The 72,089-nt window shown below is 39.6% G+C and overlaps 2 protein-coding genes across 3 annotated transcripts; one reads left to right on the top strand and one right to left on the bottom strand.

The window, feature by feature from the left end:
- Positions 1–6,823: 6,823 nt before the first annotated feature.
- Positions 6,824–9,210, bottom strand: LOC105033514 (aspartyl protease family protein At5g10770). Its single transcript, XM_010908368.4, has 2 exons — positions 8,917–9,210; positions 6,824–8,308 (listed from the first exon to the last, which is right to left on the bottom strand). Exons 1-2 carry the CDS (start codon positions 9,113–9,115, stop codon positions 7,038–7,040), a joined length of 1,470 nt encoding a protein of 489 aa, XP_010906670.1. The 5' UTR covers positions 9,116–9,210; the 3' UTR covers positions 6,824–7,037.
- A 44,824-nt stretch (positions 9,211–54,034) lies between these two features.
- Positions 54,035–62,967, top strand: LOC105033515 (uncharacterized). Of its 2 annotated transcripts, none has more exons than XM_010908369.4 (6): positions 54,035–54,480; positions 56,556–56,822; positions 59,318–59,491; positions 59,635–59,741; positions 60,613–60,947; positions 62,017–62,967. In XM_010908369.4, the coding sequence occupies exons 1-6, from the start codon at positions 54,307–54,309 to the stop codon at positions 62,616–62,618; spliced, it is 1,659 nt and encodes a 552-aa protein (XP_010906671.1). In that variant the 5' UTR covers positions 54,035–54,306; the 3' UTR covers positions 62,619–62,967. The 2 variants fall into 2 exon arrangements, with proteins under 2 accessions (XP_010906671.1, XP_010906672.1); XM_010908370.4 differs by having other exon boundaries at positions 54,059–54,480; positions 56,559–56,822.
- Positions 62,968–72,089: the final 9,122 nt, after the last annotated feature.

Raw genomic sequence — 72,089 nt, 5'->3', positions numbered from 1 at the left:
TATTATGCAACCATCTTTATAATTTTTTTAATCCATATTAAGTTATCAATGTTCATATTTAAATTTCTTTATCTTCTAATTATTAAGTTTATTCTAAATGTAGGTTTTCACGATAATGGATGAATCAAGATGGAAGAAAAATAATTTGCTGGAATTAGAAAATATTTCATTTAGCTATTCAATCATACTTTATTTTTATTTACTTTTGGATGGATTCATTGGATAATTTTGGAATTTTTTCTTTATATTTTAACAATATGCTTATCTGTTAATAGCTTCATGAACTTCAATGATACTTTTATTGAGTTATATGTTGTAATAGTTTTGCAAGTGATTTATCAATTTTGCAAGAGTTTTGCCATCATATCTTCCCGTTGTCATTAATGGTTCCACCACCGCCCACGTAAAAATTTTGGATGCCACTAAATAGGATCCAGTATCTGCCATTGTTTCCATTCCAATCTGATCGGTCTGAAGGTGAGCCTTCTACCCCTTCAGCTATAGAAGCAGTGAAGCACTACCATCAATAGCACGAGGACAGAATCACATCTGAAAATGTAGCATAGAACTCTCAAGGACACAGAGTTTATCGAGCGGGACTATGATTAATGCACACAGCATCTCAGAATGATATCGCCTTTTCAGAGCAAAAACTGTTGTTTTCCAAAACATTGATTGAAAGCTTAATATTCCACACTGATGATAATAATATATCCTTCCAGGATTCAGCGAGAAGTATGCTGAATTAGGCACCGCTAACTCTTATAAATGGAACCCTGTTGAATTAATCTGGAGCTAAATACTGGAGCATGAATGATATTCTAACTGCATAAATCGTTCTTGCACATCAAAAGTTTCGTACGTTCGTATTATAGCCGTTTGACATGGCTGAAGAATAATTACATATCGACATCGCCACAGGCAGAAGCTAATAGTTGCAACATTACACAGCTCAAGATCTTATAAATGTCGCAATGTCAAAAGCAATTTAACTTATCATTGTATACATACATACTCATTGTTTGCTTACAATAATTACTGTCAATCAGTAAATTACCTTCGTACTGGAATTCTTTCAAATCATTTCTCCAGGACTGAAAGCTAAGAACGCCCCATCCGCTTCACACCATTTGCCTCTTGCAAACACAATGTGAAGATCAAAAGAAACAGCACTAAAATTATAACTAATATATCCATAAATTTTTGTTATCTAAATCCAGCATTTCGAGCATTGTCTACAATTGTGCCAATGAGAAATATGTTACATGCACAAGTTTCAAATGAAACTGATCCTAGCAAATAAAAGCCATGCATAAAATGACGTACTTTTTATGATCATTGATGCCAAGGAACAAAATAATGCTGCAACAGAATTTGTTTGATGGAGGAAAAGAAGAAAGTGAAATACAGAAACACCGACAAATACTCAAAGAAGCTCAATCACAGCGATAGCGATCACAGAAATACCAGAATTGGAGGGAAATGCACCAGAATTTTAAAGTGAAATCTTCTTCCATGGCCAATAAATGGATCCCAAAGCAAATTCCAAGGAGAATTACCAACTCCCTACCACGGAGTGTGAACTCCAATGGAGTCCGAGATATCTGTGTGCGGTTTTGCACTTAAAAAATTCAGTACTCGGCTTTCGCCACCCAAAACACCAACAAATGCTCAAAGAAGCTCAGTTGCGATGATAGCGATAGCGGAAATACCAGAATTAGCGGAAAACACACCAGAGTTTTAAAGTGGCAGACGATATCTTAATAGGGAAGAAAAAGAAGAGCAAACTATGCACCAACTGCCCAGCCACCAGAAAAATCTACACCGAGATGGCTCTTGATCCAAACTGCAAGCCTCATCAATCAATCCACGCATTTACATTAATTGATAGTATATTTATATCCTTTTAACTTTTACACTTAACTACAACACAAAGCCCTCTATATTTCATTATACGGTTGCTCCAAGCCTCCCATCGTCCCATCCGATTGAGACTCCTTAGAATGGAAAAATTAGAGGGTTTTTGGTTTCATTGACCATTCCTTTCATATATACGACAAATCATGTCAGGTCATAAATGGAAAGATTTTTGTGATATAAAAAATTCTATTACTCATGTTTTAAGGAACTATACAATAGATCAGAGTCATCAGACAGGGCAAATTACTAAGAGAATCTCCAAAGGATATCACATGGAATTAGGGATGGCAGTAGATAGGATTTGAGTTGGATATTATACTATCCATTTCTAAATCCGAATTTAATATCTTATATTCAAATCTTATCCGATATCCGATCGGATAAGAAAAGAGATACCCATTTCCATATCCAATGGGTTCGGAGATACCCATGGGTAATCTATGTCCCCATACCCACCCCATACCTATCCCCGCCCTATATCTATCCCATACCCAAAAAAATAAGCAATCAAAATAATTTTATGCATATTATCAATCAAAATAAAATTATCAATTCAACATAAAACATAATTTATAAGTCCAGATTTATAGAAATCAAATATAGAAATAAAATTATAATTCAATATAGAATATATAAATAATCAAAATAATTTTATGCATATTATCAATCAAAACAGAATTATCAAAATAGAATTATAAACATATATATTCGAGTATAGATTCGGATATTACCCATATCCATAAGCTCGAGTCGGGTTCGGATTCGGATTTGGATAGAAAACAGTACTACCCATACCCGTGCTACAGTTTTTGGGTTTTATCCAAACCCGGTCAAATCTTATTTTTCGGATTTGACCGGGTTTGGATAGAGTGCATATCCATCAGATCGGATCGATTTTATCATCCCTACATAGAATCAAATAATTAAAAAATAAAAATAGATGGAAAAATATAGAACTTAAGATGCCCATAGCATCTAAATAACCAACTCGCTTACCTCAAAGACATATCATCGGACAGTGGCTCTTCCAATGCATTATTTTCAGATCTAACCAGGGTGTCCCTCACAACAATCTTCAAAAGAGTATGTAGTCCTCTCTCAACAGAAGATACACATGAAATCAAAGCTTGCCTCTTTAAGAGTTCTTGGATGAGAAAGTATGAATGATCGGTAAAATTGCATTCCTCTGATCCAATGTAGGACTTTCTAGGAGATCCAGCATTGCAAACACTATCAGAAATCTTCAAATCTGTTGTTGCTGATGAAGCTAAAGATTTTTTGAACATGTCCCTTGGTACAGAAATCAAATTATGTGATTCCAAATGCAACATCAGCCTATCCATATACATAATTGGCCCATCATTATCCATGTCGGTAAGGTCGTCGATATCCAGCTTAACAGTTGCCGTCAAAAGAGAAGTAATATGTATGCAACAAAAAAACAGAGAAGTAATATGTGCAGCTTCTATAATTGGTGAGTTTAAAGTAAATGTTCTAAAATCAAGTCTCTTGCCTTTGAAAGAGTTACAGAAGAAATATGTGCAAGGCCCTGCATTTTAAAATCCAAAAAAATGGACTGGTTTTATATTTTCCCTAACCATTCCAGCAACCAATAGACAGTAATTAATAATAAACAACCAAGATCATACTTTAAATTCTTAGTTTTATATCATCGACCGCCACCTATCCCCCCAATCGGAACCTAAGAAAGCCCTCGATCCAATCTCCCTCAAGTACTCTCCTTCCCCATGGATCTCCCATCCAACCGAGACTCCTAAAAATGGACAAAAGAAAGGAAATACCCAACACAAAACCCAAGCCACCTAAGCTTCCTTTAGGGCCGCTCCAAGCCTCCCACCCGATTGAGACTCCTCATGCACCTCACCATGTGGCGCACAAAAAAATACTCTAAAACCTAACGTGTCAACATGCAATATTATCTTTAATATCTATGTATCACTTTACTACTATTATATAGATATTTATTTATCATTATATAGTTTTGGCTTCTCGTGATCGATTTTGATAGATATGTGATTATCGATATAACTACTTTTATTTTCTATATTACATATTTTTATTTTGATACTGCTTATTAGAAAAATTTTGAAAGAATATAATATTTACAGTATTTTTTTGATATAATTGAGATTTAATAAATTGATGATCAAAAAAAGAATGTTTGGACTAGCCATGTTAAATTGTGAATAGTCTCATCATGGAAAAGAATATGACACTAAGAATAGCCTACTATGAATAAAAATATAATACTAAGAATAGTCCGTCATGGGCAGGAACATGGCACTGATAATAACCTCACCACGGGCAAAAATGTAGTACTGAGGATAGTCTGTCATGAGCAAAAATATAGTACTGAGAATAGCCCCACCATAGATAGAAATGTAATATTGAGAATAGCCCCATCACGGACAGAAACATGATACTTGAGTTTGCCAATCACTGGAGTGTAACCATGCTTAGTCTAAAACCTTAAAGATAACTTCTGATTGATAAGAATCAATTAATGAAATATCGATGATACGACATGAAACCATAATTAAGTAAAAAGGAGTTTTACTTAATTACATATGTGTGATATATCATTTTGAAGAAAGATAGATATTTGATGGTATATAATACATATTTTTGTATATATTGGCATTGAATTATACTAGATACTCGACATGAGATTTTGTGGCTCATATTTTCTTTTGATACTATTTATTCATTATTTTTAAATTGTTATTATATTAGTGAGTGTGTGGGGATTCTTATTGGGCGGTAAAGCTCACAACCCTCCTCTTTTTTTTTTCAAAGTTATAAGATGCTTATACTTGGCTAAGATTAGGATCTCGATTTGAAGATATTGATTAAATAAAACATAATCAATAATAATTGGATGATCGAGTTCTATAAATTATGCGAGGTTTGATATTTGTTGATATGAAATATTTGTTATGAAGTAAGATTAATAATATTCATGAGATCTTAAGGTTATAATGAATTTTAAAACTTTATATATTCTTTATAGCCTTGTCCTAGAAATTGTGTGGCCATCACATGCTGAACTGGATGTTGAGTTTGAGGCGGTGATTTTTTAGAAAATTTGTTAGTGAAAATTCAAGGAAGATGAGATCATTACTTATAGATGATTCGTAGGGCTTTTCCTAATCCAAATCTGGTGGCACAATACCTCTCTTTGATGGATTTGGGAGAGAAGAAGACTCTCAACAGGAGTCCTCTTCCTCCCCTCCTCCTATGTATTTCTTTTTTTTTTTTTTTAACATCAAGATTTTGTGAAGTAAGCACTTTAAGAGGGGGATTATCTAGTAGTTTGAGAGTGACACGAGGGATTAAGTATACATTCAAAGTTTGAGCCCCAAGTAAGTTAATTTCGAGGACGAAATTATTTTAAGGAGAGAGAATGTAAGGATTCAGATTTTGTTTAACCCTCCAACATGAATCTTAAAGCAAGGGTGGAAAAGTTAAAAAATCAATTGTACTACCATGTCAGTTTTGATGGTTTAAAACCTCTCGATAAGAACAACAGAATAAGCAATTGCTTGATTTTTAATATAACAAGTTGTGTCATTAGAAAGGCAACATTTTTGGCTAGGATTTCTCGTCCAAAAGAAGCTTGAATACCAAATGATTATGTTTGGTGTGGTAGATTTCTAATGCCTAGATTTCTGCTGCCGAGTAGGCATTAGAAACTGTTTTCTTTCTAGCTTCGGGAGGCTTTACGCTGAAGGTATCTTCTTAATATTCAGACATCCTTTTTCTACTAAATGATATAGCTCCAATTGGTTTTGCAGAGGGAGGTCAGGTTAAATATATCAAAGCTAAGCAAACCAATGGATCCGCTCCCTTATATACAACATATTCTTCTTGCCAGTTTTGCTTAACGAGGTAGAGTCATCCTCTTCATGTGGAAAGCAACTGACTTGTTGCCCACTTTTACTCTTTCTAGTCTACTAGCCATCCAATGGTTCAACCTTATATTAATAGGATGGGTGAACTGATTCTAGGTGGGGTGCAGATCCTCTGTGGTACTCAAAAAGTACTATAGGATGGTATGCATGATTGGATCATTCCTCTTAAGATGGACGGCCATGCACGCTCATGCACGCACGTTAAAAAAATAAGAAAAGAAGGAATGGATAAAACCCCCAGATATTTGAACAATTTGGATGACTGTCCATTTTATGATGGACGGCATCTAATCATGCACAGCACTCTACGGTACTTTTTGAGTACAGCAGAGAATCCCATTGCTTCTAGGTGAGCTATACCCAAATCTCTTAAACGACGTGGATGTAAGATTTAGGGATTGCAAATGACATGCAGTGATGGCAAACACAGCATTTAGTAGTAGAACTTAGAAAAAACATGTCTTTTAAAGACATCCCTGGATATTTGGGATAGGCCTGTTAAGCTAAATACATTTGAAGCACAAGAAAGTTTTATCTCCATCCAAAAGTTGCTTGTTTTTTATCATGTTTAGTGTTGTAGCATGTGATTAATTTTTTTGGCCACTAAAATTTTAACCAAGATAATATTGGTACCAAACTCCATATTGATACCATATTGGTACAATGTCAATATGCTTGATACGAGATCGACTTAGCATACTAATACTCTATATATACCCCATACCGACCATCAGTTCAATGCCAGTGCGATACAGTACATTCGGTATGAGGCAAGATGCATTGGTACCTCCAACATGTCTTTCTATGCTTATTCAATTAGTTTCAAAACTTTACTTTGTACCATAGTAGTTATTGATTTATCTATAACTCTTTGACATAGGGAACTATATTATTATTGCAAAGCAACTCTAACTCATGCAATCAGTGGCAAATAAATTTCAGGTCTTTAAATATGACATCTCACAATGAACTAGTTTAACAATTTTTTTGAATATATAAACCATGATACATAATTTTAGAAATCACTAACAATACATCCAATTACTCTGCAGTTCTTCCTTATCTAAAATGCTTGTAACTAAAAAGGATCAAGCTTAAGAAAGAGATTGACAGTAACCCAGCCACAATCAGAATACCATGTAGTTGTTTTTTAGATATTCAACACATAATTCTCTCTGTAATTTTTCAACTATAACTACAAATCTCCTCTCCAAATCCCAGTTCAGAACCCACAGTATCATAGACAACCCTGTGATTCTTCTGCTGATAGTTTCCAATGATTCCAACTTGATCTTCATACGTAAGGCTCGCAATTGCCAGGCACACCTGAGAAGCATCTTTCTTAACAAAGTAAAAGATCCCACTGACATCCACATTCAACTCCACACCACCCTCAAATTCCAATCTCAATGTTGGTACCCTCACCTCCTCATAGCTAGACAAATTGAAGCAGGTGTCCAGTATCGAAAAGCCTGGTGCCGAAGGGTAGCCTGAGAACTGTCTCACAAATTCACTCTTTAAAGCATTGTACACTGAAGGCACGAGCCGTGTGATCACCGTTCCTGAATCTATAAGAATTTTGCCATTAGAAAACCCAGAAGCCTGAAGAGCCACCCCTCCAACTTGCACTCCAGTGAGATTGAGGAAATAAAATGGTGCCTGCTGAGGATCTAAGATCATTCTAGTGTATGAAATTGGAGTGGAATTCCTATAAACCGAAGGATCGCCACCAAGTACTAGGGAACCTGATGAATTGTATAACCTTGTAGGCAAGCAATATGAGAAGATTCCTCCAAATTGATCATGAGTTTGAGATATCAAAGAAAGTTGAGTCCTTCCCAGCCCCATTAGGCCTGAAGTTCCACCGAAGAGCCCCCGGTTGCTTTGGCCACAGCCAAATATAAAGCTGTCCATGGTAGTGCCACCGAGATCGATCCTTTCCCGGCTTAGAACACCACGAGTGTAGGAACCATCTCCATAACTAAGTGCATAGTTGCAGCCTGACCGATTGGAACCACAAACGCCTGTGCTACCAGTGGCTGCTCGCAAGGAGTCACAGGTTGTTGACTTGCAGGGGATAGCTTGGTAGGAAGAGGAAGTCGAAGGGTCGAAGAGAGGGTCTTCTTGATTGTAGCAGTCGAAGCAAGGCTTGCATTGGACCCAGGTGAGATCGCTACCGGTATCGACGATCACTGTCATGTTCTTGCTCCCCAGCCCAATGGTCACAATGTAGTTTAAAGTCTGGAGCTTGGCTCCAGAGGTCAAAGGGATTTGGGCTTGCAGTGAGTCTTTGTAAACATTGCTGGGGACGGCATTACTGATTTGTGACTGCAGAGATGAGACCCGAGCTTCATCTGAAACTAGGAGCTTCTTGAGGTAATCATTGTAGTTCTTGATAGGCCCCGAGTAGTGAGAATGGTGCCTTATTTCTAGCACTATTGCACCCTTCTCTTTTCCTTTAGGTAATGCATTCCAACAAACAGAAGAGAATTAAGAACTTCACAAGAATTAATTAAGTTGAATATGAGAAGCAAAATTTACAGTCTCACAGAGCAATAACATCCTCCAAAGAAGCCCATTTTACAAGTGCAAGCAAAGAGAAAAAGATACAAGTTGTGTTTGTAATTGAAGGAATAGGAAGGGCCTAAATTAGATGAGAACGTCTGAAAGCATGTACTTAATCTATGAAAACCTTAAGGCAGGTTTTATTTCCAAATATAACATTCTCCATGTTAGTAGAAGTAGAGAGAAGAATAGACTGTTTATATTTGGATAGCCCATTAAAGCATCTTAATTAGAATTTATGAACAGCTGAAGCAGAGGGGCTTTTCTTTTGTTCTCTTTCACACAGATGCCAATATTGCTAGTACAAGCAGAGAGAAGAATCTACCAACTATACCTGATAACATAGTAAGAGAGACTCAAAATAGAGGACTCGTTAAATAAATCTTTAGTACAAAACATTACTAGTGGGACAATTGAATAAAGTTCTTTTTTTTTTTTTGTTAAGACAACTAAGTATAGTTTCAAAATATTTAAACTGCTGGTTTGATTTGAAGATTACTTGATCTCTGTGGGGAACTAATTCGAGAAGAGCTCTTGTCTCCCCATTGCAGCTGATGCAGAGTTACTATCTTCTCCTCAAGGCCATGAACGCTACCAACAGAAGCGGCGATGAGAAGAAGGGAAAGAAGAAGCAGAAGACGATGATGATGCATGAGAGAGAACATGGAAGAAGGAAGATTTGGGACTGCACTCGCCATTGTAGAGCTTTAGAGGAAGGAGAGCAGAGAGTGTCAGCTGGATACAAGAGGAGAAGGAGAAGGGGGAGGGGTGGTGGGGTTCGGTGAATGGAGAGATTCTCGGGTGTGGTGTAGTTTGGCATGAAAACAAAGCAGGGGGGGCTGGCGCTTTGGAGGCATTTGAGAGCAGGGAATTATTGGAGGACTCACGGGCATGCCCCTCGAACCAGAGTCAGCTAAGCCTCAGCTTCTTTTGGCTTTCCGCTTGTTTGGTTCCTGCATGGGTTACAGCACAGGACAATTGCTCCCGTGAGGATGCGTGGACACACACACACACACAGAGAGGCGGGGAGAGGGAAGGGTGGCAGATTGGTATTTTGGTATTTTGGATGCCCATGTATTTTGGTATTTCCCATATCTTAATACATGATCCGTAACTAGAAGGCAATAAAATGACAGATTGGTTAGTAAGGATTCCCAATGACTAAAATCAATTTCTCAACACTGGTGCATATGATGTGGGCAATTTGAGAATGTCTTAGTTTGGCTTTCCAAGTTTTTTGAATTTTGTTGTGTATTATACCTTAGCTGATATTTCGTTCACTAGAATCCTGTAATGTACAAAAAGAATACATGATACATGACTATTATAATATTGTGACTTAAATGTATAGAAAATTTAGGTTATGATGAAGTATTCTAGCTCTTTAGAGAAGGAACTGTTTGAAGAAAGACTAGATTAGGTTAAAAATTGTTATTAACATATGACATCCATTCACTTGAACTAATGATCTTCAGGGTTGACGCATTGATCAATAGATCTTGGCTGGATGCAAACGTGTAGACTCCATACCTGGGGCATTAGTTCAAAGATAAATCCATAGAGAATTGTGGTTTTGGATCCATATCTAAAAAAACATGCTTTATCCCACCAATTTAGCCGGTTTATATACTATATATAATAGAGAGAATAAATTTAATGATTCTACTCTTATATCTTTGTTCTTTTTCTATGAATTATATTGAAAAGTCTGTAAGTTCATCCTGCACAATCATCTGTATGCCTCTCATGTTGCCTTTCACTTAAACTTTCCGTTGTAGCCTTTCCATATTTGGTCCATCATTGTTAGTACGGTCATCTTATTCTTCTCCTCATTCTCTAATGTTTTTCTATGTGAATCCGTTCCATGAGCCAACCTAGAGATCCTATACATGGACGATAGACATGAATACTTTTACTCTGGACCTGACATAGCTGATTGATGTTTGAGACCTGGGTTAAAAATATCGACTTGAATGCAAATCAGAGGTTTTAGTCTGCACGTGATGGCAGCTGGGCCAAAAGTAACCCAATTACGGCCTTACTATCAATTATAGTGATGGGAACCGATCGAATATAGATCTGATGTACTTCCATATCCATCCCATACTTATCTTGAAACATAATAGAAAGGGTAAACTCTCGATGTGGAATAAGTTGGATAGAATTAGATGGGCAGTTTGGATAGATCGGATTGGATAAAAATATAAAAAATATTTTTTTACATGCCTTTGTTTTGATTTGCGGAGTGTAATGTATATTCGTGTCGGATTTTAAATATGTTTATCATTATTTATGGTCATTCACGATTGCTGCAGGTCAAATGGAACCCACTCCAATAAGATTGGATCCGAATGAATATCTGATAGAATAGAGTAAATTGCTATCTCTAATCAAGTCATGATAGATAATATAGCTAGGATATGTGGTAAGAATACAGTTCAAGTTTTTTGTTTTGGGTCAAAGCTATTCGCAATTGTTCATCGGTTGAATGGTTCTTAAAATCAAAATAAAAATAGTCATGTACTTTGATTGACTCACAGTTCCATATTTAGTTGTTTGTGAGTTTTGCAACCAGTTCAAGCAATCTATAGTGCGGCCAGCTGTTGCTAGCTGTCATGATGCTGCCAATATTATTAATTCTGTTTCCTCTAACATACTTTTGCTTACGTTAAGAATCTTCAAATTATACAAAAGATGATTTCTACTGCTTTTTAAGATTCTACAAGATTTTATCCTTTTAGGATTTTCGACATGTTTAGAGGCAATGATTAACGAGTCATCCACCGGTGGATATTTTCCCCAACCTCCAGTTTGAGTCCGTTTCAGAGAAATTATTCCCTAGAAACCCACTCTACCACCTTAGCGATAGACCTACCATATAAAAGCCTACTAAATAAAAAATTAAAAAAAAATTTAAGCACATCTTAACTAAGAGTGTAATCGAATCAAATCGAATCAACTCAATTCAAAATATTCGGATTCAAAATTTACCATCAATCAAGCCTTAATATCCCAAGTTCGAGCTCGACTTGATGAATTTAGACAAAACTGGAGATCAATTCAATCCAACTCTAATATCAATCGAGCCACATTCGAGTTCGAGCTTTAGTCTACTAATTATATATATATAATTAATATTATTAAAAATATAAATAAATTTGAGTAGATTTGTAAATTTTCAAATCGAATATCTTGCTATTCAAATTGAGTCGAGTTCGAACAACTCGTGAATAGTTTGACTCATTTGTATCCCTAATCTTAATCTAACAAGTACCACTCCACCCACTCGAAACCTATTTAAACGTTGCTTTGTCCACTTGAGACCTTTTTGTGCACCACTTCGCCCGCTCAGTATGCCTTCAAGCATCATAATCCTTTGAGATTGAGGCCCTAGGGTATTAGTCCTTGCCCTGATAAATCTTATGTATATTACCATCGAATTATAATTGTTAAACAGTAGATTGTAAAGGATCATATTGCAGGCCTAAATATCAATTTTGACACCGTCGTAATGTTTTTTTGTTGAGAATCTAAACAATGCTTGAGATTGGATGGAGCAATACTACGGATTAGGGATCACAATTTTAGCCGATCCATCAGATATTTGATCCGATCCAAATAGAGCAGATTTTATCCGATCTGATTGAAATCTAAAACAGATATATGTTCTAAAAAAAAAAATCTGAAGTAAGTTCAAATCAGATACAGATGATGATATGTCCCGATCTAAATTCAATACGATATAATCTTAATATACGTTTTCCTTTTAAAATTATAATAATTTTATATTATTTATATATATCCAATCCAATCCAACCTGATCAATCTCTTTTATATATTCAATTCAATCTGATCTGCATGTTTACTTGATCTGATCCAATCAGACTCGAGATGAATACGACGTGGATATGGAGATGAAATTTTTAGTTGCGAAATGGATATAGATATGGGTATGAAATTTTTTTATTGTGGGATATAGATATAGATATGGACCGGTTCAATTCATACCTGATTCATTGCCATTCTTGTTGCGGATGATTTTTTTATTTTTTTATTTAATAAGTCATAGTATTATGTGGCCGGTTGTTACAGGCCCACTCTCCAGCTGAGTGGTAGACCGGGGAACGATTTCGCGTTTCGTTCACTGCTTTGCCCGTCATCCTCCGGCAATTCTACATCCTCCGTCAATTCTGACTGCATGGTTTTGTCCTTATTCTTTTAGAGTTGCGACTTGTCAAGTTGGACCGAGCTAAAAGCCAACATACACCGTCTCAATCAATTAAATACCCACTGTAACTCCACCTCGCCTGAAATGAATTTTACCCAACCCCAGATTTTACAATGCAATGCACAGTTTGGTTAAGCTGAGTTAGGTCAGATTAAACCAAGTTGTTTAGCAAGTTAAGATTGTTTTTTAATCCAATTTTGATCATAACCCTTGGTTTTAGCTCTCATAATGAAAACCAAAAATCTACGCTTGCCATTTTGTGGCCACATGTCATTGTTAATGTCCGGTGCTGAATTACATGCGTTTGACATGTGCCAAAAATCATATTTTTTTGGTTAAGAAATTTTATTTAAATACAAGTCATGCTTCAGGTTTGATTCATCATCTTCTTATAAAATTTTGGCCGGGCATAAGTGCATAACCTGGATTAGGTTGCTAAAGCTTCCAAGTTGAACATAACCCAATGTTTATTTGCTCAACATTTTCCAACCCAAACTTGCTCAAGCTAGTTAGATGATGCATGTCATTACCAAATTTGATTGGGTAGTTAACCCATTACAAAAAGCTTCCATCTTGAGAATTCCTCAGCATTGAGGTATTAAAAGTAGTTTGATGAATCCTCTCTTCTCTAAGAACTAAAGAATATTGCCCTTAGCAATCTTATGCCCTGTGAGAGGTGGGCCATTAGTGGATTTTCTGTTCACTAGTTATCCAATTGTGCCTCATTGTGTGTGTGTGAGAGAGAGAGGGCAAATTATGCCCTACACTACATGCACCAATAGGTGCACCATCAATCAGCTTGTTTTCTTTCTGTGGATCAATCATTGAGATGGGCACATGATAAATAGAACTTGCGGGAATGAGACAAGATGAATAAAGTGGTACCCGACCACATGTTGCACAGATGTAGGGTATAATTTCTCAAGAGGCTGCTACAAAGCAATTTGATAAGTGCCAAGCCTCTTCTAATTCATGGTCGGGCCGGAGAGATCAATTCACTCACTAATGCATCATCCAACTCTATCATTTGCTAATGCATTGAAATGGAGTAGTCCACCTCTATATTTCACTAATACATTGCATGACAATGGATGAATGGTAGATTGTGTAATATTGGGATATATATATATGTCTCATCATACCTGCTCGCTTCCATTGCATGCATAGTGGATGGTCGTACTTCTGCTGGATTCAAACTCAGCTGGAAAGTGATGCTTTTGGGTGATTTGTGCCTTTCACTCAGGCCCTCTCTCCCTGGCAGCTGTGGTCCAAACCTTCCTCCAAAGCGGTGGGATCACAAAGTTTCTAACCCAAACCCACTTGTCAATGACTTCGGGCTTTGAGCCACTGACGCTAGCAATTTCACTTGCCCAAGCGGGCCACACATGTCAGCTAGCGTCGACTCCTATTGGGCCATTGTTTGGTGACAACTGAGGGATTGTGTGATGGGTTGAGGACCACCGCTAACCACCACCAATAAAACTATTAAGAAAAGCAAACAAGAAAAATGAGAATAGTTCATTGCAATCAATGATCCTATTATGGTCCCAATAGAGAAGGTCGGGAGGAAGATAAGGTTTATAATTATTCTGTATGGTGGAGTTGTAGGTCAATGTATTAAACACTTGAAGGGCAAGCCAGCTATTTTGTTGGCTAAGTTATAAAATCTTTGATTAGTAGGTCTTGCACATATAAATGACTAATGCCGATTAGGGATGAAAGTGCACAAGATGATATCCATTTGGATCTCTTTTTTTGTATTCAATTTTTTTCAGAAATTGATAGAATTTTGTGCATTCGACTAATATCTATATTCATATTCATAATCGTTAATATATATATATATATATATATATATATATATATATATATATATATATATATATATATATATATATATATATGTATGTATGTATGTATGTGTGTGTGTGTGAATAAACAACTATCTGATCCGTATATGAATATCCAATTTTATTTATAATCCTATTTAATTTTATATAGCACTCATAAAATTTTAATAGAAATATATGGCCATCTTAACATGCTACTAACTTGATTTACCATCTACTTAATAAAATATTTGATTCTATGGTCATAAAGTTTAATCATTCAAGTTACATCTTGTATTTATATCCATATTTTCGGTATCAGATTTATGTCCATATGTATTTTAAATAAATATAGATATGAATTTTTGAATCCAAATAAAATTTGTATTTGTATATGTATTCTTCAAACAAAACAAATATAGTTATGGATATATTAGTATTTGATCCATATATGATCCATTTTCAGTCCTAATATTGGTGATTCTATCTAGAGAAGCATTTGCATATAGATATTTACGGCCAGGCCTATTGACCGGCCCATAAGCCAACATATATTGTAAAGTGAGACCAAAAAATTATCTCATGCAACTCGCACATGAGATGGAAGAAGTACTCTTGGAAGATGACCTTCTTCCTCAAGCCTGTCAGAGAGAGGACTCATCACCGCCAGAGTTCCTTTATTAAGTCCCTGATCTTGGCTATAAAAATGACCTCCCACTTCCTCTGTAGCATCGGCCTTTGAAGCCCTCGATTGAGTTGGGATTTCGACCTTTTCGTGGAGGATCTTATCGGTCGTTTGACCGTGAGATCTCTCCAGTAGCAAGGTAAGATTGCCAAACCTTCTTTTCTTCCCTTCTTCCGGTTCTTGGGCCATCATTTTCCTTTGATTGGAACCGGTGAGTTGCTAGAATCTCAATGGTTAGGGATCCACTTGTTTGGCTTGAGTCCCATTTTTTGTCCCTTGTTCTTCCATCATCAGTGATTGCCATAAATTGCTGAAGCCACCACCGCTCTCTTTGAGTACTATGAGCCTCATAATTAGGACTGATAAAATTTGACTTGATCCGTCAATTCGATCCATGTTTGATCCATCATAAATAGATTTGAATTTAGGCTAAACCAGTTTGGATCATAAACGAGTCGATCCATTTAATCCATTTAATAATTGGATCAGATTTGGATTTTAGATATCTGATCTGTTTAATCCATTTAATATTCAGGTCGGATTGAGTCAGATAATCTATTTAACCTGTTTAACCTATTTTTGATCCATTTAACCCGACATGTTTAACCCATTTAAGATCCGTTTAACCTATTTAACCTATTTCTGACCCATTTAACCCGATCTGTTTAATCTGGTTAACCCATTTAACATGTTTAATCCGTTTAACTTAATTTGATCTATTTAATAAACAGGTTAAATGGGTCGGATCGGGTTACCTATTTAATAAACAGATCAGATTCAAGTTTGAATTTTTGATCTGTTTAATAAATAGGTTGGATTTGAGTTGACGATTTTCTGATCCGATCCGTTTATAATCCGACCCGACCCGATTGCCACCTCTACTCATGATAAGGCAATGGTTGCCAACCAATGAACTAATTATGCTTTAGAAAAAGGGAAAAAAAAAGTGGGGGACGGGGGGTTGCAGGGGGTGTGGGTGGGGTTGGGTGGTGGCTGAACCCTTGATCTTCTATTTTTTCTTGTTCTTCCTTTCATTTTCTCTTCATTGGGCAAGCATTATTGTCCATGTTGGGGTAGATCCTCATCGCTTAACCGATCTCATCAAAAGACCGAAGTCATCAGGAGGCCAACCTCATCAAATGACGGATCTCATCAGAAGATCGAGATCATCAAAAGATTGATCTCATCAAGAGGTCGAGATTATTGGGAAGTCGACTTCATCAGAAGGCCAACTTCATCGGGTGGCTGATCTCATCAAAAGATCGAGGTCATCAGAAGGCTGACCTCATCAGAAGACCGACCTTATCAGAAGGCTCTCGTGGCCTAGTCATATCATCCTTGAGAAGCTCACGTCGCTGTCTAACAGGCTGAGCCATGAAAGTCATGATGATCCTAAGAGGCCCCCTTGTGGCCCAATCACATCATCCCTGAGAAGCCCATGCTGCTTTCAGGGCCCTATCGATGGCTCTTGCCTCTAGCTACAGTGGCCCCCTACATGCTATGAAGTGACAATACTCAAGAAAAAAATCAAAAGGTCAGGTACAAGACCATGCATAGACATAATTCAGGATAAAAAGATCTTTTATGGCCTTTCCTCTTTCCCAAAGGCTCCAATCTCATCTATAAAAAGATAATCCGAGAGCCCTCTAGGTACATCTCCTCTTTCTTTCATAAATGCTCGCTCTTTTCCACCTACTGCGAAAAATCTGACTTGAGTGTCGGAGGTGGCTCCAATGGGGGCTTTTCTGACAAATTCGGTCACTGCCGATGCCTCAGACATCACCTCGCCCTAGCACCTCCAACCCGAGAAGGATTCAATCCACAACAGAATGGCGCGCCAGGAAGGAGAGGCACCGCTTGCCTATTTTTAAGAAAAAGCAAGCAACCCATTGTCATGCTACCGCAAAGAGCGTCCTTGAGGTATTTTAACCCAAAGAATGCTCACCGATAGTAGCTCTACTCGGAGATTATATTCCATGTTAGCTACCGAAGGCATTCCCACAGTCCCACCCCCGACGGTCCAATGCGCTACTGACTCCAGTCACCCCGGCATCGGACAGAAACCCACACCAACGAGGAGCATGTAATCTTGGTCGGAAGAGGAAACAGGCTTCAAAGGATCCGCATAAAACTTTCGAGGTAAGAGGCTCTCGAGCTCCATTCGCTATCTTTTTTTCTTCTTGAGCAACAGGTCCTTAAGCACCTAAGCAACAGCAAAAAGCCTCAATGAGATCCAAGGTCACCTCGACAAGATCTGAGGTGCGGCACTGACAAAGCCAAGGATAAAATCTGAGGAAGAAATCCTATAAGGCTACAAAGTCGAGGATAAAATCCAAGAAAGAAATCCGATAAGACTGATAAAGCTGAGGATAAAATTCGAAGAAATCCTACAAGGCTGACAAAATTAAGGAGAAAATTTAAGGAGGAAATCTAGAAAAATCCACCTCATCAGAAAGCTCCTCCAGATGATAAATTGATCATGATCTATGATTTGAAAAGTTTCTCTAAACGATGAATCGACCATGATTTATGATTTGAAAAGTTTCTCCAAACGATGAATCGACCATGATCTATGATTTAGAAAGCTCCTCCAAACGATGAGTTGACCATGATCTATGATTCTGAAAGTTTCTCTAATCGATAAATCAATAGTGATCTATGATTCAAAAAGTTCTTCCAAATGATGAATTGATCATGATCTACGATTCGAAAAGCTCCTCCAAACAATGAATCAACCATGATCTACAATTTGAAAAGTACTTCCAAATGAGAAATCGATCATGATCTATGATTCAGAAAGCTCATCCAAACAATAAATAGATCATGATCTATGATTCAAAAAGCTCCTCCAAATGATGAATCGATCATGATCTACAATTCAAAAAGCTCCTTCAAATGATGAATCAACCATGATCTATGATTCAAAAAGTTTCTCTAAACGATGAATCGACCATGATCTATGATTCAAAAAGCTCCTCCAAATAATAACTTCATTCTCTCAGAGAAAAAACTCCGACCAGGCTGACAAAGCCAAGGAGAAAATTCAAAGAAGACCACCTCATCAGAAAGCTCCTCCAAATGATGAATCGACTATAATCTCGATAGGATCGAGACTACTCTAAAGGACAGATGACTCAAAAAACTCGATCGACTCGATAATTTATCGAGCAAATCGATCACTTAACAACCGACCAAACTATAGCCTAATCAGCTAGTACTCGATGAAATATTATTCGACTGACACCCGATTAATGGAGCCAAAAAGATCTGACAACCGCAAGATACTAGCTACGGCACAAGGATTGCAAGTATATAAGCTATGATTCGCACATTGACCCAGACAAAATAATTATGGTTAGCTGGCTTGCTCCCGATTGACCAAGGATTAATTGATCTGGAATAAAATAAAGATATTTTCTCTAATCGACTAAGTTCTGATTCGACGGGATGATCTACGATAGGATGATCTATGACTATACTTCAAATTTGACGTGATGTTCTATAAAATGATGACTTGTTCTACGAAACAATAAAGTGGCTGATCATCGAAGAAGCGGCTCGGCTCCACATGGTGACTAACTTCTTTCGCTCGATTAAAGCTACATAATTAGACTCAGGAGTTGGGAGGTAAGTGTTGCAGTAGATCCTCGTCGCTTAACCGATCTCATCAGAAGGTTGATCTCATCAGAAGACTAAGGTCATCAGGAGAACGACCTCATCAGAAGGCCGACCTCATCAGAAGATCGATCTCAGTAGAAGATCGAGTCATTAGGAGACCGACTTCATCAGAAGACCGATCTCATCAGAAGACTGACCTCATCGGGAGGCCGATCTTATCAAAAAGCCATGACCTCATTAGAAGATCGAGGTCATTGAGAGGCCAACCTCATCAGAAGATCGAGATCATCAGAAGGCCGACTTCATCAGGAGGCTAACCTCATCAGAAAGCTGATCTTATTAGAAAGCCGAGATCATCAGAAGATCAATCTCATTAGAAGATCTCCTTGTGGTCTAGTCACATCATCCTTGAGAAGCTCACGTCGCTCTCTGACAGGCTGAGCCATGAAAGTCATGATGACCCTGAGAGGCCTCCCATGGCCCAGTCACATCATTCCTGAGAAGCCCATGCCGCTTTCAAGGTCCTATTAGATAACTCTTGTCTCTAGCTACGGCGGCCCTCTACGTGCTATAAAGTGACAATACTTAAAAAAAAAACAAAAGGCTAGGCATGATGCCGTGTAGAGACACAATTCTGGGCAAAAAGGTCTTTTATGGCCTTTCCTCTTTCTCAAAGGCTCCAATATCACCTATAAAAAGGTAATCCAAGGATCCTCCAAGTACACCTGCTTTTTCTCTCATAAATGCTCACTCTTTCCCACCTGCTGTGAAAAATCTAATTTGAACATCGGTTCCTACCGGAGCCACCTCCGATGGAAACTTTTTCTATAGGTCCAACCGTGGGCTCCAATGGAGATTTTTTTCCTACAAGTTTGGCCATCGCCGACACCCCAAACGTCGCCCCACCCTAGCACCTTCAGCCCGGGAAGGATTCAATCCGCAACAGCCCGTGATGCTATGGCTAAAAGCTGCACTTGATCACCACCACCTGGAGTGGTTGGCTATTGCCACCTAAACAGGTTTCAGCTACGTTCTTCTATTTTAAGAGAGAGAGAAAGAGCATTCAAACTCTCTTGTTTTCTTTCTCTCTTCCTTCTTTCTATCACCTCTTTTTTCCTCTCTCTAGTTGATTGGAGGGTTTGAGTGATAGGATTCAGGATTTACCAATGGACCTCTAGTGACCTAATAGAGGATACTAGGCTATCGACTATTTCTCATATAATCTTGATAATTTAATTCTATAGGGAAGAAACCATCTTTTATCAAAAAAAAAAAAAAAGAAAGAAACCATCTAGGCAAGAAAGCATTAATTAGGGTACTGCACACCCTAGTTCTTAAATCAGAGCATAGAATGACTTGAGTTGGTCATTTGTAAAGATAAGAATCACCAAATAGTGATTTTGCTTTGTGTGGCATATAATAAGCTGTTTTTGTGCATTATTGATTTTACATGGTACATGATAATTGCTCATTATATACTAATCTATTAAGTATATATGGTTCTTTATGAATGTAAATATCATATATTACTAATTTTGGTAGGTATGGAATTTAGTACTTGCCTGCATCAAATTTTGTAAAAGAGTATAATCTTAAATTATGTTTACCAAACAAGCATGTAATTGAGTTTTATATCTCCATGATTGATAGTGGTGCTTTGGATTAGCAATATTATTGATAAGCCATCACGGTCCAAACATGTGGTACTTGTTTATGCTCCACCACAAGATGAAAATATAGTGTCCTATCACGGACCGGATATAAAAAGATATTTTTTTGTCATAGAATTTATATAAATAATAGTTATTTGATAACTTTTTATTTATTATTATTTATATTGGTGCAAGTTTGTAGAAATTCATACTAAGCTGTGAAACTTATATTATTTTTTTTTCTTTTCAAAGTTGCAGAATGCTTAGTATTTGACTATCTTCACTGTACTGGTAGGATGATTAAATTTTATAATTATACAATTTTATTATTTTTCATGAATTGAGAGTATTCATTAATATTGAGATTGTAATAAATTTTTAGATCTCACATATTCTTTTGGGCCTTACCTTAATGAGCATATGCTTGTGTCACGTGATCGACTTGGATATTAGGTTCAAGGTGTGATAAGATATCTATAAAACTTCTTTTATTTAACAAGTTATCAATTATTTTCATTATTATTGATTTTCCATTGACTATCTCCATGTAACAATATCATAGGGACTGCTAGAATTTATAGCATAAGTGAATGGTTTGTTATTAAAATAAAATGGGGATGATGTTTTTCATATGGCAAAGTACTGTTGGTGGTAGCATCACTTTTCTTCAAAGTTAGGTATATGATAATGCAGCAATACTATAGTACCACAAATCAAGATAATTATAGTATTATATGGTCTAAAATTATTAGTAGATGATTTTCTAATTGCTATCTTATTGTGTTCATACTAATTTTATTATAAATAATTAGAAAAGAAATTTAATAGCACTCCCTTACATGCTCTCTTTATATATGCACATACATAATTGTCCATTTTAGAAAAAAAAAAAGATGGACAAGTTATAGAAAAAATTATTAAAAGATGGACAAGTTATAGAAAAAATTATTTTTAACATTATATATATATATATATATATTTAAATATTATTTTTTAAAAATTTATTTTCAAATGTACCCTTCATCCCAATTTATTTTTCAAACTATAGCAGTTGGACTGACTCGACTGCAACATGGAGAAATGGCATGTTCAACATGCGATTTCAAGATGACATGGCTGCCTATCCAATTTTGAAGGGGAGGACATGGCAAACTGAAATCGCATGTTGAACATATGATTTCAAGCACGAAATCACATGTTCAACATACGATTTCAGTCCTCGATTCCCCCACCATTCTCCCTTGGTCCCTCATGATCGGCCTCGCCCCATCCGACAGCCTGAAGCCTTCCATGATCCCCCATCCAACTCCCCCAGTGATCGGCCTCCTTCCCACCTGACATCCTTTGGTCCCACCTTCTCAGGATCGACCTTCGCCCCCTCGATTGGGCTCCTCCCCTTTTTGCAACCAGCCTCCGCCCCCTTGATCGGCCTGTTCGTTGTCCCGTGACCAACCTCTGCCCCATCGATCGGCCTCCACCCTGCGCCGCCCAGCTCCGACTGGTTTGCTCACCCTCCCGTGACAAACCCCATTCTTCTCCCTCTTGCCCTGCCCCCCCTCCCCCTTGGACCAACCTGTTGCCATGGCCCCCTCTCCCCTCCACCCTCAGAGCGACCCTTGTTCCCCTCCCCTTGCAGCGACCCTTGTTCCCTTCGAGTAGTGGTCCCCCACCTTCGATCGACCCTCCTCCTCATCCGATGCTCTCCCCAATCTCAGTCAGGCCTATTTCCTCTCTCTAATAATTTAATTAAATTATATTTATGCTTTAATGCTTAATATATTAAAATAATTTTTTAAAATTACATGTTAGTTATTCTTTGGTGTTATGTTAATTTAGAAGTATGCTTAATGTACTTTTTTTAATTTTTTGCATGAATCAATACAATGCTCATAATCAAAATATATTAGTAAGTTATTTAAATTATCATCGAATATAGCACATTTCATTAAAAGATAGGTTTTTATTTTAGTATATTCAAATAAGTAATTTTTTTAGTTTTAGCATATTAAGAAGAATATACATATGCATGTATGCCTATATGTATGTTTGCATATATGTATGCTGAGATTTATTGGACTCAATTCCAAGTGGATATCGAGAATAGCTTAACATTATCAGCACTAGCTCTAAGAATTTATTGTATGAGCTATTATGATCAAAATAATTGGCCTATCCATATACCAAGTAGGAACGAAGATACACCTCATCAAAGTATGAAAGCTGGAATTGTGCCTAGCGTATCCTAGACTCCTCCAGCTTTTGGACATTCTACGTCATCCAAACCACCTCCTCTAGCCTGGCACAGATGAGGTAGTCGATGACATACTATCTCTCCATTTCGATGGCAAAGTTCCCTTCATACCATCCATACATGTCATCGACTGCACATACGCATGATGTTATGAGCTAGTTCGCCACTCTTTTGGAGGTAGATGTATGTTTTGAGTATGTGGTGGATGATATAATTGATGAGAGACCTTCATATTATGTTGACTATATAGGTGAGGGAGTTGCATACGAGCCTCCGACCCATAGTTACCATTATATTGAGGAGGATGTGGGACCAAGTGAACTAGAGCCAACACGTCGTTGGAAGCCACCTGTACAGATGAGGAGACGGCCACCATGTGGGACATGACTCATGTATTAGATGAATCAGTCATATTTTTTTTAAAATTCTTTTATGTCACTATCACATTCAAAATTGTACCGAACTTAGATGTATTGATCCAATTTATAAAATTTTTAGCATTTTTCAATGAGCACTGGATCACAAGAATTTGTGTGTATATATATGCAAACATTGTATCCTAATTCCAAAACCAAATTAATTTATAAAATTTAATTAAATTTTATTATTAAAAAAAATTTAATAACTAATTATTAATTTGATAATATAAATTTTAAAACTGTTGGGTGTAAAACCTCCCCCAGCCGAAGTTTGTGTTCGGAGTGACCCCTCGGGGATGCTACAGGCAAACTTTGTCCAGACTCCCACGGGAGCCGGACTCCGTCTTCTACTTCGACTGCAGACAAACTTCGTCCGGACTCCTACGGGAGCCGGACTTCGTCCCCAACCTCAACTGCTCGAAGGCTTCGCCCGGACTCCCATAGGAGCCGGGCTCCGTCCTCGACCTCGACTGCGGGAAGGCTTCGCCCGAACTCCTACGGGAGCCGGGCTCCACCCACGACTTCGCTTACAAGTAAACTTCGTCCGGACTCTTAAGGGAGCCGAACTTCGTCCCTGACTTTAATTGCAGGTAGACTTCGACCGGACTCCTACGGGAGCCAGATCTCATCTCCGACTCCAGCTACAGGCAGACTTCGTCCGGACTCCTATGGGAGCCGGACTTCGTTCCCAACCTCAACTGCTCGAAGGCTTCGTCCAGACTCCCATGGGAGCCGGGCTCCGTCCTCGACCTCGACTGTGGGAAGGCTTCGTCCGGACTCCTACGGGAGCCGGGCTCCGCCCACGACTTCGCTTACAGGTAAACTTCGTCCGGACTCTTAAAAGAGCCGAACTTCATCCTTGACTTTAATTGCAGGTAGACTTCGATCGAACTCCTACGGGAGCCAGATCTCCTCTCCGACTCCAGCTACAGGCAGACTTCGTCCGGACTCCTACGGGAGCCGGACTTCATCCCCAACCTCAACTGCTGGAAGGCTTCGCCCAGACTTCCATGGGAGCCGGGCTCCGTCCTCGACCTCGACTGCGGGAAGGCTTCGCCCGGACTCCTACGGGAGCTGGGCTCCGCCCACGACTTCGCTTACAGGTAAACTTCATCCGGACTCTTAAGGGAGCCGAACTTCATCCCTGACTTTAATTGCAGGTAGACTTCTACCAGACTCCTACGGGAGCCAGATCTCGTCTCCGACTCCAGCTATAGGCAGACTTCGTCCGGACTCCTACGGGAGCCAGACTTTGTCCCCAACCTCAGTTGCTCGAAGGCTTCGCCCGGACTCCCATGGGAGCCGGGCTCCGTCCTCGACCTCGACTGCGGGAAGGCTTAGCCCGGACTCCTACGGGAGCCGGGCTCTGCCCACGACTTCGCTTTCAGGTAAACTTCGTCCGGACTCTTAAGGGAGCCGAACTTCATCCCTGACTTTAATTGCAGGTAGACTTCGACCGGACTCCTACGGGAGCCAGATCTCGTCTCCGACTCCAGCTACAGGCAGACTTCGTCCGGACTCCTACGGGAGCCGGACTTCGTCCCCAACCTCAACTGCTCGAAGGCTTCGTCCGGACTCCCATGGGAGCCGGGCTCCATCCTCAACCTCGACTGCGGGAAGGCTTCGCCCGGACTCCTAAAGGAGCCGGGCTCCGCCCACGACTTTGCTTACAGGTAAACTTCGTCCGGACTCTTAAGGGAGCCAAACTTCATCCCTGACTTTAATTGCAGGTAGACTTCGATCGGACTCCTACGGGAGCCAGATCTCGTCTCCGACTCCAGCTACAGGCAGACTTCGTCCGGACTCCTACGGGAGCCGAACTTCGTCCCCAACCTCAACTACAGGCAGACTTCATCCGGACTCCTACGGGAGTCGGACTTCATCCCCAACCTCAACTGCTGGAAGGCTTCACCCGGACTCCCATGGGAGCTGGGCTCCGTCCTCGACCTCGACTGCAGGAAGGCTTCGCCCGGACTCCTACGGGAGCCGGGCTCCGCCCACGACTTCGCTTACAGGTAAACTTCGTCCAGACTCTTAAGGGAGCCGAACTTCATCCCTGACTTTAATTGCAGGTAGATTTCGATCGGACTCCTACGGGAGCCAGATCTCGTCTCCGACTCCAGCTACAGGCAGACTTCGTCCGGACTCCTACGGGAGCTGGACTTCGTCTCCAACCTCAACTGCTGGAAGGCTTCGCTCGGACTCCCATGGGAGCCGGGCTCCGTCCTTGACCTCGACTGCGGGAAGGCTTCATCCGGACTCCTACGGGAGCCGGGCTCCGCCCACGACTTCGCTTACAGGTAAACTTCGTTCGGACTCTTAAGGGAGCCGAACTTTGTCCCTGATTTTAATTGTAGGTAGACTTCGACCAGACTCCTACGGGAGCCAGATCTCGTCTCTGACTCCAGCTACAGGCAGACTTCGTCCGGACTCCTACGGGAGCCGGACTTCGTCCCCAACCCCAACTGCTGGAAGGCTTCGCCCGGACTTCCATTGGAGCCGGGCTCCGTCCTCGACCTTGACTGCGGGAAGGCTTCGCCTGGACTCCTACGGGAGCCAGGCTTCGCCCACGACCCCGGCTACGGACAAACTTCGTCCGGACTCCTACGGGAGCCGGATTTCGTCCCCAACTTCGACTGCAGGAAGACCTCATCCGAGGAAGGGGTGTGTCTTCGCAGTACCCTTATTTTTAAAGGAGCGCTCAACAGGACCGCCTCTGGTCATCTTCTCCGACATCCGCTCCTCCTTCCCCCCGCTGGATCCTCGCCCAATGCCTTCTCGTGAAGCATCCACACGGCGACCCACGGCCTCCGCGGCCAGATCTCAGGCTCTGGCCTCACCTCTGGTTTTCCAGGCCCCACATCCTCCAGCAATGGTCGCCGGCATGGAGCGGTCGGACAATCGGCCTCCGACGGATTTCGCCAACACCATCTCGGGAGGATCCCGACAGGAAGCAACCAACGTACTGGCCATCCCCCCCAAGCGACAAAAGATTGAGGAGCCCATAACTTTTACTGAAGAAGATGCTCAGGGAGTCCAATTCCCTCATAACGACGTGGTTGTGGTTTTCTTGAATATAGCAAACTACGACGTCCACCGCATTCTTGTCGATAATGGAAGTTCGACCGACATTTTATTCTACGATGCCTTTTCGAGAATGTCCATCCTTGACGGTCATTTGAGGCCGATTACCTCCCCTCTAGTAGGGTTTACCGATGACGCTGTCCCGGTGGAGGGAATGATGACTTTGACTGTAGCTGCGGGTCAATATCCAAGACAATCCAGGGCTCTGGTGAATTTTCTGGTGGTGAAGGCACCGTCAGCCTACAACGCAATCCTCGGCCAACTTGATCTCAATGCTCTCCGAGCCGTCGTGTCAACCTACCATTTGAAGTTGAAATTTCCCACCAATCAGGGGATCGGAGAGGTCCGAGGAGACCAAGCCCTGGCCAGACACTGCTACAACATAGCCTTGCAAAGAAGCGACCAATCCGACCCCTGTCCAGTTGATGGGCTGGATGCTCGCGATGACCTCACTGAAGAGAGAGACGGTCCAATTGAAGATCTGGTACCGATCCCTTTGAACGATGGGAATGCGGAGCATGTGGCGATGATCGGCTCCAACCTGGGGGAAGAGGTGCGGATGCGTCTCATCGATTTTCTACGAAAGAATGCGGACGTCTTTGCTTGGGTCCCGGGGGACATGCCAGAGATCGACACGGAAGTCATGGAGCACCGCTTGGCCATTGATCCCAAGCATCGACCGACGAAAGAAAAAATCCAAGGTCATGCACCAGAGAGGCAGAAGGCGATAGTCGAGGAAGTGGACAAACTCCTTAAGGCCAGATTCATTAGAGAAGTCAATTATCCTGATTGGATTTCCAACGTTGTCCTAGTCAAAAAAGCAAACGGCAAGTGGAGGATGTGCATAGACTTCAAAAAGCTGAATAAGGCCTGCCCCAAGGACAGCTACCCCCTGCCCAGAATTGATCAACTGGTAGACGCGACCTCGGGCCATGAGCTCCTCACCTTCATGGATGCATTCTCCGGCTATAATCAAATCAGGATGGCACCGGAAGATGAAGAAAAGACTGCTTTCATTACTAACCGTGGCCTTTACTGTTACAGGGTCATGTCTTTCGGCCTCAAAAATGTAGGCGCAACCTACCAGCGGTTGGTGAACAAAATCTTCAAGGAGTAGATCGGCCACAACATGGAGGTCTACGTGGACGACATGCTCGTAAAAAGCAAATCTTCCATGAACCACATCGCCGACCTCGATGAGACCTTCAGTGCCCTCTGAAAATATAAAATGAAGCTGAACCCGACTAAATATACTTTCGGAGTGACCTCAAAAAAGTTCCTGGGCTTCATGGTATCGGGGCGCGGAATTGAGGCCAATCCGGAGAAGATTCACGCCATCCAGGAGATGACCGCTCCAAGGTCGATAAAAGAGGTTCAGCGCCTTACAGGGATGATAGCTGCCCTGAATTGCTTTGTCACAAGGTCGGCCGAACGGTGCTTACCCTTTTTCCAAACTCTCAAACAGCCGAAGAACTTCTGTTGGACCCCTGAGTGTCAACAGGCATTCGAAGAACTAAGGAGCTACCTCGGCTCACCCCCGCTGTTGGCAAAGCCAGAGCCTGGAGAGAAACTATTTTTGTACCTGGCGGTCTTTCCCATGGCCCTTGCGGCAGTCCTTGTCAAAGAAGAAACAAAAGTCCAACGGCCGATCTACTACGTCAGTCGTGCATTGAGAGACGCCGAGACCAGGTATACCAAATTAGAAAAACTGACTTACGCCTTGTTGATTGCAGCCCGGAGGCTCCGACCCTACTTTCAAGGGCACACCGTAATGCTGCTCGCCGACCAACCGATCAAGGCGATTCTGCATCGGACGGATGCCTCCGGGAGGATGGCAAAATGGACGATCGAGCTCATAGAATTCGACATCAATTATCGACCAGGCCAGCAGTGAAGGCCCAGATATTGGCAGATTTCATAGTGGAGTGTACTATCCCAGAGGAGGCCGAACCTGAACAATGCGAAATTGACGGCCCGAAATCCTGACCGAACTCCCCCAAAAAAGAGGTAGATCCCTATGGTTGCTTCTGGGCCCTCTACATGGACGGGTCTTCCAATATGTCAATCATATGCAGGTTCGGTCTGCCCAGGACCCTAATCACTGATAATGGGCGGCAATTCGCGGGAGCAAGATTCGCCGAATTCTGTGAAGATCTAAATATCTCCCACAACTTCACATCAGTAGCCCATCTTCAGGCGAACGGAGAAGCTGAGGTGACTAACAGAATCCTTCTGCAGGGGATCAAGACAAGGCTTGAAAAGGCGAAGGAAACTTGGGCGGACGAACTTTATCATGTGTTGTGGGCGTATCGAACTACCCAAAGACTGCCCACAGAGGAGACCCCCTTTGCTTTAGCCTTCGGAACGGAGGCCGTCATCCCAATTGAGCTTAAACTCACGTCGGCATGAGTCGTGGCATTCGACGAACATCAAAATTCGTAAGGTCTTAAAGCCAACCTCGACTTGCTGGAAGAAAGGCGGGAGGTAGCTCAAGTTTGAATGGCAGCCTACAGACAGAAAGTCGCTCGCTATTACAACTCCCGGGTCAAGAACAAAGTCTTTAGAGCAGGAGATCTAGTGCTTCGACGAGCCGCTGTCTCGCAACCTCAGGATCGAGGGAAGCTCGCCCCAAACTGGGAAGGCCCGTATGAGGTCAAAGAAGTAGTCCGGCCCGGAACTTATTATCTCAAGGAGCTCGGAGGAGCAGACCTCCCGCGACCATGGAGCTCGAAAAACTTACGGATGTATTACCAATAACTTTATTTTAAATAAAAGTTGCATATCTACATGTCTCCCCTCTTGGCACTATCTTATATCGACAGGGCAGTCCAAACAAACTGTATCGGAAGCAGGAGGGGAACTTCGTCTTGACAAAGTCGAAGGCCCGGTTCTCTTTAGACCGGATGGGGAGAGAGGCCCTGCAATGCCCGTATGCGCCCCCACAGCCCTGTTAGGGACAGGAGGAGAACCTCGCCCTAACTTGAGCAAAGTCGAAGGCCCGGTTCTCTTTAGACCGGATGGGGGAGAGGCCCTGCAACGCCCGTATGCGCCCCCACAGCCCTGTTAGGGACAGGAGGAGAACCTCGCCCTAACTTGAGCAAAGTCGAAGGTCCGGTTCTCTTTAGACCGGATGGGGGGAGAGGCCCTGCAACGCCCATATGCGCCCCCACAGCCCTGTTAGGGACAGGAGGAGAATCTCGCCCTAACTTGAGCAAAGTCGAAGGCCCGATTCTCTTTAGATCGGATGGGGGGAGAGGTCCTGCAACGCCCATATGCGCCCCCACAGCCCTGTTAGGGACAGGAGGAGAACCTCGCCCTAACTTGAGCAAAGTCAGAGGCCCGATTCTCTTTAGACCGGATCGGGGGAGAGGCTCTGCAATGCCCATATGCGCCCTCACAGCCCTGTTAGGGACAGGAGGAGAACCTCGCCCTAACTCGAGCAAAGTCGAAGTCCCGGTTCTCTTTAGACTGGAAGGGGGGAAGGGCCCAGCAACGCCCATATGTGCCCCTACAGCCGCGTTAGAGACAAGAGGAGGACCTCATCCTAACCAGAGCTGAAATCTGTTATGACAGAAATAGGGAAAGAACCTCGCCCCGACATCAATTAAAGTCTGGTCATTCAAGACCAAAAGAGAAAAAGGGGGATCTTCCCCAGCGGCCCCTTCGCAATAAGACTTCGTCCGGATTCCTACGAGAGCCGGACTTCATCTCCGACTTCGACCGTCGGTAAGCTCCGTCCGAACTCCCACGGGAGCTGGACTCTATCTCCGACTTCAATTGCAGACAAACTTCGTCCGGACTCCTACGGGAGCCAGACTCCATCTCCAACTTCGGCTGCAGGCAAATCCCATCCGGACTCCTACGGGAGCCGGACTTCACCCTCGACTTTGATCAAAAGAAAACTCCGTCCGGACTCTTACGGGAGCCAGAACCTCGTCTCTGACTTCGACCGCTGGTAAGCTCCGTCCGGAAGCCAGATTTCGCCTCTGACTTCAATTGCAGGTAAACTTCGTCCGGACTCCCATGGGAGTCAGACTTCACCCCGACTTTGCTTACGGGAGCCGGACTTCCGTAGCCCCACCAAGAGCGGAGGAAAAATTCCACTCGAAAAAGAAAAAGGAAGGAGGGGCTAAAAAGGAAGACGATGGACTACGTCAGTGATGAATGGAAAACAAACAGCGTCAAAGACGCAGAGAACCCCATCTCAGCAAGGATTGAGGTTCTTATCAAGGACCCCAGCTCTCGAGGAAGCTCTCAACACAAGCCTGAGATGAGACTTCCTCAGGGTGACGAAAGATCAGACCTCCGAGCCCGAGCCCTGGTGGGGGGCACCAAACCCGAGCGGCTCCAGACAAATCTGCAGCCACGGATGAAAAGGATGGGTCGATACGATGGCAATCGGGTACCTCCGAACGATGCGAAGGCCGAAAAGAAGCTCGGCAAGCGACAATTCAACACGTGAGTATAAGAGGTAGCAGAAATTTCTCTTCTCATATTATTCATCCAATATATATTATAGAGCCATTAAGGTTGAAGGAGAAGGATAACTGAAAGGCGAGCCGACATGACAACTATCGGTAACCTACGGACGACGTCAAAAAAGAAGAAGAAGAAGAAGAAGAGAGAAAAGGGGAAAAAGAAGAGAAATAGAGAGAAGAGAATACAACAATAACAATGATAAAGGAAAGAAATTAGGCAGACAACAGTTCGACGCAAAGTGCGGATGAAGTAACAAAATCTCCTTCTCATTCTTTGATTAACAAGATGTACGTTACAAGACCCGGAGGGCCAGAAAAAGAAAACATTATTACAAAACTCGAAAAGGATACACCGGAGGCCACTCCAAGCTGTAGACTTCTCTTCTCAGTTCTGTCCTTCCCAGCAGCATTTTCCAGTACGTGTGATAAGCCTCTCGGCTCTCGCCCCCTGCCTCATTCCGCTCCATCTCTAAAATCCCAACTCTAGGGGGAAAAGGATGGGATAGAATTCAGGGAGCAGCAAAGGCAACGGCAGCGGCGACGACGACCTATTTCAAGAAGAATCAGGGTTACCCCGGAGGTAGCAATGGCGCCGGAGATATGCGCCACCACCATGTGCTCCACGACAACCACCGTCCTAGGTGTTCCGGCAAGGTCGGCATGCGCTACTTCCACCATCCCCGCAACAAGTTCTACTGCCCCACCGACGGCGCCGACCACTTCTGGTCCCTCGACCCCGACGACATCAAGGATTCCGCAACGATTTGTGACGACAGCTCTGCCCCCTTTACCGGTGTCGCCCCGTTCAGCTACTCTGAAGTTCTCAGACAGAACGCCTTCATCGATTGTCCCCGTTATTAAACCCCTGTTGTTGAAGGAATTCTCCCTCGAGCCCCCTTTAAGGTGACGGAAACCCTCAGCGGCAGTTTGACAACTGGAGAACTCGTAGACCACTGTTCTCCTCCTCGCACTCTTCCTAGTCTGTGGCATCCTCTTGAGGTTGGTCTCTAGGGTGGAGGCCCCGACGGGAGAACCCCTCGGAGAGACTCAGGGGACCGAAGATGATGGAGAGCTGGTGGAGATGGCAAGGACCGGTGCAAAGGACGCTCGGAGTCGGAAGGGGCACCGATGGAGTGGCTAAGTGGCTAGGCTCTCAGGCGAAAGAAAGGCATCGACCCACAGGCAAAGTGAAGCCCCCAGAGGAAAGGTGGGGGCTTAAACAGGCAACGAAGCCTGGCGCAGTTATGGTGGCAGATGTCCCTAGGCCAACCAGTACCCGCTACGTGTCCCACTCACCGCGGTATAGGGTTGACCATTCGCAGATTTTTATGGCGTGACGCTTAGGATCGCGTCCTGGTGGGAATTTCGAAAAGACTTTTTGGGTCGCCCTAATAATAAAAAGTCTCCGGCATGCGCGCATTAAATGCCAAGATTTTCGAGGGTGGTCGTGGGCAGAATTCAAAGAAACGACTTCGACTGTGAAAATTTTCTGTACTTCCTCCGCTCAAAACTCGAACTCGAAAGTAGGGGGACTGGTGTTGGGTGTAAAACCTCCCCCAGTCAAAGTTCGTGTTCGGAGTGACCCCTCGGGGATGCTACAGGCAAACTTTGTCCAGACTCCCACGGGAGCCGGACTCCGTCTTCTACTTCGACTGCAGACAAACTTCGTCCGGACTCCTACGGGAGCCGAACTTCGTCCCCAACCTCAACTGCTCGAAGGCTTCGCCCGGACTCCCATGGGAGCCGGGCTCCATCCTCGACCTCGACTGCGGGAAGGCTTCGCCCGGACTCCTACGGGAGCCGGGCTCCACCCACGACTTCGCTTACAGGTAAACTTCGTCCGGACTCTTGAGGGAGCCGAACTTCGTCCCTGACTTTAATTGCAGGTAGACTTCGACCGGACTCCTACGGGAGCCAGATCTCGTCTCTGACTCCAGCTACAAGCAGACTTCGTCCGGACTCCTATGGGAGCCGAACTTCGTCCCCAACCTCAACTGCTTGAAGGCTTCGCTCGGACTCCCATGGGAGCCGGGCTCCATCCTCGACCTCGACTGCAGGAAGGCTTCGCCCAGACTCCTACAGGAGCCGGGCTCTGCCCACGACTTCGCTTACAGGTAAACTTTGTCCAGACTCTTAAGGGAGCCGAACTTCGTCCCTGACTTTAATTGCAGGTAGACTTCGATCGGACTCCTACGGGAGCCAGATCTTGTCTCCGACTCCAGCTACAGGCAGACTTCGTCCGGACTCCTACGGGAGCCGGACTTCATCCCCAACTTCAACTGCTGGAAGGCTTCGCCCAAACTCCCATGGGAGCCGGGCTCCATCCTCGACCTCGACTGTGGGAAGGCTTCACCCGGACTCCTACAAGAGCCGGGCTTCGCCCACGACTTCGCTTACAGGTAAACTTCGTCCGGACTCTTAAAGGAGCCGAACTTCGTCCCTGACTTTAATTGCAGGTAGACTTCGACCGGACTCCTATGGGAACCAGATCTCGTCTCCGACTCCAGCTACAGGCAGACTTCGTCCGGACTCCTACGGGAGCCGGACTTCATCCCCAACCTCAGCTGCTCGAAGGCTTCGCCCGGACTCCCATGGGAGCCGGGCTCCGTCCTCGACCTCGACTGCGGGAAGGCTTCGCCCGGACTCCTACGGGAGCTGAGCTCCGCCCACGACTTTGCTTACAGGTAAACTTCATCCGGACTCTTAAGGGAGCCGAACTTCATCCCTGACTTTAATTGCAGGTAGACTTCGACCAGACTCCTACGGGAGCCAGATCTCGTCTCCGACTCCAGCTGCAGGTAGACTTCGTCCGGACTCCTACGGGAGCCAGACTTCGTCCCCAACCTCAGCTGCTCGAAGGCTTCGCCTGGACTCCCTTGGGAGCCGGGCTCCGTCCTCGACCTCGACTGCGGGAAGGCTTCACCCGAACTCCTACGGGAGCCGGGCTCCGCCCACGACTTCGCTTACAGGTAAACTTCGTCCGGACTCTTAAGGGAGCCGAACTTCGTCCCTGACTTTAATTGCAGGTAGACTTCGATCGGACTCCTACGGGAGCCAGATCTCATCTCCGACTCCAGCTACAGACAGACTTCGTCCGGACTCCTACGGGAGCCGGACTTCATCCCCAACCTCAACTGCAGGCAGACTTCGTCCGGACTCCTACGGGAGCCGGACTTCGTCCCCAACCTCAACTGCTGGAAGGCTTCGCCCGGACTCCCATGGGAGCCGGGCTCCATCCTCGACCTCGACTGCGGGAAGGCTTCGCCCGGACTCCTACGGGAGCCGGGCTCCATGTTGCTCCTAGATTGATTTTGATGATTACAAAGCAGATTGAAGGGATACAAATGATTTTAAAATGAAAAAGTCCTTATGCTCTTCAAGGGTAAAATTATAATTTCACTAAAATCCTAATTTGATAGTACCATTTGGTAGAACAAATGATTTGAAATCTATTGGTGAAAATTTCATTGTGTTTGGACTTATATTTTTGAAGTTATGAAGGTTTGAAGTGCATGAGTCGACTCATGAGTCAACTCATGGCACTATGAGCTGAATGGCACGCAAAAAATTCCCATGGCACACTGGATTTTTGACTTGGCACGACCTGTGAGTCGACTCATGAGTCGACCCACAAGGCATGAGTCGACTCATGAGTCGACCTCTGCTGATTTGAGCCTAAAAATCCAGAAATCAGACCTTCTGGTCTGTGCAACAGAAGTCGACTCCTGATGCATGAGTCGACTCATGAGTCGACCCCTGCGACGGAAAATGTCAGCAATGGCTATTTTTTTGCCCGTTTTAATTGCCTTTTATGCTTCCTAAAAATCCTCTAACGGCTCTTTATCTGCCTAAATTATTTTCTCTTGCTACTAATGCCATAAAATGCTTAAAATGGTGAAAGGAAATTGCAGATTAAATAGCAGATCAAATTGCAAAGAAAAAGTGTGGAAATCGGGAGATCAAACGTGAGATCAAAAGAGAAGAGAGGATCCTAAATCTGAGATCAACGAAATATTCAAGAAGAAGAGAGAGGATCCACAATATTCAAGAGAGTTTGTGAAAAAGAAAAGCAAGAGCATTCAAAGAGAGAATCTTTCAAGTCGATTGTTTTCAATCTTGATCTAGAAGATTGTTCAAAGCTTTCAAGAGATCTTCAATCAACAATCAACCTCTTCTCAAGCGTTCAACCGTTCATTCATCTTGAGAAAATCTGAAAAAAAGGGGTTCTTCATTTGAGTAAAGCTTTTATTGTTATATTTGCTCATTTAAGGAGCTGTTATTGTATTCATCTGTGCTCTAAATTTTCTAACTCTTTGTGAAGTTTTTGTTCTTGTTTTTGGAGGATTTCCAAAACAAGAAAAGGTTGATCCGAACCTGAAATCGGAGTGTTTTGGGTTTGCTTGTACCCGGAAAACAAGTGTTCTAGCTTGGGATAGCTAGGGTCGGAGTTTCCGACGTCTTGTATTCTAGCTTGGGATAGCTAGTGTCGGAGTTTCCGACGTTTTGTATTCGGGTTGAATACAAAGGATAGTGGATTGAAATTCCCAAGTGGGATCTTGGGGAGTGGACGTAGGTGCAAGGTTAGCACCGAACCACTATAAATCCTTGTGTTTGTGGTGTGCTTTATCGCTTTATCTTATTTCTTTATTATATCCTTGCAATACTACTTTAGGTGCTTAATATTGATTTAAAGCCATTGTTTTGTTCTTCATAAGTTATTTGTTGGGCTTAAAATTTTTAGAAACCCAATTCACCCCCCCTCTTGGGTTGCATAGCTGGGCAACAAGTGGTTTCAGAGCTGGTGCTCTAGCCCTTCTTTGATCTAACAATCAAAGAGCCAAAGATCTATGGCAACCCATGTTGGAACTTCTCTAGCTGAGGGGCAATCAACAAACCGACCTTCACTTTTCAATGGGTCTAATTACACCTATTGGAAAGATCGGATAAAGATTTTCATACAAGCACTCGACTATGATATGTGGAGTATCATAGTGAATGGTCCTCACACACCCACCAAGATTATAGATGGTGAGGAGTCAACCAAACCCGAGAAAGAATGGGATGAGGTTGACAAGAAATTGGCACAATTAAATGCCAAAGCTATGAATGTTCTTTATTGTGCACTAGATGCTAGTGAATTTAATCGTATTTCTACTTGTGCATCTGCTAAAGAAATATGGAATAGGTTAGAAGTCACCCATGAGGGAACAAATCAAGTAAAAGAGTCTAACATAAACATGCTTGTACATAAATATGAATTGTTCAAAATAGAGCATGATGAGTCCATAACTGCTATGTTTACTCGTTTTACTGATATAATCAATGGTTTAAAGAGTCTTGGCAAATCTTATACTAACAGTGAACTTGTAAGGAAGATTTTCAGGTCACTGCCAAGAACTTGGGAAGCCAAGGTGACTGCCATCCAAGAAGCAAAGGACTTGAACACTCTACCTCTAGAAGAGCTTCTTGGATCCTTGATGACTCATGAACTTAGCATGATGCAACATCAAGAGGATGAAATCAAAAAGAAAAGAACCATTGCCCTCAAATCCACAACTTCACCTGATTATGAAACAGATGACTCTGAAGATGAAGATCAGGATGAGGAGATGGCTCTCATCACCCGGAAATTTAAGAAGTTTCTAAGAAAAAGGAAACAGGGGATGAGAAAGAAATTCACAAAAGGGGATCAAAGCATAGAAAAGGAGAAAGATCAAACCCCTATATGCTACGAGTGCAAGAAGCCAGGACATTTCAGATCCGAATGTCCTCAATTGAAGAAAGGTCCAAAGAAATTCAAAAAGAAGGCAATGATGGCGACCTGGAGTGCGAGTGATGACTCAAGCTCCGACGAGGAAACCTCAACCGAACAAGCCAATCCGTGCCTGATGGCACATGAAAATGAGGTAACTTCTGAATCCACTAGTGAATTTACTTTTGAAGAATTGCATGAAGCATTCTATGATTCAATTGATGAATTAAAGAAACTAGGGAAGAAAAACAAAGAGCTGAAATTGGAAAATCAGTCCTTAGTGAAACAAGCTGAAATTCTTTCAATTGAAAAATTCACATTGATTCAAGAAAATCAAAACTTTAAGGATGAAATTAACAGGCTGAAATCTATAGTAGATAAGTTCACCTTAAGTTCAAACAAGCTAAATATGATCCTTGATAATCAGAAAGCTATATATGATAAGGCTGGACTTGGTTATAAACCCCTGAAGAAACAAAAATTTTTGAAGGATATTTATGCAAATTATTCAAGCAAAAAGCCTACAAATATTACTTGTTTTAAATGTGGAAGAATAGGACATAAATCATACACATGTCTTATTAACAAATATGCAAACACAAAGAAAATATGGGTTCCAAAAGGAACCATTCTGACTAACCTGAAAGGACCCAAGAAAGCTTGGGTACCTAAGACAGAAACTTGATCTGTGCTTGCAGGTGTGTCTAGCATCCCAAGAAGGAAACAGGAAATGGTATCTTGACAGCGGATGCTCGAGACACATGACTGGTGATGAATCACAATTCATCACGCTTGATGCTAAGGATGGAGGGATGGTCACCTTTGGAGATAATGGCAAAGGAAAGATCATCGGGATAGGTAACATTGGTATCACTCCCTCCAAATACATTGAGAATGTTTTACTTGTTAAAGGTTTAAAGCATAACTTACTTAGCATTAGTCAATTCTGTGATAAAGGGTATAAAGTAAGTTTTGAATCATCTGTATGCATTGTGACGAGTCCTATTAACGATGGCATTAAATTTATAGGACATAGGCATGGCAATGTTTATATGGTAGACTTGAATGATTTAACTAAATTAGACATGCAATGCCTAGTTTCCTTAAATGCTAAAATAAATGAGACTAGTTGGCTGTGGCATCGTAGACTTGCACATATTAGCATGCATTCTCTTTCAAAATTAATCAAAAAGGATTTAGTTCTCGGTTTGCCAAAATTGAATTTTGAAAAGGATAGAATTTGTGATGCATGCCAATTAGGTAAACAAACTAGAGTATCATTTAAATCCAAAAATACTATTTCAACTTCTAGACCTTTAGAGCTCTTACATATGGACTTATTTGGACCAACTAAAACTACTAGTCTAGGAGGAAAACGATATGGATTTGTAATAATTGATGATTACTCTTGTTTTACTTGGGTTTTTTTTTTAGCTCACAAAAATGAAACTTTTCAAATTTTCACTAAATTTCATCGAAAAGTCACTAATGAAAAAGGGTTTTCAATTCAAAATATTAGAAGTGATCATGGAACAGAATTTGAAAATCATGACTTTGAAAAATTTTGTGATGAAAATAGAATTGGCCATAACTTCTCTGCTCCTAGGACACCCCAACAGAATGGGGTAGTAGAAAGGAAAAACAGAACCTTAGAAGAAATGACCCGTACCATGCTTTGTGAAAGCAACCTTCCAAGATATTTTTGGGCAGAAGCTATTAACACAGCATGTTACATTTTAAATCATGCTTTAATTAGATAATTTTTAAAGAAAACCCCCTATGAACTTTGGAAAGGAAGAAAACCAAATATTGCATATTTTCATGTTTTTGGTTGCCGATGTTTTGTATTAAATAATGGAAAAGAAAAACTTGGTAAATTTGATGCAAAATCAGATGAAGCAATCTTTCTAGGTTACTCCTCCACCAGTAAAGCATTTAGAGTGTTCAACAAAAGAACCTTAGTAGTTGAGGAGTCCATACATGTTGTCTTTGATGAATCTAACGATCCTTCTTCAAGGAAGAATGAGGGTGTTGATGATGCAGATCCACTAATAGAAGGTATGAAGGAGATCACTCTGAAAGATTCAGCAACTCCAGAAGACAAGGATCAAGAAGATGAACAAAATGAGAAAGGTGAAGAAATTCAAGAACAACCTCAAGGTACAAATGACTTACCCAAGGAATGGAGGTATGTTCACAACCACCCTAAGGAATTAATTATCGGTGATCCTATGCATGGGGTAAAAATACGTTCTTCACTTAGAGATATACTTAATCATTATGCTTTTGTATCTCAACTTGAACCTAAAACTTTTGAAGAAGCTGAGAATGATCATAACTGGATTAATGCTATGCAAGAAGAACTCAATCAATTTGAAAGAAATAATGTTTGGACCTTAGTGAAAAGATCAAAAGATTATTCAATAATTGGCACAAAATGGGTCTTTAGAAACAAGTTAGATGAGCATGGAAATGTAATTAGAAATAAAGCAAGACTGGTTGCTAAGGGATATAATCAAGAAGAAGGAATTGATTTTGATGAAATCTTTGCACCTGTTGCTAGATTAGAAGCCATTAGACTTCTACTTGCTTATGCTTGCTTTATGAAATTCAAACTATTTCAAATGGATGTTAAAAGTACTTTTTTAAATGGATATATTTCTGAAGAAGTATATGTAGAACAACCCCCTGGATTTGAAAATCATGCTTTTCCCAATCATGTCTTTAGATTAAATAAAGCTTTATATGGTCTAAAACAAGCACCTAGAGCATGGTATGAAAGGCTAAGCAAATTTTTACTAAATAATGGTTTCTCAAGAGGCAATGTGGATACAACTCTATTTATTAAAAGAAACCAAAATGATATGCTAATTATACAAATTTATGTTGATGACATAATTTTTGGGTCTACTAATGAATCCCTTTGTCAAGACTTTGCTAAGCTTATGCAGGGAGAGTTCGAGATGAGCATGATGGGAGAACTCACCTTCTTCCTCGGACTCCAAATCAAACAATCAAAAGAGAGAATCTCCATCACCCAAAGCAAGTACACCAAGGAACTACTCAAAATATTTGGAATGGAGAACTGCAAACCAATTGGCACACCAATGAGTCCCTCATGTAAGCTTGACAAGGATGATGAAGGTAAAAGCGTAGACTTAAAATACTATAGAGGTATGATTGACTCATTATTATATCTAACTACAAGTAGGCCTGATATCATATTTAGTGTTTGCTTATGTGCAAGATATCAATCTAATCCTAAGGAATCTCATTTGAATGCTGTTAAAAGAATCCTTAGATACTTAAATGGTACACAAACTATAGGGTTATGGTACTCTAAGGACTCACAAATTAATTTGTTAGGATATTCTGATGCTGATTTTGCTGGATGTAAATTAGATAGAAAAAGCACAAGTGGAACTTGCCAATTTTTTGGAGTTAACCTAATCTCATGGTTTAGCAAGAAACAAAATTCGGTGGCACTGTCTACGACTGAGGTCGAATACATTGCAGCCGGAAGTTGTTGTGCTCAAATCTTGTGGATTAAGCAACAACTCGAAGATTTTGGAATCAAACTTAATGAAACTCCAATAAAATGTGACAATACAAGTGCCATAAATCTATCTAAAAGTCCAATACAGCATTCAAGATCCAAACATATTGAAATAAGACATCATTTTATAAGAGAACATGTTCAAAACAAAAATATAATTCTTGAATATATTTGCACTAAAAATCAATTAGCTGATATCTTTACAAAGGCCCTTAGTGAGGAAAGATTCTGTGAAATTAGGAGAAATCTAGGAATTCTAGATCCATTTGTCTGAAATTTCTCAATTTCCAAAGAATAGATGTCAAAAACTCTTAGAGCTCAATTTTCAACATCTATCCTGGCTCCAAAAGCTCAGGTTTATCTCTCTAAAAACTTATCATTGAGCAAAATTCCTTCTCTCAAAATTTCAAATTTTTCTGGAATTTATTTGCATTTTTTCTGAATTTCTGAACTTCATGAGTCGACCCCCATGAGTCGACTCAATGGCAAACTTGTAAATCCCACCAACTTCCATCGGGTTCATTGTTTTTAAAACGGGAAACCTTGTTTATGAGACGACTCATCTTCTCGTCGTCTTCCTTCCGAAAGCCGTCCTCTCAAACTCTTTTTGCTCCAAATCCAAGGATCAATTTTGAGGCAATTCTCCCTCCTTCTCTCCACCAAAAATCGCCTCCTTGAAAAGGACTTTTCTGTGCTTTCTCGCAGTGATAGGCGCGGGTGGAACGTGCCCTAGAACTTCACCGTTCATTCAAAATCCACTTCTTTTCTCCACCAAAATTCTTCTTTACTCTTTTGTGATCCCTCCTCCACTGAATTCAAGTCTTCTTGTCTGCTACTTTATTGGATATGGCTCCAAAGATGAAACTTCCCCAAAGGAGGAAATCAATCCGAGAGCCTGAGGAAATTGTCCGAAAGAAAAGGCATGCTCAGTCTTCCACTGTTCCCAATCCAGTTTCAGTACCTGCTCAAGGTCCCTCTTAATCCTCCATAAGCCCCAGTGTAAATCTTCTTTCTGATAGAAAAGTAGAAACCGAGAAAAATATAGATTTTCGGTTCTTTGAGAAAGAAGGCTTTACTTTTGCTACCAAGATCAAAAATCAAGGATGGGAACTTTACTGCTCTCTTAAGGAAGTCACCTATGTTGATCTAGTCAGAGAGTTCTACCAGAACCTACATTATGGAAGTGGGTCAGTGACTTCAACAGTCAAGGGGATTGACATCTGTTTGGATTCTAGGATATTGGGAGAGATACTTCAGTTGCCTAGTGAAGGATACTCATATATGGAACTCCCAATTAAAGAAGAAGGGATCAGAATTATCTTAGGAGAAGATTTTTCAGGAAGTTTAAACAGATTGGAAGCAAAGCTACTGTCCATTGAGATGAGGGTCCTGCATCAGATTGTGACAAAACTATTCTTTCCTAGGAGTGGTAGACATGACTTACTGTCTGAAAGAGATGTATGTGTCATGTTTCATGTCATCACTCAGACCCCCCTAAACCTCCCTGCACTTATGATAGAGGCCATGAGAGAAACTTTGAACAGATCCAAGGCACACTTGCCTTATGGTATGGCCCTTACTAGAGTTTTTAGGAGGTTTGGAGTTAGCTGTGAGGGGGAGACACCTACCAAGCTCTCACATGTGGACACTTTCAACCAACACAGCCTGCACCGAATGGGAATTACAAAGACTGTTGGTGGTTGGATCAAGGGCTCTGAAGAAAGAGCTGAGGAGAGAGCTGAGGAAAGAGCTGAAGACAGAACTGAAGACAGAGTAGAAGAAGAAGGTCCATCTTCTCTTGTACATGATTTCAGGGCAGCTTCACCAGATACCCAGTTCATTCCTGATACTGAGGCTGGCCCTTCTGAGTTTACTTGGATGCCCACACCAGTGTATCAGCCAGAGAGCAGAGCACCTCCTTCAGAGTTCAGACTGGCTGACGATCAGATCGAGCATATATCTCAGCGTGTGGCTTCTTTGTTGTCTAGCCAGTGGAGTAGTACTTCTTTTGCACCTAGAGCTACTTCTTCTGATCAGACCATTACTCCCCACATCTCCACTATATTTCAGATGATTTTAGATCAGTCCGTCAGGATACAGCAGCTTGAGGATACAGTCTGGAGACTTACTGGCAGAGTTCTTGACTTATAGGGGCAAGTTCTTGCATTGGCCCATCCCCAGCCACAGGAGTCTACTATTGAGGTCACAGACCTCACTGCAGAGGCTGGAAGGCTCAGAGGAGCATTAGAAGGTGGATATGAGCTACTGAGGAAAGAGATCAGAGGATCGAGTGAGCATGCTACCACCCAGTTCACTGCTCTACTTCAATCTGTTTCCAGAGCACTGAACGTACTTGATTCTATTAGACTCATGGTATCAGCCCTAGTATCTCAGTGTTCTCAGCCTCCCAGTTCATCTCGTTCTCCTACTCGTGGCAGAGGCAGACGAGGTAGAGGACGCACTTCTGATCCATCATCTTCTCATACCAGATCTGATGATTCCGATCCATGATTTGTCGTGATCATTGACTTATCTTGATCTTTACTAGGTTCTAGGAGTTAGTATCTTGTTCTAGGATCTATACCTTGGGGCCATGTATTGATATTTAGCTAGTTGAATTTTATGTATTGAAACAATTATGATATTAATGGAATCATCTTTTACCTATATTTCTACCTCTTTGTAATGATTATATTTTGATCTCTGATACATCTATTGAAATATTATCTTCTCCTTGTTGTTGTTTGCTATTGATAATTGCTATATTAAGGGGGAGCAAACATCTGTGAAAAACTCTAAAGAGGAAGAAATTAAAGAATATTTCAAAAAGGGGGAGAAATTAAAGAAAGAGTTAACTATGTTTGATGATGTCAAAAAGGGGGAGAAATTAAAATTAAACAAAAATTGAAATTAGACAAAAAGCAAAACCCTAAATTATGAGAAAAAGGGGGAGAAATTAAATTAAAACAAATATTGGAGAAATTAGACAAAAACAAGGATTGAAAGATTAAACAAAACTTTGAGAAATTTTGGTATCAGACAGAACTTTAACAAAAAGTTATCCATCAAAAGCAAAATCATGAGTACAATGCAAATAAGTATTTTTTTATATAAGCTCTGATATTCAAACTTGCTTTTGAAATTTTACTCACCTTGATACATCAATAAGAAATTTGTTTTACTCTGATACATCCTACAATTTCTTTCAACTTGATCTGATACATGATAACATTTGATCCGATACAGTGTGAAGGTTTCTCTAATATATTATAACATTTGCTCTGATACTGTATGAAATTTTCTTTGATACATTAAAAATTTTCTTGCTCTGATACATTATAAAATCTTTTCTGATATCATTGTAAAAATTATTTTTGCTCTGATACATAGAAAAAGTTATTTATCTTCTCTTGCTCTGATATATCTTGAACTCAAAATGATCTAATACCCTTTTCAAATCTTTAAGAAAATGGACAAACTATTTTTGCATTTATATTACATGCCAAAAGAATCATACTCTTTTCAAGCATATACACCTATAATGGATTCTTTTGAAATTAATGCATTAACATAAATATTTTTGTTCATATATTTTGTCATCATCAAAAAGGGGGAGATTATTGCTCCTAGATTGATTTTGATGATTACAAAGCAGATTGAAGGGATACAAATGATTTTAAAATAAAAAAGTCCTTATGCTCTTCAAGGGTAAAATTATAATTTCACTAAAATCCTAATTTGATAGTACCATTTGGTAGAACAAATGATTTGAAATCTATTGGTGAAAATTTCATTGTGTTTGGACTTATATTTTTGAAGTTATGAAGGTTTGAAGTGCATGAGTCGACTCATGAGTCAACTCATGGCACTATGAGCTGAATGGCATGCAAAAAATTCCCATGGCACACTGGATTTTTGACTTGGCACGACCTGTGAGTCGACTCATGAGTCGACCCACAAGGCATGAGTCGACTCATGAGTCGACCTCTGCTGATTTGAGCCTAAAAATCCAGAAATCAGACCTTCTGGTCTGTGCAACAGAAGTCGACTCATGAGTCGACTCCTGATGCATGAGTCGAATCATGAGTCGACCCCTGCGACGGAAAATATCAGCAACGGCTATTTTTTTGCCCATTTTAATTGCCTTTTATGCTTCCTAAAAATCCTCTAACGGCTCTTTATCTGTCTAAATTATTTTCTCTTGCTACTAATGCCATAAAATGCTTAAAATGGTGAAAGGAAATTGCAGATTAAATAGCAGATCAAATTGCAAAGAAAAAGTGTGGAAATCGGGAGATCAAACGTGAGATCAAAAGAGAAGAGAGGATCCTAAATCTGAGATCAACGAAATATTCAAGAAGAAGAGAGAGGATCCACAATATTCAAGAGAGTTTGTGAAAAAGAAAAGCAAGAGCATTCAAAGAGAGAATCTTTCAAGTCGATTGTTTTCAATCTTGATCTAGAAGATTGTTCAAAGCTTTCAAGAGATCTTCAATCAACAATCAACCTCTTCTCAAGCGTTCAACCGTTCATTCATCTTGAGAAAATCTGAAAAAAAGGGGTTCTTCATTTGAGTAAAGCTTTTATTGTTATATTTGCTCATTTAAGGAGCTGTTATTGTATTCATCTGTGCTCTAAATTTTCTAACTCTTTGTGAAGTTTTTGTTCTTATTTTTGGAGGATTTCCAAAATAAGGAAAGGTTGATCCGAACCTGAAATCGGAGTGTTTTGGGTTTGCTTGTACCCGGGAAATAAGTGTTCTAGCTTGGGATAGCTAGGGTCGGAGTTTCCGACGTCTTGTATTCTAGCTTGGGATAGCTAGTGTCGGAGTTTCCGACGTTTTGTATTCGGGTTGAATACAAAGGATAGTAGATTGAAATTCCCAAGTGGGATCTTGGAGAGTGGACGTAGGTGCAAGGTTAGCACCGAACCACTATAAATCCTTGTGTTTGTGGTGTGCTTTATTGCTTTATCTTATTTCTTTATTATATCCTTGCAATACTACTTTAGGTGCTTAATATTGATTTAAAGCCATTGTTTTGTTCTTCATAAGTTATTTGTTGGGCTTAAAATTTTTAGAAACCCAATTCATCCCCCCTCTTGGGTTGCATAGCTGGGCAACACTCCACCCACGACTTCGCTTACAGGTAAACTTCGTCCAGACTCTTAAGAGAGCCAAACTTCATCCCTGACTTTAATTGTAGGTAGACTTCGACCGGACTCCTACGAGAGCCAGATCTCATCTCCGACTCCAGCTGCAGGCAAACTTCGTCCGGACTCCTACGGGAGCCGGACTTCGTCCCCAACCTCAACTGCTGGAAGGCTTCACCCGGACTCCCATGGGAGCCGGGCTTCGTCCTCGACCTCGACTGCGGGAAGGCTTCGCCCGGATTCCTACGGGAGCTGGACTCCGCCCACGACTTCGCTTACAGGTAAACTTCGTTCGGACTCTTAAGGGAGCCGAACTTCGTCCCTGACTTTAATTGCAGGTAGACTTCGACCGGACTCTTACGGGAGCCAGATCTCGTCTCTGACTCCAGCTACAGGCAGACTTCGTTCGGACTCCTACGGGAGCTGGACTTTGTCCCCAATCCCAACTGCTGGAAGGCTTCTCCCGGACTCCCATGGGAGCCGGGCTCCGTCCTCAACCTTGACTGCGGGAAGGCTTCGCCCGGACTCCTACGGGAGCCAGGCTCCGCCCACGACCCCGGCTATGGACAAACTTCGTCTGGACTCCTACGGGAGCCGGATTTCGTCTCCAACTTCGACTGCAGGAAGACCTCATCCGAGCTCCTACAGGAACCGAACTTCGCTTCTGACTCCAGCTACAGACTCCAATCGAACTTTAGCCGATAAATCTGGACCCCTTGGTAGGCCACAGTAACGGCCACGACTCTGCTCCACTCCCTACGGCGGATCCTACGCGGCTCCATTACTCCCTGGCAGGCCGTAGTAATGGCCACGATTCTGCTCCACTCCCTGTGGCGGATCCTACGCGGCTCCATCACTCCCTGGTAGGCCGCAGTAACGGCCACAGTACTGCTCCACTTTCTGTGATGGATACCGCACGATTCTTCCATCCTATGGCAAGTCGTGACAACGGACGCCGCTCCATTCCCCACGGTAGACTCCACGTGGCACGCCCCGATGATAGCCACGGGTCCACTCCACTACTCTTCGCAACAAACTCTGCCTGACCCTGGGCAGCCCACTGCCAGACGGTTACAGATATCGCTATCAGTCTGCTGCCCCCTCCACCTATAAAAGGGGGCCCCAGATATGTTATTCTCCAAGCTCTATTTTCTATCCCAAAACTCTGCTAAAATTTTCGTTCGAGCACTCCATTCTTGTTGAGGCAGAGAACTGACTTGAGCATCGGAGGATCTTACCGGAGCAACCCCACCTCCGGTTTAGACTTCTTTTGCAGGACCCGGCGGCGACCGCGACTCCCTCGACTCCAGCTTCTCCGACGCAAGTAGATTTTTACATCAACAAAAATCAAAGGGTGTAAACCTTAAATCCTAAGCACAAATTTAGAATATTGATCCAAAATCAAAACCCCACAATTTAAATTCAAAATTGGCACTCGATAAGCCCGATTGACCAGACCATAGGGCCAATCGATCGGTGTAGAATAGCATGCACATATGGGCGACCAGTGGTCGTGATAGAGATGGACCGACCTTCTTGAGTTAACTACGGTCGATTGGTTAGGATCGAGAGAAAATTAGATGATTGATAGGTGGTCTTGATCGGGATCGATCGATCTTCTCGAGTTAACTACGATCAACTGCATAGGGACCGATCAATCAGTTTGGAATGGAACTGATTGGACAAAATGGGCCAATTGATTGGGGATTATTGACTGGGATCAACTGGCCTTCTTGGGTTCATTGTGGTTGACTACATAGGCCTAGTCGACCAGGGCATGAGACTTCGGTCAGTTGACCATATGGTCTTGACTGGGATCAACCGGCCATCTTGGGTTTACTGCGGGGCCGGTCGATCGGTTTGGAACTTAGCATCTTGCCATTGAATGGCACAAAAAATTTAATTTTCATTCTAATTAATTTTACTTATAATTTTTGTATGAGATAACCCTAAATGCTAAATCCATAAACCCAGAACTCTAAACACATGACCCTAAAACCGTAAACCTAGAACTTGAACCCTAAAATGGTGAAAACATGAAACCTTAAACCAGAAAACCAAATTCCTTATTTGTTAAATAATCATATGAAATTTAATTAATTTTGTTTATAATTAATTCTAAGCTGATTTCATATTACAATTACATAAATCATAACAAAGGATACATGTGCAGAAAAAGATCAAAGTCATAACTCAAAATACAAACGATAAATAAGTCATAATTCTAAATACAAATAATATGTAAGTCATAGGTTCAAATGCAAATGATACATAAGTCATAATTCCAAATACAAATGATATATAAGTCATAAGTCATAACAAATGATACATAAGTCATAACTCCAAATACAAACAAAAATAAATATTAAAGATCATCGATCGAAGCATCGTGTACTGCAATTAGAAGCTAAGGCCTAAGCATCTACTAGAGGGTCTTGTGGTTAGGGCTGGAAGTGGGCTCGGGCCGGCTTGAGGCCCATCGGGCCGAGCCGGCTTTAGGTCAGGCTTCGAGCTCGGCCTAAAATTATTTAGGCCAGGCTCGAGCCAAAAAATAAGGTTTGTTTTGCTTTTGGGCCAGGCTCGAGCAGACCTTTGATCTGGCTCGAGCTCGGCCCGAATATTAGCCCAAAGTTCAACTCGAGATTTTAAGACAAATCCCACGATGCATAACAAAGCCTAAAGGATGGGGATGTCGTTCTCTAAATTCTCCCAGAGTTCTTAGATGCTGGCAGGGTTCTTGAGGATGCCGACAGTGGCAATCTAGGCGGAGGGCATGCCGGCATGGCAAACCTCAAAGAGGGCGGTGATGCCCTCATGAGAGTTGATCACCATGGCGTTGTCCTTGGCAAGGGTCAAGGTTTGGAGAGCGATGCAGGCCTGCTCCTCAGTGGTGCCCCCGCTGCCATCGGACTTGAGGGTGCGGGCGAGGTGGTGAAGGAGAGGGGTGCTATCGGCGACTAGCACATGGTGGCAGCTCTCGACGACAGCAATCTTTGCGATCATGGCGACAGCCTTGGCTCGGGCCTCACCGCTAGAGGTGGAGGAGTCGAGGAGGTGAAGCAAGGCCAGCACCACCCCTTGAGTGCATAGTGATCAGGATGTTCTTGACATCCTCCCGAAGAAGCGCGATGAGGGAATCCAACATGATGATTCTTGACATCGAGCTCCCGATCTAAAGGTGGGTCACGAGGCTCCTAGCCTTAGAGTGGATTGATTCCCAATGGGAGGTCTCGGAGGCTGCCACAGCCACCTTATGCATGGGCAAGGGTTTAAGGAGGTAGCCGGTGCAGAGGAGGAGGTCGGCATCGGTGGCAAGCTGGTCGAGGGCAGCGGCAATATCGCTCTGGGTGTGAAGCTTGTCAGTTGGGGGGTCAGGAGAGCGGCAGTGGAGGGCAAGGGTGAGGGTGAGAGAGAGGGTTTGGGAGAGGGAGCGAAGGAGGTCTTCAGCGGTGTAGATTGTGGGTTGGCCCAATTAGGTTCAGGCCGGGCTCAAGTCCGGGCTCGAGTTGGGCTCGAGTCTGAGTCTTTTAGAAAATTTTAGACTTAAGCCCGACTTGAAATCTGAAAAAAAAATTGGGCCGGGCTCGAGCGGGGGTATAACCCGGCTTGGCCTAGCCCACTTCCAGCCCTACTTATAGTGACGGAGAAAACTGATGATAAAACTACTGTACGAACTGATCAAACCATGCGAATCCCTCATCCAGACATCTCATCAGAGATATCTCAAGTGCATCTATTTGAGCAGACAATGCTTGTAGATTGGATGATTGCTGATCAAACTATGTAGACTGGTCAGGCTAAGCAATAAGAATAGATTGTGTACTTTGATCATGATGCATAGGCTAATCTCTATCAGCAAGCTCACCTTCTTCTGCACTTTCTTCTTCATTCATATCATCTACACGTTCTATGCCCCATTAGAAAAAATATACCCCATTCATCTCAAAGATGAGTGATTGTAGATATTAATGAGTTTAAGTTTAATAATTTTATCATCATCACTGATGGGGATATCAAATGTCTCGAAGATAACAGTCATGATAGCTCCATAGGATAAATAAGATTTTGCACTTTAAAAGATTCATTCATATAATGCATTATCATATATGGCAAATGAACCCTACTATCTGAAAGAGATAAACATTTAGAAACGATACATTATCTCTATGACCCCTTCGAGATAGGAAATTAAATATGAAAATATGATGAATGAGGTGGTTCAATAAACACAATGCACGTGCACTAGATTTAGTAGTACCAACTAAATTATTATCCTCATAAATATTTCTAGCAGAAGAAAAATATTTTAAAACTCGATGACTCCAACAAGTGATATTAAAATATTTATCACCATCTGACAAAAATATCCAATATTTGATCAAGCATACTAAAGTCAAACTCAATAATCTTTCTTTTGACATAAGATAAAATAGAATATCTTGATCTGTCAAAACTAAAATTACGATAAAAATATTTCATTAGAGTAGGATAGTTTGGCTTGTTAAGAGTATTCATTGATAACCAATCCATTCTTTCCAATAAAAATCTAATTTAAAAATTACTAAATTGATCTAGATCTAGTATCCTTCACCCCACAACTTTTCTACAAGAAAAATTAGATCTAAACTTCTTTTTACATTCATTATGCCAAAATAAATCTTTCTTGTACCTACTTATTTGTAATTTTTCTTTTTCTACACGAGCTTTCTTTATTTTTGACATACTACTTCTTTTTGAAGCTATTGGATCGATTTGTAGGATGGAAGAGGATTAGAATTCAGGATGGGGACCACCGTTTGTTGGTGAGGATCAGTAAGAGGGGAATAAGGGTCGTTCGGAAGGGAAGAGAGGCACAAGAGGGAAGAAAGCAATCTGGGTGGAGGGGGCCACGGCAAGAGGGAAGAAAGCTGCCCGGGGGTGGGAGGGAGTAGGGGTCCACGGTAAGGAGGGTAACGGGGCCAGTCACAAGAAGGGGAAGAGGCCGGTCGTGGAAGGAGAAGGAGGTCGCAGGAGGGGGCGGAGGTCGATCGTGAGAGGGGAAGGAGATCGGTAGTATGAGGGATGGAGGCCGATCGCGGGACGAGGAGGTGGCCAATCGTGAGAGACGGGAGGGGACGAATGAGGCTATCTGGTGGGGAGGAAGCCGATCACAAAGAGGACGACGGAAGAAAGGAGCACCATGAAATGATATGTTGAACATGCGATTTTATAGTGAAATCGCATGTTCAACATGCAATTTTATTTTTAAATTTGAAATTCAAGTTGCCATTGCGGGAAGTCAGGTGATCTTGAAATTGTATGTTTAATATTATCATGTGATATCCAAATCAAATGTCAACATGTGCCATCCAAGTCAATCCACGTGATATGTGATTTCAAGTTCTAAATTGAATGTTCAACGTACGATTTTAACACGTGACATACAAATCAATCCAACTATCGTATTTTGAAAAATAAATTGGAATGAGGATAGATTTATTTTATGATTTTGCATTTCATCAATCAAAATCGCTCCTGTACAAATCAAGATAGAATAAATAAAAAAAATAGAAAACAAACTTGCCATCCGGCGTACCTTCCAATCGATATTGCATCAGCCTCACATGAATTTTTCCCTCCAGTGCCCATGAGATGTTCCGTACCGGCGTCAAGCCTTCGCCGCTCTTGGTGTCGGGGTACAGACAAAGATTACCTACTTTATCCGATGTCTATCCACAAGGGGAGTCGGGATCCATGTCGGCTCGCACGTGTCAGCCGTCAGCAGAGTGCCGGCGCTTCACCCACTGCCACGTTCCCACTATCCGTCCGAAGGCCAAGTCGGAAGGTTCGTGAAGCGGGCCCCACACGTGCCCAAAGTGGACCCGGCACCTCTCGGCTCGTGTTGGTGGTCCCCACGTCTTCTTATCCGCTTTTTCTATTCTCTGTTAGTGTCATCCAGCTGGCACTCAATGACCGAATTACCCTTGTTTTTCCCGGTTACAATTGCCCTCGTGCTTTTAAGGATTTGTGATAGAGATAGAAAGGGTAGAAATCTTAAGCTTAAAATCTAAGACTACGTAGCTAATTGCCTGATTAGAATCCCTACTCAAAACAAGGGAACATCATATATCTCCTACTCCCGTAGGGGACTCTTTTCGTTCTCCTTGATTTAATATAAATTATTTGATTTTTTTCTAATAACACTTTTTTTTATATACCAAAGTAGATTGTAGATCACAGATGATGGTACCATACAATTATTTTAATTAAAAAAAAATATTATAAGTAATGGACTACCTTTCCCTAAATGCCTCTAATCTCTTGGAACTCGGTGAATACAGAATCTAATCCAAGAAGGCACGACTAGGATATTAAAATTTTCTAAAGAATTGCATGCTATAGGCTTATGTTAAAGTGAGAATAATAGGATTAAGCTTGGCTGGCTGTTGTTTGCTCTTTTAGCTTTTCAAAAATCCTGTATTCTCTTGTGATTTGGCATATTGTTCTCCTTTATTGTTAGATGTCCAGCCATAACACTATATCTGTACTTTTAGATATATTGTAAGTCGATAATGTTTTTCTTAATATATCAAGCTTGGCTTTTCTTTCTATCCAAAAAAAAAAAGTAAGAATAATTATAGCATTAAACTATTCATAACATGCAATATTTTAGCTAGATATATCATATAAAATCAAGCATCTTCATTGCGTACGCCAAATATTAGTATATATACATATAAAGATGCACATAAGCTGAGCCAAGCTGAGTTGAATAATAGGTTAGTTGAGTCAGTCTTAATATAACATGCTGAAATGCTAAATTTAAAGCTCAACCGAGCTGAAGCAAATTTTTATGCTGTATATAATGAGATTAGCATCCAAGCTCAATAGAGCTGAGCTTGAATCACTTGTGAGCAGTCCAATTTGTCTCTCTCCTTTTTTTGTACAGTACAAGCCAGATATGATTAAACTATCAAAAGGGGATAGCTATTTAAACATTTTAGTATAATCATTAGGTTATTTTTTGTTTACTTTTTTGTAAGAAAGTAAATTGGATTAAATACTGTTTACTAACTAAACTCTATTGTATTTGATGTATACTCAATTTGTTATGGCTAATAAATTGCTCTTAGTATTTTGAGTAGTTCTTGATTTTACAATATGTCTTAATGGTAGCTCGAGCATCTTTGTTGTGTAAAAAATGATAGAGAACACTTGTTCTGCTAATTAATTTTATATAGGGATACTCTTGTATTAGTTAGGATCCATCTTTTTCTTACGAATATTATATTTTATAATAAACTCTATACTATCTATGGTTATTTTGTAAAATATATATTAGCTCACTTCTGACCCTTTCCTCGATCATCCTTGTTTTTGGTTTAGAGTGAGAAAAAGGGTTAAAAAAAATAGAAGCACTTTCAACCGGAGTAAATTAACTTTTCCATATCATCCGGAGTGAATATTTCATCATTTATAATGGGGTAGTTTATTCCATAATAAAACAAACTAGCTAAGTTAATTTACTCTGGATTGACCTGTTAAGAAACCAGACACAAATGATAAGGGTGCATTTGGTTCGCTATTAAAAAAATATATATATATATTTTTATTTTTTAATTTTAAAAAAATAAAAATTAAAAAATAATATTTGATAATACTATGAAAAGTAAAAAGTAAAAATCAAAAAAATCAAAATAATTACTTTATATGGAAAGTAAAATTTTTTATTTTTTTAAAATTTAATTTTTTAATTTTTTTGCTTTTGTACATCTAAAACGCCAAATCAAAAAGTAAAGAGCCTGAATCATTCTCTCTCGTCGAGCTCTTCATCTCTCCACTCTCTTCTCCCTCTCTTTTTGAACTTTTTTTCCTCGTCGAGCTCTTCACTTGCCATCCCCAAACGTTATTTTTTGCTTTATAGCAACGTAGTTACCAAACATACTTTTTATTTTTTTATTTTTACTTAATAGTAAAAATCAAAAAAATAAAAAATATTTTTTAAAAATTAAAAATTAAAAATAAAAAATGTAACCAAATGCACCCTAAATAAAGCCAATGTGATTTTACCTTTTTTTTTTCCAGATAAATAATATGATTTGATTCCAAGGATCGAACTTTTTGAGTTTCAACTTTGTTTGATTACATGCTTTGTCGAACTTGTTGACCTAGAATAGTTTATAAAATTTAATTTAACTAATAACAATATCTTTCAGCTACTAAACAACTCAAGCTTGAACGTATGTTACGTGAGCTAATTTGATTTTATGGTTAAACGAACCCATGGTAGAGTTAATAATGATTGGTGCCACAAAAAAAAAATAAATTATTCTTCTGCGCCAAAGATGCGACCTGAACCCATGGAAGAGTTAACAATGATTCCAAAAGTCTTTTTATCAGGAAAAAAATGATTAAGAAAGTGTCAATGCATAAGTTGTAGGTTATTTGACCTCTAAAATCTAGATTAGGATCTTTTTGAAATGATTTCCACTAATCCCATCTATTTTTCCTCTCTTCATGCTAACCTCGCTGCACCATCCATCACAACCCGAACATCCAGACAGCGAATAGACAGCTTGGGCCAATTTGCACCTCCGTGGCCACATCTACAAACTAATTTCAACACGGTGACCCAAAGGAACCTCCGAAGCCACTCGCTCCGCCTCCTGGTCTCTCTCGATCTCCTCGCCATCGCCGCATAAGAATGGAAAGCGACGGGTACCGGAACCGCCTCACGGGCAATTCCGTAATTTCGACGTCCAGGGAGTTGCCACGTGTGCAGCAGTCGTGTGGCACGCGTACAACGCCCCTCGGCCAGCTCGTCACGCGACGACGAAGTCCAAGTCCGCTAACAATTTTTGCCCCTCTATGTATTTGTCTATTCCCATTAGATAAAAAGAATAAGAGAAAAAAAAAATAGATTAGCGCATCCCACCTCGCGGATTCCCTCTAGCCCGGCCTCCGTTGCCCCTTTCTCTTTCGTCCTCGCGTGAAAGCAGATCCAATTCCTCGTCCCCCACCTTCTACGATTCCGATTCCCCGACAGCCGTCTTCGGCTCGCGTTTCTCCCCGCTGTTCGATTCTAGGGTTTTCTTGGATTCATCTCTGACAAGAGGGGAGTGGTAGGAGGGGTGGATCGCGAGGAGTCGTGATCTCGGGTTTTTGGGCGGTTCTGGTTGCTGATCCTTGATTTCTTGGGGTTTTCTGATGGTTCAGTTGGCGAATTTCGGCAATTTGCGGCCGGAATCGGAGCTGCCGGGCAAGGCGGCGGCGCCGCCGACGCCGCCGACGGTGCCGGTGAAGTTGGAGATCGAAGACCCGTTGGATGAGGAGCATGGGCCTCTAAACAAGAGAACCAAGGCGGACGTTCCTGTTCAGCAGGTGAATCTCTTTCTCGTTCTCTGATCTATTATTTGGATTCAGCTGGTTAAGGTCCAATCTTGGCTATTCATCAAGCTCACCTGTTGGGGTTTATTACTCCTCCCAATTTCTAATATTCGATTGGGCCTGATTAGAACTCCATTGTTGGTAGCTTTTTGGGTGCGGGAAAGCAGATTATTTTAATACTTAGATGTTGGAGGAGTTGGAAAATAGTTCAGTTTTCTGTGTGTTTCTTTTATGAGAATTATTTTTGGGAGATTTTGCTTAGAAAGTTGCTGTATTTATGGATTGAGGTCTCAGTCGTTGAAAATAAAACCCCTCATCTTTTGCCTTGCGCAGTGAAAAGTTGTTGAAGAGAATGCATGATTTCTTTTATTTGCTAAATGTCATCTATTTTTGTTTGAAGAATACATTCCTTTTGACGATAAAATATTATGCTACTGGTACAGAGCATCATTCTTGGATCAGTATATCCTTCTTTTTTCCTTTTTCTTCCCCTCTAAGAGCTCTGTCTTTGGAGAGTAAAAACTTGCTCGAAAATTTATATTGTTCTTGGTAAATATTTTTTATGCAATATTTAGATAGAAAACTAATTTATCAATGTTCCATGACTAACTTGGGTAGCTTGCTAAGATCTATCTATATTTCCTGTAATATCCTTTATTATATATTTTATTACATTATATAATAGTAATAATATAATATATATTCTAATATCATATAATATATAATGCATGTTAGCCATATTATTTTACATATCATTATAATATAATAAAATATAATATAATGTTACATGATATTGCATTATAATAATATATAATATAATAAGATATATGTATGTGTTATGTTATTATTATAAGGTAAGGAGTATTTTAGGAATAAAATTAAAAAAAAATGATTTATCCATCTTTTAGATGGGTAAGATTTTTCTTCTATTTTATGGATAAATGCTGTCTATGCAAAAATAGCCTACCTACCTAGAGAAGCATGGGGATAAAGATAAGTTGGTTAATAGGAAAGTTAACTAACTTTTCTATGATATTGCCTCCCAAAAAAAGAAAGGGTTTTAAATGGTCTTGTGACTATGGTGGTGTTCAGCTGTAATTTTAGATTACCGCATTTGGTATGCTATGTTTTAGTGATTAAAAGTTATTCGATATCTATGAATAATCTGTTTGGTATTTTATGAGAATTCAAGATTATTGACCATATAATATCAAAACTATCTCTGATATTTTTCATAAATAATATATTTATTAATCATATAAAATATATTTTAATAAAATATAAATATATTAATTAATATTTTAAGTGAATATATTTCATAAAGATATATTTATTAGTATTATAAATTATTAACTCTATACAAAATATTAATTTTTATTGTAGAACTAATATTTTTATGTGTACGATAATATTTTTTTTAATAATAACATCTATTTTGATTAGGACAATAAGGAAAATAGAAGTAATATCAAATAATTTTATTATATAAATATAAAGTGCAATGATATTTTCCTACTATAATTTAGAAATATCATTGGATAATAATATAACAATAATATGATTAATAATATATTATAATATCATATATATCATAAATATACTATATAATATGAATATAATATAATATAATATATATAATATTGATAAATTATATTTATGGTATGTCGATATGTTAATTTTTTTTTTGGCAAGATGGAGGGATATTTTTGTCTTTAAATTTCAGTCCAAGATCACTATCTTATGTGATCTTAGATACCAAACATCAAGGACAGATATCCCATCACTAGATTAGATGGTGATTTGAGAAATGTGGGTGATTTGGGATCACTATCATATAGGATTATCATGGTGTAACCAAATGCCCAATGCATATCACCCTTAATCTTGGGATGATCATCCAATATCAAATGCCCCTATAATGCATTCTATTCTTGGATATAAACAGAAATTAAGTTTGGTAGGTGTTATAGTCAGCACTTTGTTATGATTCTTTAGTTGTTTGACCTGATTTAGATGTTATGTCCATTAATACTAATATCAATTTGTGCTCTTGATTTGATGTTTTGCAGCAGTGGGGCACGAGTTCAAATATGGTCCCACCACAAGATTTGCGGTATAATTTGCTTAATGAGCCAAGTCCATTGGGTCTGCGCTTGAGGAAGAGCCCTTCTTTGTTGGATTTGATTCAAATGAGGCTTTCTCAAGCCAATACAAGCAGCAGTAGCTCTGATGTTGGAAAAAGGAAAGATGCTAGGTCAGCTTGTGCTTCAGCCACATCCGAAAAGATGAAGGCATCAAACTTTCCTGCTTCCCTTTTAAGAATAGGGACTTGGGAGGTAATCTTAACTATGTTTAATGATGGAAAAAGAAATTAAACAGTGAAATTTTTGTTAATAGAAAATGTATGAAAATTTTTATTTTAACTTTATTTGATGTTCTTTTGTTCAGTAGAATTTATCTATGATTGAATTTGTAATTCAATGTACTCAAACATATAATCTTTGGGAAACTCATCTTTGATTTTGTTTCAAGAATCCTTTTTTTTTTTTTGTTTTTTTTTTTTGGGGGGTCGGGGGTGGAAGGTATATGTGGAGAATCAGGTAGCACACTAGTTATCTTATGCATATATACATTTGTTGGTTTTGGAAAAGAAGGGAAAAAATTTAAAAGTACTTTACCTGTGACATATGGTGCAAAGTGCAAGTAATGTTTAAATTTGGATTTTATAATTCATAAATAGGTTTAGACTCAAACAAGAACTCTATATGGATGTTATAAAAGATAATTATCCGTTTGATCAGTTGATAGCATTTTTTTCAAAAAAAAAAAAAAAATCATGTGTTAATTTATGAATCTTGCATAAGGACAATCACACAATGATGCCAACTAAAACCATACATGAATTAGAGCAGATGTCTGCCCTCATTCTTATAAGCATTTTTCTTTTTTATCAAATCACATCCAGTTCATCTTTGCCTAGGCCCAACATGTAAATCTATTTGATTGGACTTATGCCAAAGATGTTAAGAAGATACATCTGTTGCACTTACCTTGTATTCATTGTTCTCAAATTTTAATTTCGAGGTTGTCGCCGCTGGGATCGAAAGATGGTCTTGCTCTTGCTCATAGAGAACCATGCATGCTGCATTACTAGAGCAATGTGAAAGCATCTCGTATTTAGTGTTATCAATTCATTAGATCAGAACAATGGATTTGGTTGTGCGGTCATGTGGATGATGACAAAAATAGTTCTCATTTTGCATGGTGTGATTCTTTTCCCAAATGCTTTTCCAAATACATGAAGGATTTAAGAGCAGTCCTCTCTTCTGCTTTCCCTATCTGCAAAAGAGTTTTAGAACTGGGGTCTGCCATCCTATGAATCCTCCATTTTCACTTTAAAATAGACCAAAACAAGTATGCAGCAGAAGTTTCCTATTTATTATAGGAACTGTATGTAATCAGAGAAAATAATCTTTTAATTATTTGGAGTATAATGTAGGTGATGGATGATGGTTAAAGGATGTGTGGAAATCCACATAGATGAGTGGATCAAAATCTATTAAAATTTTAAATATCCTAACTTTCGATAGTAGTGAGTTGTGATCGTCACAGTCATAACTACTTGAATGCTAGGGAATTCACTAGGTTGCATATTACATTAAAGGGAATTCAATTTTTTTGTGAGGAGGCATGGCCCTTATTGCCACCCTAGATCTGCAGCATGTTAAAGAAGGGGGAGGGGTGGGCGGGGTTCTTTTTTTGTTTTTGTTTTTTTGTTTTTTTTTTTGTTGGGGGGGGGGGGGGGGGGGGCGCAGCATGCATACTTGAAATTGCATTCATATCTATATTGAATATATATGTCAACTTTTTGATGCTAGATAATTGTAGTACCTGCCCATACTTATTTTAAGTATCTTTTTTTTTTAATTAAAAAAGTTTAAATTAAAAAAAAGGTTATTTCATACATCTGGAATACACCTGAGATAGTTTCCCATGCCTCTAGAAGTGAAGGGGAGGTCATCATTTTCTTTCATCATTCCTTTTCTTTTCTTTCAGAAATCTTGATCTTTAATAATGAATTGTTAATATTGGAGTTTGTAATATTGATATTATTGTATAAAATATGGTGTATAGTATGTGAGGACTAAATGATTTATTTTGTGAATGTTAATGCTATTTATAAAGCAGGAATTGCGTTATTAATCGCTCACTATGCTTCATGCTATATCACGTACACACATACATACATATATACATGCATACATATATGTGTATATATATGTGTGTGTACATGTACGTTTATACCCTTGCCATTGCTCATCCTACTGCTTCAAGGTTTGCTGTATCCCATGCAGCAAATCTTGAAACAGTATTATATCCATCTCCATGCTTCATGAAAAATGGTATGCAGTGGAATTGTCTTAATATCCTCATGCTTTAGATGAAGAGTTTGATTTAAAATTTTTGGTTCTGTTAACTATGTGCGGTTAACCATGTGCTGTTTTCAAAATTGAGAGAAATAAATCATCTAGAGCAAAGACATGTATGTAGGGCCATGCTGCTATAGTCTTTGGCATTTCATTTCCTATTAATGCAGAGAGCCACTCAAACACTCTCGTATCCCGTTATGGCCATAAGTTTTTTATGTGATTGGTTGGATAGTCTGGAAAAGTCGATTGTTATTTTCATTTCCCATGGTATAGGATGAAAACCATTCATGGTCATCATTTGGGATAGGGTGAATCTTAAATACTCCACTCTTTTTTGTGTGTTTTTGATTTGTCAAGGTAGTCAGGCTCAGAACAAAACTGACTGATTCTATTGATAACAGTATGCATCAAGATATGAAGGTGATTTAGTAGCAAAGTGCTATTTTGCAAAGCACAAGCTTGTGTGGGAAGTTCTTGATGGTGGTCTGAAGAACAAGATTGAAATCCAATGGTCAGATATCACAGCTTTAAAGGCAACCTGCCCAGAAAATGGACCAGGGACTTTGGATGTTGTGGTAAGTTTACTTGGGAACCAGTACATGTCATAAAATTGCTTCAGCACTTTCTTCTCTGCTAACATGTTTCTCCCCCCTCTGCCACACGCCCCCCCACCCCCCAACCCCACCTTCCTTTTTTTTTTTTTTTTTTCTTTGCTTAGTTGGCTAGGCAGCCACTTTTCTTCAGAGAGACTAATCCACAGCCTAGGAAGCATACATTGTGGCAGGCAACTTCAGATTTCACTGGTGGGCAAGCAAGCATACACAGGTAAATTCAGATGATTTTATGCTATTTAATCCTTTGAAATCCTATTATTGATGCTGTAATTGGAAGGCTTCCAAAGTAAGTTGTAAACATTTTATTGTGTATTTTAATATTGTCAAGTTGTGCATAAATATTGGATTCTTGCATTAATATTTTCTTTACATGCTAGTGCACACATCTTAAGAGTAATGAGGACATGATTGGCAAAAATTAAAATAAAAAAAAAAAGTAAAGTTGAAAAAATGACATTTCTAAGATATTTGTAGACTTTTTGATTAAAAAGAAATATTAAAGAGGCAAGGATAACAAATGATCGCAAGAAAATATCACTGCTAATAACAATATAGGGTATCATTATTTTGTGACATATATGCATATATTTTAAACTAGTCATTAATATGTTACCAATAAATCATAAAATTCATGTATAATTTGAGAACAACTGGATTGATTTATATTCAGGGAAAATATTCAGAAATCATTTGGCCAAGAGGAAAAAAAATTAGAATAATCTGAGAATTTTTCAGTAATTCGGAGAATACTATAACTATGCTTGTACGCACATCTGCTTTTAGTTGGTGACTGTTGTTTTCTAAGTTAGATGCCTCTGGGTGAAGCTTGACTGGTTTTTTTTTTTGGTTGAAATTAAATTAGCAAGATTGTTTAGATCTCACCTATTTCTCCTTCTCCTCCTCCTTTTTCTTGTTTTTTTGGATATACATAGAATGCAGCTTGTGTGAAGTCTTTGAATGGTTCATGGCAAAAGAAATCTCATTTCTAGTTCTCCCTTCTCATGTTTCTGTCTGATTTGTTAGTGCTAATTCCTCACATAAATGAATATCATATGATTTTTATGTGAAACCACTGCTTTCAGGAGGCATTTTCTACAGTGTTCTCAAGGCCTGTTAAGCAAGCATGTTGAGAAGCTTATCCAATGTGATCCGCGTCTATATGCTCTGAGTCAGCAGCCAAATATTATTTTAGAAAATCCATACTTTGAACCAAGATGCTCTGTTTTTGAGGACCAAGATGAATCTAAATGTCATGGTTTTGATAGTCTAAAGGATGCTTATGGATCCCCAGTGCAAGGATTTCGAGATTCTGGATCGCCTCGTGCTGGTTCATCAATATCCACTAAGAGTAACATAAAGGATCCTATTGGTAGGGCAGCAGATGTTGTGGGACGGGACAGTCATTCACCTAGCTCAGGTAACCTGCCTGTACCAGTTCATAACAAGTATTGTGTGCATAGGTACATTAAGCATTCATGTGTTTGGGTCTTATTGTGTCATGTGTGTGTGCGCGTGTGTTGTGATTCTTTGTGGCTTAGGTTGAAGGGGAATTGAAAAAGAAAACCTATTCATTTTTCACACAGGCAATCAACATAATTCTTGCCTGGCTAGTTTACATGACCAATTTTATTTTACTATCTTCTGAGCATAATTGCCCATGAAATTTGGAAAGGAAACAGAATGACAAACCTTCCAAAAGTCTTACCAAAAGATTCTGTTATATCAGTTCAAACCTGGATATTGGAGCATCATGCTTGGTGACCAGTAATTCTTATAGCATTTTATGATTATGATAGTCTGCTCCATGATGGGCATTTTAAAATGGATTTTACATTTTATGTCTGGATTAGTCTTGGTCAGGGGACGTGGAGCTGATGAAAGCCTTCTCCATAATTGTTTTCTTCAACTCATCTATCTGTGCTTTTTATTGCTATTAAGCCAAGCTTTTTTTTTCCTCTTTTGGTTTCACATGATTACTTGTGAGTACTGTCGTGATTCTTTGTAAGTGACACTTTCCTTGCATAGAAATTTTGATATCTCCACTTTATTTATAGTTTATATGCGAGTTGGCATAGTTGATTTAGTCAACTCAGGCTGACTGCTATATCCTTTGTACAAGTCGGCTTCTTTTTATCTTTTATTATTTATTTTTTCTTTTTTGGTATTTAATTATATCTGTATGTCACTTTTCAGTGCTTTTTGATATTTACATAGGGTTTTCCTTGCCTTTCCAATGACCAAATATGTTTTGATTTTGTTCTTGTATGTGTTGAAGAGTCCCTTTTAGTCTCTGGTCGATTTGAAAGCTTTGATTAGTTTCTGCGGTAGTTATCAGTTCATAGATATTCATTGCTTGTGTAAGTTGGTGCACTATATTGTGGAATCTGGAGTAGGTCCGGCTGATAGATTTGCCTGTGTTATAACATGTTGTTAAGAGTGATCCAATTGCTGTTTTTTTATGGTTTTTAACATCTTGTCTATTTCAGTGATGGACAACCGGGTGATTGAAGATAATCCTGCAAGCGAAACTGAAGAGTTCAAGGATCCTGGACGCTGGCATCAGTTCAAAGTGCCTGGAATCCGACCATCCATGTCCATGAGCGACTTAGTGAACCATCTAGGACATTGCATTTCCGAACAGATTAATTCAGGCAATCCACCATTATCTGGTGATGGTCTAAAAACCAAAGATATCCTGGAAGAGATAACCCAATACCTCCTCAGTGATTCCCAAATTTCATCTGCTTCTGATGAAAAATCCCTCATGTCGAGGGTCAATTCTCTTTGCTGTCTGATCCAGAAGGATGGTGGTTCAGCTCAAAACCTGCAGATAAACAGTGGCGATGGTGCTGTGGGTGATGATGTCATAGATAATGCTTCAAAAGCAGGGTCAACATCTGAGAGAAAACCATTGTTTGATTTTCCAGTGGCAGAGGGAGAGTCTAATGATGCTCCTGGCTGCAAGCAGCCTGCGAACATCTCCAGAAAAGAGTCATTTGGAGAGCTGCTGATGCATCTTCCTCGGATTGCTTCATTGCCTCAATTCTTGTTCAACATTGCAGAAGATGCTGAAAACCAGGCCAGATAACTGCTTCACTTGAAATCTTTCATGTAAAATTGCATTAAAAAGAGTCTTGCCACTGCTCCCCTCTCTCCCTTTCTCTGTAGTTGCGTGTATAGAACAGTGTAGGTGGAGTCAGGATTCAAATATTGATGATGTGATAAACTTCATATCATTAGATAATGTTGTAATCTGTTGGAGTCTTCTGTATGCTGATGTAAAAATATACCCATTAGGAGCTTTGTCTTTATGTAAATTTATGCTCAGAATCTTAGAATTGTGTTACTCAAGATATTCCTAGCGCTCAGATTCTGGTGTACATCACCATTACTCAAAAAGGATTGCAAACATGGGAGTTCATTTCACTTGCCAATTCTGTCTAGTGTCTTTGATGCGTGAATTACGATGTCCACGCATGGGGCTGCGCTTTTCCTTTCAATATGCATTTTTTATGATAGCATGGCATGTACTGCTGATTATGATGGGGGCGAGGTATATATTTTGTGCGGTATTCTAAATGGTGCACCATCATGCTGAATGGTAGATTCAGCTGTCCCATGCTTCTTGCTGCTGCTGCTGTCATGAACTGACGAAGAGGGTCAGCAAAAGCTATAAGATCTTCCATGTAGCTGCGAGGCTTTTCTCCTAGTTAGTGGTAGGCATGGTACGAGATTGTTTTGGTCAATGTAGGCTGAAACTAATGAAAACTGGCCATAGATGCTCTTTTAGAGCATTAGTTTCATTTTGAAGGAGAGAGAAGCCTGTAACTCCAAAGCCTTCCTGAAAGAAAATGTGCCCCAGGCTGAGCGGCACCAGTTAAGGAGGCACGGCCTGTAGCTTTTGCTTTTGAAGCCTCTCTTTGTAGCTGATGAAACTTTGCCACCTACCAACAAATTGCAAGTCATTTCTTCATTCCTTTGTGTACATAAAAGCATTTATGTGGAATTAGGTGAGATATATCTAATCAATGTTATTTTCATACTGTATGATCATAAATTATTTGCTGTTGGTCCTTGATATGATGCTCGTTGTAGCTAGTTTTCATTTTATAGGCAATGTCATAGTACGCCAATTGAAGTGCTATTCAGATTACCGACTGAATTTGCTGGAAAATTCATTTCAAACGAGTTCTGATTGAAATTGAACCATGAAAGTTGAAATTTCAGTGCAGAACTGACATTGGATAAAATGATAAATATAGAGAATAATGTATCTCAATTAGAGAGTAAGAGGGTTTGGATGTGCTAGGGAATAGCTTTAAAGTTTAATATGGAAAGAAAAACAGAAAAAATAGAATCAATTGTTAAAAGATAGGGAAATATGAAATCAAAATAGTCAAAGATAACAACAAACTCACTTTGGGACCTATCTAGGAGCACAACTAGTGTTATAAGCCTCACTTTTATTTGGTAGCACAAGAAATGAAAACCCCGAAACTTCATGCACCTTCAATATAAATTCTGGTTACATAACCCAATTATATTTCTAGATAAAGAAAATCCTCATGATTTTTCTAATCCCTACAACAACCCTTATAAAACATGGCTGGAAGTAGGGGGGAATGTGGATTAGATTATATCCATCTGGATCCATTTTCATATATGAAATTATTCGGATATAGATAAAAATTTGAGCATCAAATTAATATTTATATCCATATCCATATCCATCAAAGTAAAATATATATGGATATGGATATGGATGGATAACTATTCAATCCGTATTCAAAAATTTGATTTTATTTGTAATCCTATGTAATTTTTTATAGCACCTAAACTTTTAAAGAAAATATATGAGCATGTTGATATTCTATTACTTTGATTTACCATTTGCTTAGTAGTATTTTTGATTTTGTGATCATAAAAATTTAATTATCCGATTTACATCTGTATTTATATCCATACTTCTAGTATCCTATTTGTATTTTTATCTATATCCATTTAAAATAAATATAAATATGAATCTCTGCATCCGACTCATATCTGTATATGTAACATAATTCATCAAATGAAATAAATATGAATATGAATATTGGTATCCAATTCATATTTGATTTGATTTCATCCCTAGCTAGAAGTCATGATTACCATTGCATGAATGATGCAATGAATAATCCCTATTGCAGTAAATAGATTCATCAAGCTATCACACAAAATTTGAGATCTTTGAATCTCAATCTTTGTTTCAAAACAATCTACTAAAAACAAAATGAGTAGAAAAGAGTATAACAAATTACCAACTAAAATCAAGAGAAACAAAATTCCTGTGGCTCTCCAATGCATGATGATAAGATCTTCTTAGATCTCATCAAATTGCATCTTAGATGTCCACATGATTAGGTCTTTAATGATGAATTCAAACAACTTAAAAATATAACTTGATTCTTTAACATTTTTGTTAGTTTAATATTTAGGGATTTCATCTTGTACTAATTAAAACTATAAATTCAAAGTTTACAAAGTAATACATACTCTAGCACTATGACAGGTTTTATAGTTTGGATGCCATTTGGGGCAAGATTTTTTTTCCCAAAATTTGGGGATTGTAGTCAACCAATTGTAGGGATATTTTTTGGGGCCACCATCTATATAGATTGGAAGATATTGCGGCCTTAGTATAGGTGAACAGTGGACCTAAAGAAGTTGGAAGTGGTGAAGGCAGGAGACTGCTGTACCACCAAACTCCTAAAGTTATAGTGCGACAGAAAGACAGCAACCTTGTATCTTGGGGCCACCTTTCATAGGGATTGTTAATACAATTAAATAGTGATAGTCCACCATAGAACCCATAGGAAAGATGGAACCTTGTGCTTAATATAGTTCACATGTGAAAACGGGACTTGATTGTTTACTCTATTGTATTATTACTATGATACAACATTATCTTAATGAAAACTAGTTAGTTGGAGGCTGGAGACTACTATTGTATTGTAACAGTATTCTGTTGTTTGATAAGTTAGGCACTAGTGTTGTATGTTTAGTAAGTTAGTAATATTGTTGTATTGTAACAATATTACATTTATATATGTATGTAGAATGGATAATCTATTTACACTAGAGATACACCATGGGAGATATCCTTATTTCCCCCCAGCATATGAAAGGTTGGTGGCTCTATCAGCTATTATGATAATTGTAATCTAGATTTAATGAGTTACAAAAAGTAGAACAACTATACTCTGCAGTCTTAGGATAGTCTTTGGAAGAAAGACTAAAGCCTCGATACAGTGATCAAGATATGCTCCAAATGATAGCTATATATAAGAGGGAGAGCAATATAGCATTTTATGTAGAATATAGAATCAATGAGATAGATTTAGATACGGTGAAGCCCCTTCTCATTGAAAGAAGAGTGTCCTACAAGCCAATCGTATGAGTGATGCGATGAAATTTTTTTTTGTAAATTTTTAACTCATATAATATTATTATTCATTTATTAATAAAATAAGATATTGATTTATCATTATAGCTGCATCTTATTTTGTTTAAGATTATAATAAATTTCATAGATTAGGATAATGATTTTAGGACCATAAAGAGTTCATGCTTGTGAAATCTAAAATCTCAAAATTCTAATTTTAAATATTTCTGATCGTAGGAATATTGAGTCAGGGATCAATGTTAGGGATATACTGGCACATCCTATGTATGCTCGATGGAGAGGGTGGCTGATTTCATAAGTCACTTGTGTGAGATATTAATACAAGGATGTGAGTGCTCATTAGAGAATGAGATCATTGAATTGACACGTCGATGGAGAACATCTTATGGAGTCTTATTTACATGTCAAAAGATGCATGATTCTTTAAGTGAGAGTTGTGCAAGTGATCCTAAGACCTGAGATCACTATGAAATCTTGTGCACATGAATCTATATTTTGGTTCATATCCAGGCATGATATTAAGACATGTATGAAATATTCTGGATATGGTAGAATATATATGAAAGTTGTGAGTCAGTTAATAAGAAATCGATCACTTCTAGTAAGAGGAGATGACATCCTATATATTCTTATCTCTAGATGATTCAGAAAGCCTTTGGCCAAGGCAGGATGAAGATTAGAAAAAATTTTTAATGCTTCATCATTGGAGTCATCACTGATTGATAGAGAATTAATATGAATATATATTTGAATTTGACATAATTTTATATTCATAAATATATTCGGGATGCAGGATGATCAAGGGATTAAATTGCACAGTAACTTACCACTGAAGGGTATATTTGATATTTTTATCAAATTCTATTTCTTTTGAGTAGTCATGATATATTGCTAGATTCAATCTTGACTTGTAGGTTTGATTGAATTAAAGAGTTTAATTCAATCGTCAATTAGAAAGAGTTCTAATTACTAAATTCGGATCGGTACGATTTAGACCTTAATCGATTAGAAGAATTCTAATCAAATTAGATCAACTTATATTCGAATCTATTGCTGGCTAGATGTAAAATTCAATGGATTACACATATTAAGAAATTGACTAAAGATCCATTTGATATGGTTGATTGAAATTTTGGATCCAATAGAATTTAGCATGTGTGGAAATCCTAGCTCCTTGAATCGAATTCGAATTCGATTCAAATCTTACTTTTTAGCTAACCTAATTTGGTGAGTATCTAGATTACGTCAAGCCACTTGTAGGTAGCCCAAAGTGGGGTGCCTAAAGCCTTTATCCACACCAAGAAACTAAGAGTCCAAGTGGTTAGGGACTCTTAGTGCTAAAATGAAGTGGGGCACATGCCCACTTGCTTTTTGGCATGCAGAAGGATCAGAGTCCTTCTACTTTAGATCTCTGACCCATATGGCATGAGATTAGCCCCTTAACCTCCTTGGCACTTATTTTAAAACATGAAGTAGCTTTGTATGGGCATGGGATGTCGGCTTTTCTTAGCATGCATGGGTGAGAACCAGATCATGCGAAGAGTCGTGTGAAGAGTCCTCCTGCTTTTGGTAGAAGGAGGCACCCCTTATCTGCTTATCTTATCATCTGAATTCAAATTTGAATCTTCTTTCCACATGGTGGATTTTGGTTCAATCTGGATTCAGAAAGGACATCAAAAGTGACTCTTCTTGGTGCACGCGCATGAGAGAGATTGAATCGATGTATCGTGTTCTGATGAGTCCTTCTATTTGAAGGCACTCTAGTTATCTGATATGCTGATTGGTTTGAGGCATAGCTTCTCATATGGCACCTCCTTTGGTTCTATAAATAGGGGGTGGTAGATGAGTTGATCATTCAATTCCTACAATCTCTATCCACTTCCTCTCTCCCTCTCTTACAACTCTAGTTCCTTTAGGATAAGGTTTGTTCTTTTAAGAAAAGTCTATTCCTATTAGGACAAAAGGTTTAAGAGATCCTAAAGAAGGAGGTCAAAGTCAGAAAGAGGTTCTAAGAGATTCAGACTCAGGTTTGGAGGAGGGTCTGATCAGTTAGAGGCTGGTCGAGTTCTAGGACTAGAACTCTTAAAGCAAGGTTCAAGAAGGAGTGTTGTCTTTGGATCGATTCCTATGTGGATCACCATTGGAGGATAGACACTTGTGTACCTTATGAAAATAACTCTTCATGAAATCAAAATTTAAAAGGTATGCTTTCTAATACTTCTTGTAGATCTATGCTTTGATTGGTATTATCAAAGATTTCTAGGCATTAGGGTTTCGATGTACTAGTGTGTTTTGAATAAAAATTTTAAACACCTAGATCTTTCATTACACCATCAAAACTCAATAGTGGTATCAAGTATACAATCAAAGGTGATCTGCTAGGGTTTCGATTTGGTTCAAGTCGAGCCAAGAATTGAGTTCGATTGAACATCCAAACCCTAATCTATCTTAAAGATATGTTTAGATGCATTACTTTAAATTATGTTATCATGATTTAAGTATGTTTATGCATTATTGTGAATGTATAAAGTAGAATGTGCATGAGATCATAAAGCTCTTGAAAAAATTATATTAAGTCATAGTGATGAAAACCAAAAGCAAATCGAGTTCAAAGTTGATTGATCGATTGGTGTTTAGGCAAGTGTTTAAGAGCGGTGGTTACTTAATTAGAACCATTGTGAATGCATGGGGAGCCTCCCACTACTCTTACACTTATTTGGTCAATTGAGTTAATTCAATCTGAATCTGAGATGCTTAGTGTTAAGATCACTGCATAAGCCTTCCTTCATAATAAGCCATTTTCTTATCATGAACCGTAGCAGGTTTGTTGTGCTATCTACAAGGCCTACTATGGAAATTGATGTGGGATTTTTTTGGGGCATATTAGATGCTTACGACATATTTTGGATATATTGCTTTGTTGTACTATCCACAAAAGCAGTATTTTTTAGATATAACTGTATAAAAATGAAGGATCTGACTTAACTAAATACTATAGTTTGTTGTGCTATCCATAAGGCTATGAGAATATTAGAGGTAAGATTTTGTTAAGAGTTATATGGGATGCAATTAGAAAGAGGTTCCTACCTTTGAACTCACTGAAATTTATTGTGCTATCCATAAGGCTTCTGTGAGGAATTAGGATCTCAACCCTACCAAAAAATTAGATTAGAATTTGTTATTTACCATAGATGAGGGCTATGGTATTTGATAAAATAGTGAAAGATATAACTAGACAGAAGATCTCATCTAGTTATGCATGTCATCATGAGTGGTCTGCTTATACTATTGTTCTTAATTTATGTAGATTAATTCTATATTATGGTAACTTCACTTTCATTGTGTGGCATCATTGATGTAAATATATTGATCGATTTGAACTATGTGGACTGATTAAGAAACTTGCAAATTAGATTCACACAAGAGAAGGTCTCCTATGTTCTGGATATTTCTAATCCTGGTTCGATCAGTGAAGATGCTTCTGAAGAGGATCAGACTACATATAAAATATGGTAGTCTGATAGCATGGCTGTCAAGAGTATTATATTGGGCTCAATGAGTAAAGAGTTGCATAGACAATTTGATCATATGGATCATCACTTGATAATCCTTAATCTTAAAGAATTATATGGAAAGACAACATCTTCAAAAAGAAGAAGGCAAATAATATTCCTATAAATATTATCTATTATTATTATGGTAAAATAAGATATTAGAAGAAAAATTACAAGAATTATCTTATAAGTTTGAAGCAGGATGCAAGTGTTATCCTGAAAGGTGTGTATATAATACTGTTGAGAAAAGCATAGAGGTTTCAGGCATGTATTTTAAAAATTTTATAGTAGAATAAAATTATATTAAATATTTTAATATACAAATACATGCATAAGATCAGATCTTAAAAGACTTATAGAAAGATCTGTGACATAATATAGTATACATAAAAAAAATCTGAATTTAAAATCAGCAAGCATGTAAAAAAATCTGCATAAAGAGTAGATCATATCTACAGCTACTAGGATTTCGAACCCTATACCTGAGCGTGGGTAGATGAACACTGTAATTGAAACTTATGTATCTGAGGCTCTGCTGGTCACTCACAGCCACACAAGATGTCCGATCTGTACAGATCATCTACATGAATGCCTCAAACCGATCAGCCTTCCACAGAAGTGCTAGCTCGCGTAAACGGCTTCTGATGGTTGATCTGATTTGATCCTCTTTTTCGATCATCTTGGATCTTTCTGATATCGAAGATGGATCAGAGGAGGTGCTGGATGGTAGAGAAAAAATTAGTAGTGAACTCTCTTCTCTCTTGTATTTTTTCTCATCCGAAAATCTTAGAACAATTCTAGGTCTCTCGCCCAAAGAGTTGGATCTCCTCCAATATTCACTTCAAAACAATGCCACCCACCCCAGATCCTCATGCCTCTAAGAGAGGTTTGGCTCCTCTCTTTCTCAACCCTCTCACCATGAAAATTATCTGAGAATGCTGCACAAAAAACACCCCTTCTCAAGGTGGCGTCCAACATTTGGATCGGGTAGGATAAGATGAGATAGTTTGGTTTAAATTCATACTTATTTTGAAGTTCAAACTCAACAACTATACCCTATCCATAGAGGGTGACAAGAAGAGGCACTAATCTCATCTGGGCATGAGGAAAATATACGAGAACAATTTTCATTTGTCGCACATAGTAATCATCTTAAGGTAGGTGGCTAGTATGTAGATAGGAATCAACATGGATTTTGAAATTCAAACAACTTTGAATTCAAAACAAAACCAACCTAATCCTATCACTAATGGGCGACAACATGGGGCATTGGCTGTCGATTTTCTCATGCACAAACTGAATTTGTGCATTGGAATTGACGTGATGAGTTTTGGGTGGTGCAAGGGAGGTAGTCTAATCTCATTGGACTCTTGGACTTAACCAATTAGGTCCACCCCAAACCAAATTAAGTTAGAGCCAAAAAGACCATAATGAACCTAATCTAATTAGGCTCCTATAACCTCAATAATCTTGATTAAATCAGAGAACTAATTGAGTCATAGTCTTGATCAATTCATGATTAGTTCTTCCTTAGCGATTAGGTCATTTCATAACCTAATTGGATTTGATCTAATTGAATTCAATTCAATTATACTTAGTCCAAACTTTAAGGCTCAATCAAATTGAGTTAATCAACAATCTAATTATTGACTAATCTCCTGAATATCACTGACTCTTAGTGAATTAATTTATTGCAACTATTGCACAGAGTTAATCATCAATCATATTGATAATTTTATCTTTGAATGATTCTCAATCATCGATTAACCATATGATCGGGGAGGTACTTCTATTGTGTGTGACCCTATAAGTTCAAATTTAAAATGGTAGCACAGGAATAGATTCCTATACCAATCAAAGTAACCATCTAGCAATGGTATCCGATGTCCAGATAGGCCGAATATATGCAAAGTAATATTCATAACCTACTAGCATATGATTACCATATAATTCATCCCTTTGGCCCTTGATGCTCTCAGGATGATTTAGAGTTTAAACTGTCGACTCTTAATAGTATATCCATTATGTGTCTCAACCTAATAAATCTTGTGACTTTTCACAAAGATTGTCTTGGCTAAGGTCTTACTAAATTGAAACAAAGCATTCTCTCCACCCCTTTGAAGTTGTCAATCCCATCTTAACTCACACATCGACTTCACAAGTACTTGACTGTACCCAAAAATTTTTCAATCTTAAATTAAAAATTCAGATAGTTCGGTACCAAAATATAGTGGTTGCTTGCAAGTCACCATGGTGATCTTAGATCGGAGGGACACTTATATCCATATCCCTTTGGAGTAACTCTGGACAATAGAGTGCTCCAGAGTTGGTAATGTTCAGTGAAATATACTTCTATATTTTACTTGCATACCATACTAGTATCTTCATGCTCCTTGGTTAAGAGGACAACTAACTCATATGGCACACAATGACCTACACTTGATATAATTATCATTCTTATAATAAATATATCATTTGATCGTGAACAGATTTAAGGACTAAATGATAAATCTTTCTTTATCGATCAAAATAGTCCTAAGGACTTCATTACAACACAGGAGTT

This window comes from Elaeis guineensis, chromosome 1, assembly GCF_000442705.2.
Source record: "Elaeis guineensis isolate ETL-2024a chromosome 1, EG11, whole genome shotgun sequence".
In the NCBI taxonomy this organism is placed as follows: domain Eukaryota; kingdom Viridiplantae; phylum Streptophyta; class Magnoliopsida; order Arecales; family Arecaceae; genus Elaeis; species Elaeis guineensis.
Note: the sequence above shows the minus strand (reverse complement) of the source record. Positions and strands in the feature narration are given on the sequence as shown.

Excerpts from the sequence above, each read along its gene's own strand:
- LOC105033514 (XM_010908368.4), bottom strand. The coding sequence starts at position 9,115 with ATGGCGAGTGCAGTCCCAAATCTTCCTTCTTCCATGTTCTCTCTCATG. Across the intron at positions 8,309-8,916 it reads TAGTTCCCCACAGAGATCAA|GAAAAGAGAAGGGTGCAATA; the intron begins GTAATCTTCAAA and ends CATTACCTAAAG.
- LOC105033515 (XM_010908369.4), top strand. The coding sequence starts at position 54,307 with ATGGTTCAGTTGGCGAATTTCGGCAATTTGCGGCCGGAATCGGAGCTG. Across the intron at positions 54,481-56,555 it reads CGGACGTTCCTGTTCAGCAG|CAGTGGGGCACGAGTTCAAA; the intron begins GTGAATCTCTTT and ends GATGTTTTGCAG. Across the intron at positions 56,823-59,317 it reads TAAGAATAGGGACTTGGGAG|TATGCATCAAGATATGAAGG; the intron begins GTAATCTTAACT and ends TATTGATAACAG.